Source organism: Fundulus heteroclitus, unplaced genomic scaffold, assembly GCF_011125445.2.
Source record: "Fundulus heteroclitus isolate FHET01 unplaced genomic scaffold, MU-UCD_Fhet_4.1 scaffold_98, whole genome shotgun sequence".
Lineage (NCBI taxonomy): Eukaryota > Metazoa > Chordata > Actinopteri > Cyprinodontiformes > Fundulidae > Fundulus > Fundulus heteroclitus.
Genome location: NW_023397450.1, coordinates 253706 through 325794, shown reverse-complemented (window position 1 = coordinate 325794; position 72089 = coordinate 253706). Strand labels below are relative to the sequence as shown.

Genomic DNA, 72089 nt, shown 5'->3' with positions numbered 1-72089 from the left:
ACCAGGGAGATATCTAAACGTTGCAGGACACTGGTTCTTCAGGACTGGAGTTTGACTCAACGGAAACCATCCCATCATATCAATGGCTCTGCTGTAAAGAAGGCAGAAAATTATATTGTTTTCACTTTTTATAAATCTGAAAAGCATGGTGTGTGTTTGTATTTGTAAAACAACATTTCACTTCCATTTCAGCACCTTTTTGTGTTATGGGTGTAAATCACCAGTAATTCATTGCGGTACGATTTTATATTGATTACGATGTTGTATTGATGTGTTTGGATTATGATACAACCTTTTCAAATATTACAAAGTCTGTCACGATTTTCAATCGATGCAATCGGTATGATGCAAAATTATCTGGCCTTTATTTACGTTGATATCAACTCGCACAAAAAACAAAAATATGATTTGATAATTTTTATGTCTAAACTGTCACATGAAATAAAAAACAGGATTCATTTAATTTTAAAATAATATTAATAATGATAATACAGGTGTAATGAATTTCAAAATACAGGTGTATCTTAAAAATGATGGATCAATATTTTAATTTTGTATCAATGTAATTGAAACATTGCTCTTTTAATCGATATATCGATATATATAATATATATATATATATGTATTGTTGCACTCCTAGTCTCTACCAGCATTTAGAAACAGACATTTCTGCCCCTTCATCTTTGCAAAACTGCCCAAACTGAGTCTGATTGGATAAACAAACAAACTATTACAAAATACTGATTCCAAAAATTCATGATTGTTCTGTTGGTTCTCCTTTTAAAGATGTTCTTTTAAAAAATGTCAGTTTATATGTCATTCTTTAAATTGTTTCCCGTAACATGTAGTTTTTTGGGGTTTACCACTCATGAAAAAATCACTGATTTGGGTTGAATAATACCCTTTTCATTATTACTCTTCCACAAAGAGCAGATTTTTTGGTTGCAAAACTAATAGTTGTCCTCGCACCACAGCTGCTGCTCCAGCGTTACCTTCAGGCTCTTGTCGGCTGCTGCCATCAATGCCAGCCTTGTTGGTTTAAGAGTAAAAAGGCCTGAAAACAAACGAGCGCCACACTTTTCAGATCTTTACTTGTAAAAATGCTGAAAACCATTTTCCTTCCAGTTCACAATCATGTGCCGTTATGAAAAAAAAATGCCAATAAAATAAACTGGAGCTAATTTACAATGTGACAAAGTACATTTGCAAGCCTGGCACAAGCGCATAAAAAGGAGCACAGCTAACAGCTGGAGGAGGAATAAAGTTCATTACTGAACCTCACTGCCTCAGATAAAAGGCTGATTTTCAAGACCCAACCCGCCGTTGTGCCTGAAGCGTCCATCAATGTGGGAACAAACTGTGATATTACAGCAGTAACATAACCCGAGGTCCCAGACGCTCCGCTCACCCAAGTCTCTATCCTGACTGCAAGGTGGCTTTCCCTCCATTTCTTCCTGTTCCTATCCAAGTGTGTTAATCAGGGAACGGCATCTTAACGACTAAACAACAAACATCTTGTTCTCTCTCAGGTGTAACAGCGGCCGTGATGCTTCACCTGACCATCACAGGGCAGCCTGAGTGGAAACCCCCCGTCAGGAGGATGTGGATCGCCACCGCGGAGCCCCTCACATCAGCCTAATAAGCTCTCGTTACGGCTGATTTAATCACGAACACAAGCTGCTGCTGTTTTCTGACTTAATCACGTTGAGATGCTGCTGCATGAATCATAAATCAACTGGCGTACTCCCGCCGTGAAACAGCAGAAACCGGAGACCCCCCCGTGAGATCAGCAGTGAAGGTTTGCAGCCGGATGCCTCTGGTGGTTGTCTGAGTTCGGCCTGAAGGCAGCAGGGGAGCCTCGGCTCGAGTAGATTCAGAGTCTGACACTGGAACAGGTGGAACGTGGAAAAGCAGATGGGTTCTGCAGCTCTCAGAGAACAACAGGGACAAGAACCAAGCAGAACCGCAGTAAAAGGGAGTTAATAATAACAGAGTCCATCAGGACTCAGAATAAAAATTATGTTGAGCCATAATCAATAAGTCAATAGACTGAAACACAACATTTCTCTATTTTTCCAGGTTTTTAGTCCAGTATTGATTAAAAATGGCTGAATCTCCTGAAATGACTTTTATTTCCCCTCCTAAGATTTCTGTTTTGTCTCATTAGCTTAATTTTATTTGTCGGCGTTCATTCTCTCATCCATTACAGGCTGCAGCACCTCCAGGATCGGCTGGAGATGAGAGACATTGAAGCTGATGATCGACCACTTTCCTCCAGCTACTCTCCAACTGTTCCTGCTATTGACTTTTACCTCTTTTCATGGTCAATTTGACTCAAGTCTAGAGCTCTCACTCTGCAAGTTCTCTTTGAGTTTCTCCTTCCTGTCCTTTCATCCCTCGGCCGGTAGCTCCTAGCTACTCGCACACAGCGCTGTTCTGCTGGAGCTTTCTGCAGCTAAAAGGCTGTGGTTCCTATCCAGAGTCGCCGCCTCATGCTTGCCCAGCATGTGGGATCGCTCACTTTGTGCAGCTGTCAGGGTTTTCCTAAATAGCTGAAAATCTGAATTGGATTTTTACTCAATTAGATTTCATTCAGCTGGATGTGAATTGGACATATTCCCTTTTTGTCTTGAAATTAAACCTTTCACTATTTAATTTATTTGCTCTGAAGTTTATACGGTTGTGCACGCAAGGCCAATAAAAGCGGATTCTGATTCTGGTATTGGGGTGGAGTGAGAGACAGAGAGATAGATTGGAGTCCTGTCTGCTTTGCTTCAGTCCGTCACAGGAGAGAAAGGGAGAACTGGTTCATCTTCTAAATCTTACGTACCATCAGCTGAAATTAGCTTTCTTTTTAACTCAGACTTGGAGTTAGAACAAGAAGCTCAGAGTAGATTCTCTGAATCGAATGGATTCAGTTGAAGGTGTTTGGGCATCTTATCACAATGTCCGCTTAGCTGGAAATACCTTCAGAAACCCCAGAACCTAGTAGAGTTGGCGACAGCTACTGAGGGCTGTGTCATTTTTTTTTTCCTTTGGTTGATTTTATGAGAGCCAACACCAAACACACTAAGAAAATAAAAATAAATTAAACAACGCAGAGGTTTTGTTTTACAGGAACGATGAAATTCTCTTTTGTTTAGCCTGTTATTTCTAACCATCAGACAGCAGAGATGCTCTGTGACATAAAGCCTTCAGATTTCCAGAAAACATGTCAGCCTTTCGTGTTTCTTTCCTGGGCCACTGAAGCTTAATAATGAGGAATGTGACAGAACATGGAAATATTTGTGTGTGCTTCTTCTTGAATCTCTGGCCTCAGCTGCTGTACGCTCCATGTGAATTTCTCCTGAACTGCTGATTCGGCTTCGCTTCATAATCCTCCCAAAGCTGTTATCATATCTATTTCCTCCACACTTTTTCCTTCCACTTAACTTTCCTTTAAAATGGTCAGCAGTCTTCCAGGGCATAACCAGACCATGCTCTAAAATTTCTTTAAACGTGAATATTTAAAATGTCTTCATTTATTTCATTTTTCATGATAAATTCTAATATTAGAATCTGAGAAACTGAATTTTGATTTAGCAGTAAGCAATATTAGAGAAAACAACTGTTAAAATCTATGATTCTGTGTGCAATGAAAATGCACACAAGCTTCACTTTTCAATCTTTTTTTTTTATTTAAGGATTTATGCCTGAACATTTTAAGGCTTTTTACATTTTATCCACAGGTGCAGTAACTCTAGAAGGTGATGGACTTTTTGTGTCCAGGGAGACTCTGTCCTGGACGTTATGTCACATCTTCACTTACATGTTTGCTCCCATGTTGTACTTTATGTTTGTCCCTCCTGTTTATCTTTTGGACAGGGTTTGTGAGGACACCTCCGGCATAAAAACACCACAGTTTTAGACCCCTGAGCATCATCAGCTGCTGGTTGGCGTCCTCGGCCTGAGTGACAGCTCCGGTGACAGTAGGTTTATCTGCCGTGGACATGGCGTCCTGCGGAGCGTCCTGTTGTCTTTGAGGGTTTGAACAGCGTCCAGAAGGACTTGGCAGCGTGGCTCGTGGTTATTAATATTCCTGAGAAAAGCCACTTCCTGTCAAGACCGGTTGGCACGGCGCCTCGGAGCTGACAACGCTCGCCGACTGTAGTGTCATTGTTCGTGACGAGGAGCCCAACTGCTCTTCAGGCCTCAGTTTGAGGTTTCTCCTGTCAGAGAGGGGAGACGGGAAGTGTCCCACAGAGGGACACAACAGTTTGTCTCCAAAGACTTCACACACACACAGACAGACAGACAAACACTGAACCGGCTGAATCATTTCACTGTTACTCAGACATTTAGCGGAGAAAGAGCCCTCCCACTGGCGCTGCACATGAGAAACTCTGTAACGGGTCAGCATGGTAACCCTTAACCTGTAATCTGTTATCAGAACAAACATCGGCCGTCTCTGCGGGCTGGCCGCCTAGCTTCCTGATACTTCAGTCAAAAGGTTCTGATTCTGCTTCAGTTCAGCAAAACGTCACCTGAAGCTGATTGGTTCCACACTGTGAGGATTAATCAGCTCACTTCACTTCAGCAGCATTTCACTGCAAGCATCATCTCTGGGCACAAGGCACAAAACAGACCGGCCACCAGCTGGAGACTGAGAGGACAGAACAGAGACACACACAAACGGTCCTGGGGAACCTTCTATAGAAAGGGAAAAAAAAAACAAGAGTTATGGTCAGCAGCAGCTTCATTAGTGGCTTAATCTTAATTAAACACAAATTAACTTGAAATTAAGTTTCATCTGAACCAGTAATACTAACAAAAGGATAAAAACCAAAGAGGTTATCCAGAGGCTTTATCCAGAAAAAAAAGATGGGCCAAGCACACTTTCTACCAGAGTTTTTTGTCAGTTTTGGCCAGCGTGGTTAAACGTTTGCACACCACTGGCTTAGAACAAAGCTTAAACTGCTGCTTTTTGGTTTGATTGTTCTCTGAAAACATCCTCTGGCTTTAGCCGTGTCTCTTTTTCTTGTCACGATGCCTGCTGGGTCTATAAACTCAGATCCAGACCAGCATCTACCTGATAAACCTCCTCTGGTCTTTATGGCCAGTTTTACAGCATGCATCAGTGGATAGGAGTTATTTTAGCCTGTGGCTCAAAGTCAAGATGCTCCAAATTGGTATTCTCTGCACAACGAAGGACAGATTCAGCCAGAACGCCAGCTGAAAACCTTTAATTTATCTGCAGGCATTGAAAAAGATAAGGAGAAGACAAACTGAGCAGGCTTTTAACTGTGCAGTTTCAAGGAAAAATGACAGAAGCATCCGTGAGATGGAGAGCTGCTGCTAAACCGAGGGAGGTGGGCTGGGTGTCCCACTTTATGTCCCCACAGCCTTTTAGCTCTCCTTCTCTGTCCCACAAATGGAGAAGACGTCACTCTTTTGTTTCTCTGCATGATGGACACTTTTTGATGTCGGGCATATATCCAAAGACTGAAGAATTTGACAAAGGTTCCAGCTGTTAGTCAAAGGGGGCAAACTTGAGGTGAAGCACAATTTAGCCTTTTTAACGTCTTCAGTGGTTTTAACGCTGCATAACCATGGGATCTGCCTAGAATCTAAGCTGAAATCATTTTGAGTTATCTTCTAAACACTGAGGTCATGTTTCCCAGAAAAATCCCACAGTCCGGAAGTCTCCAGCTCCCCAACATGAAGCCTCTCAAGTTGAGCTGGAGATACTTCACTGATGAACGGATGGCTCCTCTTCAGAGGGAGGAATCAGCATCCAAGGTTTTCATCAGAACCTCATGTTTCTACTTCCTGTGGAAATGGAGGGCTGGACTGAAATCTCAGATGATGGATTATAGTAGATATGAGTTTTACCGAAGCTGTTGAACCGAAGGTGATTCAGCTGTTTAAACCCTCCATCTATCTGGCAAAGCTACAGCATCGCTGTGCAACGTGTAAAGCAGGTTTGCAGCGGCAGAAAGTCTGACAGGGTCACTCTGTGTGCTTCAGATTAAGGACCCCTACAGATCGTGGCCTGAAGCTGCCGTCAGCAGCAGATTATCTGGACGTCAGACTCACAGGTGGCGTCCTGCTCTCAATCCCCCTCAAACTGATTCCAGCTGCAGAAGAAAACATCTGTCCTCTGATTGCTTTTTTTTTCTAAGACTGATTAATGGATAGAAAGCCTGCACTGCCTGCCTCCACCTTTCTGACACAAACACGCAGATCAAACCAAATCCTCTGACTGCACAGCACTTTGATTTCCTGTCTGACATCAGATTCACCCATTTAAGATCAGATTGAGTGGTCAGAATCACCACAGAACCTCATGAGGAAGATGCTGACATCATCAGAAGTCCACATCAAGTTTTATTTAACATCTCTTGTTTCATAGAACAAGTCTTCACTCCCTAAAACGTTAATACACTTTTTAATCACAGTTTAATGTCAAGTAATTTAAACGTCTGGAGTAACAAGCGTAGAGAGGGGTAGAGAGTACGACACATATACAGAGGCCTTAGTCCTCAACCCGGCTGACCCAGCTGACCCTTCTGGAGTAATGATCTGGTCAGGTCAGTAGTCACGGCGGTTTTTAATCATTGTGGGCGGTTCTGGTGTTAATGACGGTCATGTTCTGTCTTGTAACTGGTGTTATCTCCTTCACCTCGTCTCCACCCTCCCGCAGCAGCTCACCAAGCAGCTTCCTTTCACCTGTTTACCTGCCTTTATATCCTGGGTGCCTACAGCCTCATATTGGCTGATTTTTGAAAGCCGTTGTCTGAGTGGGTGTCTGGCGTTCATTGCCTGGTTTGCCTGATCTTGATCAAATTCCAGTTTTTGGATTTCACCTTGCCCTCATTTGGACACCTCGTTGGCTTTTGTTTTCTGGTCACAACCTGACTACGAACCTTGCCAAGCCCTTGCAACCCTCAGCCCTCATCTCTCATCGTTATAACATCATATCATATCCGTGGAGGGAGACAGGATAAACAACGGCACTGCCATTAAGTATGAGGATGAAATCTTTGGGCTTGTTGTTAGACCCTTTGCTGGTGAAGATGGTGCACATTACCTATTCTATATTACCATGGATATCCAGCATGATTCTTTTCTCCAGCTGAGATTTGAATCTCAATCTGATCTGACTTTTTTGGAAGTGTATTTTATGGATCTCTTGTCTTGTTGAATTCTGTCATCTTTGATGGTCGACACTTGTTTTGGTGTTGGGAACAGGACTAGCTAGGATCAGGATCTGGCAAGTCATGAATCAGCTGTGATCAGAATAATCTGGAATCAGAACCAGGACCGCACCTGAAGTTGGCTCCTAACCTGATGCCAGGTGTCCTCTAGGATCAGGATCATCAGAGACGAGATTCAAGTGGGATCAGGTGTCGTCTGGGGCAAATATAATTTGAGATCAAGACTATAACCCGTGCAATAAGTCTGTGCAATAATCATGTATTAAGTGTATAATAACATATGTGCAATAACCTATTTATACATAGAAGTGTATAGAATTGTATATAGCTGTATAACTGTATCTAACTGATTCTACTTACCTACTTTGGCACCTTCTTCTGACTTTTGACTATTGAGCCGATGGGACAAGTGAATTTCTCCATTGTGAGATCAATGAAGCTTATCTTATCTTATCTCTTAAGACGAACAGGTGAGTCAGGTTTCAGATAGAATCAGGTGTCAACTGGGATCAGGATTGTCTGGGACTACACTCAGATGGGATCAGGTGTTAGATTAGACCAGAGTCATCTGTGATCAAGTGTTGACTGGTTTGAAGATCATCTGGGGTCATTAAGATCAGGTGAATCAGATGTTTGCTAGAATCAGGTCTTCACTGGGATCAGGATAGTCTGGGACTAGGGTCCGTGGTTTCAGGATCCAGTTGAATCAGGATCAGATGGGACCAGGGGTTCGCTGAGAACAAGATGATCTAGGATCAGGATGAAGTGTTAGCTGGGATCCAAACCCGGTTGTACCAGGGTAAATTGGGTTTAAGATCAAGCAGGATCAAGTGTCCATTGGATAAAGGTTGTCTGCAACCAGAATAAGGTAGGTGATGTATTTATTCACTTAGTTCTTCTTTATCGCTGCTGTGGAGAAACAATGACACTCTTCTGCTTTTCAAACACGTTTTTTATCCGAGATTGTAATGTCCAGTTTGTTTCTGGATCTTGTTCTTTAGGTCGATCCAGAACCCTCTTAATCACCCTGGGTTTTGTCTGCTCAGGCCGAGCTGCACATGTATAAATAGCTCAGTTGCTCATCTGGGAATGTGTGAAACTGAGTGTTTAAAAAACATGAACGGGGCCCCTGAGCACTATCAGACTCAGCTTACGGGTCAGTACTTCCTGTGTGAGGGCTGGGAAGCTGCTCCGGTCTGCCCCACGACTTCTCAGGAAGCAGTGAGTTTGGGAAGTTTTCTGTGAGTGGTGACAGAGATTTTCATGGTAAGAAACCCTCATCACAGAAAGATGGCAGCTTCAAGACAAACTGGTGATCAGTTCCTGGATTTTCTACCCTGTAGACAGAAACTCGGCTGCTGGTTTCAACAGTGTCAGCAGAATTTCGTAGATCACGTCAGGTTTAGGTAATGGACATCATCCAATATTGCAGTGACAGGGTTTAAAATAAAGAAGAACCTGATGTGGCGGTTCCAGAAACATCTGCGACCTTCAGGCTCAATCTGCTGCTTCTGGAAATGAATCCACCAATCAGCTGCCATCAGTGCAGGAGCAGAGAGACGTTTGATCTGACAGCCGAAACTTTGATTTTTCCTCTCTGGAGCTCTTTGTTTTACTTTGATCTGATCAAACGCTAATTAATCCTCCCATCTTTGGGATGATCGGCGGCTTGATTTGCTGTCTTTAGTCAAATTTCCCATCTGGGATGTTTGCGCTGCAGCAGCATGTTTCTGTTATCACTTCATATTTCAGCTGTGACTGTCGCTGATTTGGGCTGTGTGTGTGTGTGTGTGTGTGTGTGTGTGTGTGTGTGTGTGTGTGTGTGTGTGTGTGTGTGTGTGTGTGTGTGTGTGTTGGGAGGGAAGATAAATAAAAAGGCCCAGAGAGCAGGTCTGGGATCAGAGGCAGGAATGCAGAGAGGGCCTGGGAACTACACTTCCCCTGCAGCAGGACTCACAACACACACTCTGATCACACACACACACACACACACACACACACTTATGACACATCAGTGCTGCTGGTGTTATTATCCATCCATCCATCCATCCATCCATCCATCCATCCATCCATCCACAGATGTTCCCAACACTTCCTCTTTCAGCACATGAGTAGCATAAGATGCTATAATCGATAAGCAGCTTATGATTTTCCACTTCTCAGGTTCTGTTACGTGTTCTGTTTGGAACAAAGCAACAAGTTTTTTTTTTTGTTTCACTTTAATGTGATAAATCGTGGCTCTGTTGCATTTTCCAGAGGACTGGGCTGCAGAATGTGTGACGTAGCAGACTTTAATCGCTGATATGGTGAGTTTTACTTCCTAAAAACAGATTTTGATCCATTTTTACTTTTATTTAGCCAGATCTAGGTCCACCCAAGGCTACATGGTTGATCAGAGCTTAGCTCGTCCCAAACAACGAAGGACTGAATCCAAGCCGGTACATGTGTGGGTTTTCCATCAGACTCTGTAATTTCCATTGAAAAAAATCAGAAACATTCATGTAGATTTAAATTGTTATAAAGTGTGTGAATGCTTTTTTTCTCCTGCATGTCCTTTGCTGCACTGCAAAAACAGACCTAAAAATAAGTAAAATGTTATTAAAAATTGGGTTTTTGTCCTTGATTTGACCAGGTAAGTGATATTATCTGCCAATGGAATGAGTATTTTGACCCCTAAAATAAGATAATTAGACATCCTGGACTTGAAATAAGACGATGGAGATGAGTTGTTCCTATTTTATGTGTAAAAATCTTATTCCATTGGCAGATCATCTTATTTACCTGCTCAAATCAAGGACAGATACACTCATTTTAAGAAAATGTTACTTATTTTTAGTTCCATTTTTGCAGTGTGGGTTACTGACCTGTCCAGGCAGTGATGGTTGTTGCATGAACGGTGCACTGAGTGAGCCCCTCCGTGTGCACCTCTACTATCCCCCACCCATGCATGACCCTGCACATAAACCCAAATAAGCAGCTTATATTTTGAATGGAAAAAGCCTGTATTTTGAAGCAACTGCTTTAGTTTCTCAGTCTGAGTAGCTATGTTACTATCATCAGCTGTGAGCCCATGTCAGGTTACTTTAAAAAAAGACTGTTTTTTAACAATGCATGGACTTTAAAGTATGAACTGTAACAACCTATTGTGCGCATTATTGATATTGTGAAATAATAAAGCGAAAATCAATACATCTTGTTTGTCACGGATATACACTCTGCAAGGCAATAAGAGAGTTAGACATTTGGATGGAGACTCACTGCAGTAGGTACTTTGGAAACAAATCAAATGTCTTAATAGCCTGCAGCCATAATCTGAAGCATTTATTTCCTCTATTCAAAGAAAAAGCTTTTTCTAATGGAGAATAGACTGCTAAAAAGAGATAAAAATCTGACAGGATTAACCTACTAAGGTGAACAGGAAGCAGAGGGGTGGAGCAGATGAGTCTGTAGAAACATCTGCTTAATTTACAACGTTAATTGAAAAACAAGCAGCTCTAACATGGAAAACATTAGAAGACATCATTCCTCCTGCCATTATGGAAATGAGCTGCTGCAATCATCCCACCTCCACTGATCGTCCCAAACATCAAAGAAGGAGCACACTGGAAACTTAGGGAATACATCCAAACCTCCTCTGCTCTCCTGGAATTTAATGCAAATAAAGAGGGTTGATTAATATTTGATGGGGTTTTTTTGTAATGCTGGATGCATATTAACCTGTGAGTCTGCAGGAAAACTGGGAATTACCAAGAGAGGCCAATTTAAGATCAGTTCTTCATCCTCATCCTGAGAGGTCTGAGCTCCGGGAGGCTCCGCCCACTTATTCATTCATCAATCCAGTCAGATTTCTTAGATTCCCAGCATCACATTGATGGGTACAAGATTTTTCTGTTCCTTTCTTGTAGCCCAGAGGTAAGATGTTTAGGACCTTGCAGCAATTTCCAGTTCAGGTGGAGTTGTAGGTGAAAATTCAGGATGAGACTGATGCAGGATTGTTATTATGTGTTTTGCTGCCCTGTTTGATGGTTAATGTCCTATTTTCTCTTTAAAACTGCAAGATTACATGTTTCTGCATAATGAAGCTTCAGGTAAAAAGCTGGGACATTAGAACACCTGCCTCAGCTCTGACTTCTGATTTGCTGGATCCAATCAGGTACTGTAGGAGAGATGTATTCCTGCTGGCAGTCGGTGATTGTTTTCTACAGATGTCTTTTCCAGCTGAGCACCAAACTCTCCGGGGGGGAAGTTGCCCCAGTTTCCTAATCTGATTCCGAAGCAACTCCTCTGCTTGCGCTTTCATTTGCCTGGTTGTGGCTGAAACCACCTCAGGAAGGAGGAAAAGTCTCTGTTTGCATCCGGAACCCCGACGGATCCCATTCATGTTTATTTACATCTTTAATCTTTAATGATGTGTGTGTTTGCTTCACGTTTTTCCTCGATCACACTCAGCAGTGCCTCTGACGATTCTGCAGGAACGGCAGCAACGCCGCAGCGAGTTTTCATCCGTAATAAGTAAAGTTGTGATGAGGAGTTTTGTGGGACTGAAACAAGAGGCTGACGCCTGTGCTGCAGCCGGCTGCCTGTTTATCCTGCAGATCAACAGATTTTCCCATCATGCTCCGGTCTGTTTGGACATCATCAGGTGAACGCCACCACCGCAGCAGCAGCAGATTGTTTTTTTTTTTTTTTTACCTTTTAAGTCGGCATTAGTATGAAAACTGAAAGCCTCTTACAGGCTGACATGAAAATCCTCTGAGAGTTTGAGCTGCAGCCAGCAGTCTGTGTTCAGGTATCAGTGGGTTTTAAAGGCCCGAAATGATGAAGATGATGATGAAACCACCCCCGCTCCTGCCTGTCGGACAGGCAGAGGCTCAGTCTAATTAAAGAGATGAAGGTCTGAGTGTGAGTGTTGGTGTTGGGATGGAGATAAACCCTGATCAGGGAGCAGGTCTGAGAGGAAAACCCTGATCCTCAGGTCTGAGAGGTGCAGATTAAAACCTGAAATCTGCTCGGTCTGATCAGCTCTCCGCGGCATGTGGAGGTGCACAGGGAGCCGCAGCCAGCTGCAGATTTTCAGCCGCATTAAGCTGCAACAGATGTGTTTGGGTGTTGACATTGTTTGGATCTGATAGATCAAAATGTTTCACTCGCTAATAGGCTTTGGTTTCTGTACATTCTGGATTTAGAAGGCCCCTATCACCCCCCGTCCTGACTCTGTCTGGAGCAGAGCAGATCACGTGACGCCTGCAAGGTCACATGAAGCTGCTAACAGTTTGCTTTGAATCAGAGGTTTAAGGAAAATTACTGAAATGTGCACGTATATCCAGAGGAGATTTCCTGCTGCTGGTGGTTGACTGTGCAGGAAAAGAGAACGAGGAACGCCTCCTCTGCATCCTTCTGCTCCTCCTCTTCCTCCTCTTCCTCCTGCTCTGGTCAGCAGCTCTACTAGACTTTGACACACAAAATGTATCTGTGAGGTTTCACTCAAGGGGTTAATCCAGCTTGGAGAACCTTATGATGGGTTGAACTCAACAATCTCTAAAAAAAAAGAAGGAATAAATTGTTACTGTTGCGTTGAACATAGAGAAATTAATTGTTCTTTTAAAGCTTTCAGCGAACAAAAAGCCTGGACTTTTTTCTGTGACAAATAATTAAAAAAACTCAAAACCTGGTCTGTCCCTTTAAAGAAAATAAACTACTATGTTTTTTTTTTCAAATAATAACAAAAGAGTTCCTTTTATGAACAAAGAAAACCCTGAGAACCGAAAACCTAAACATTTTATTTAAAGAACCAAAATATAAGCTCTTTTTTTAAATAATAAAAAAGTTTCTTGATAGATCAAACTATTTAGAAGGATTATTTGAAGGACAAAAATATGAACTGTATTTTAAAAAAAAGAAAAACAAAATTGTTGCTATTAAGAAAGAAAATCTGTTTGTTTTGGGAAACAAAAAGCTGAACTATTCATTAAAGGGACAGTGTTTAACTAATTTGGCTTTCAATTAGCAAATATCAAGTATTGCTTTTATAAATACATATTCTGGCAAAGTCTAATAACCTCAAAAACGAAAGCGTTCTTATTACTTTGAATTAGTAGTTTATAAATAAACAGGCGTCGGTGCACCCACTGGGAGGCGCCATGTTGCGTCACTATTTCTGATTTCTGTAGTTGTCATTGGGGGAGGAGTATAAACAAGCAAAGATGACTGTAGCTCATTCTATTTGCCATTTTCTGGCTAGATGAAAAGGGAAAAGAAAGTAACCAAGAAAAGAAAACGTAGTAATAACCGGGAGATAATTCATGAGGGAGTGGGGATTTAAAATGGATGCGGGGTTTGCAGGCTTTCTGCTGGACAAGTAAGTTAATCTAGTATAACAGTGAAGTTTAGTTTGGCTTTATGTTAGAAACAGTGAACTGTAGTCCAACAACCATTCATTTGTTCATCTCCCTCTATGTGTGTACGTGGAGGGGCGGAGGGATATCAGCCGTTCACTGCCTGTAGTCCAGCAGCAAGATGGGTCTCTTTACTCATGTTTATTGTCACTTATTTTAGAACCCAAATAAGCGACTGCACGTTCAGAAACAAAACTTTTAAAAGCGACTTTAGAAAAAGAGCAATTAGACTTGGCAACAGTGCTAAAAAAAAACCTTTCAGACAAGGACCGTAGCTTTTAGCTATTAGCAGTGGCTAATACATGGAGGACATGTTGATATTGTCACATTTATGTTACTCCACAGCCTCCGTGGTGATTATCACGCGGTTAAAGGCGAGATCCTTTGTAATCCATTTAGCGCATAGTTAGATGGTCAGTGAAAATCTTACACACAGGATTTTTTTTTTTTTTTTAATCTGATCTCTTTCTTGCATAAAATTAACTGTTTCTTTAAAGAATCCCCACCGACCCCAGACAGGAGTCATGTGGGGCTGATGTGATAAGCTGAGGTCATTCATATCAATCATTCTGATCATGAATCTTTTAAAAAAAGCATGATCATGTATTGAACCATCAGAACCATCTAAGGATGAGCAGCAGACCGCCCTCTCCCTGTGAACCACCTCAGAGGATGTTGCTGCGCCTCACTGGACCCCGCTGCCCTCACAGCCTCCTCGTTGTCGTCGTCCTCCCTCTGACTTGTTATCAGGACTCAGAACAAACGTGTTCTTCAGCAGGGAATGAACAGATAAAGAGTTGATCGTGGTGCCCCCTCAGGAGCTCGTTTGGGGATGGGGGGGGGGGGGGGGTAGTGGGGGGGTTATGAATGTGTGTTTGATTTCATATAGAGATGGAGGACGGCGCCACACTGAGCTGCTTGTTGACTGTGGTCCAGATGTGCAGCAGTCAGAGCCAGCCCATCAATGCCCCCCCTGTTCCTCCTGTTCCAAACACACTCAGGGTCTCATCTGCACCTCATACAACAACCCCCCCGCCCCCCCGAAAAAAGTGGACAGAGGCAGGGAGGGGGCCACAGAGCACAGTTCATGTGTTCACTGTCACCTTCTGCCGTCGCTCCATGTGACCGAACAGAGGAAACAGAGACGCTTTAATCCTGAGATGCTGAATGTGACAAGCTGGGAGGATCTTTACCAGTCACAGCTCGAACTGCTGGGAGACGCCTCAAAACCGTCCCTTTAAGGAACCCAACAAATATCATCTGTTCTGAAAGGATTAAAGGGAAAATAGTTACATGGACTGTTTATGTAAAGAATGGGAAAACTGTATTGTTCCTTACGTAAAAGAACCCTTTAAAGAACAGTAAACCTAATTTTTTTATCCAATTAATAAGAAAGACACAACTCAACTGTTCTTTTAGGGCGACTGTGGCTTGATAGGTTGAGTAGTCGTCTGGCAACCAGAAGGTTGTGGGTTTGATTCCAGCTTCCCCTTGCCACATGTCGATGTGCCCTCGGGCAAGGCACTTAACCCCAAGTTGCCTACCGAGCTGCGTCTCGGTGTATAAATGTGTGTGCGTTAGTGAGAGCGACTGGGTGAATGTGGCTATAGTGTACAGCGCTTTGGGTGGTCAGCATGACTGGAAAAGCGCTATATAAGTTCAGTCCATTTACCATTTTAAGGAACCACACTAGTAAAATTTGAAAAAAAGAACAAAAATATGAACTGTTCTTTTAAGGAACATGTCACACTACTTAAAAGAATGAATAGCAGAAATTTAACCATTCCTTTTAAGAAAAAAAAAAACATCTTCAATTGGCCCGTAATGGAGCAAAAACCTATACAGTTCCTGTTGTAGAAAAAAAGTCTGCTCCCATAAAGAACAACAACTGAATTGTCCTTTTAAAGACTATTACTGTAAAGAACAAACAGAAAGAAACCATTCTTTTATGTGTGGAAAAAATCTATCTATCTATCTATCTATCTATCTATCTATCTATCTATCTATCTATCTATCTATCTATCTATCTATCTACCTCCACTTCTCTCTCTCTCTCTCTCTCTCTCTCTCTCTCTCTCTCTCTCTCTCTCTCTCTCTCTCTCTCTCTCTCTCTCTATATATATATATATATATATATATATATATATATATATATATATATATATATATATATATATATATATATAAACAAAGGAGTAAAGCTCCTCCTCCACTATAGAAGGAGTCAGCTAATGTTGTTGTACTGATCAGGACATGTTAACCTTTGTATCTGGAGGATACCTCAGATTCACATTTTTACTTGTTTTTACCCATTAGAAAACTTCTCTTCTCTTGTCTTTGCTATGATGTTAATTTGGTTTGAGATGATTCAGCAGAAATCCTGAGTTTCCTTCTGATTTTTCTTAAGTTCTCATTAATTTTTACCTTTTTCCCTCTCAGTGATGGATCAGTGTGTGTGTGTGTGTGTGTGTGTGTGTGTCTGTGTGTCTATAATGTCAGACAGAGATTAAACAACCCCCCCCCCCCCCACCAACCCCAATCACCCTCCTCTGTGTCAACAAAGATGAGTGCAGTACGATAATCTTCATCTTAATGCAGAGACACCTGCTGTTGCCACGGCAGCACTCAGCATCCCATAATGTTGCTATAAGCAGATTAGGCCTCTAATGCAGGTGTCCGAGGTAAAGTCCTGATGGAGCTGATGGAAGCTTGCTCTGCTTATTGGTTTCACAGGATGCTCCTCCTTCTCCTTCATCATCATCATCACCATCATCATCATCATCATCATCATCATCATCATCATCATCATCATCATCCGGTTATATCATATCAAGTCATATTCAGTAAATCAGAATATTGTTGAAAAGTTTGTTTATTTCTGTATAAATGTAGATTAACAGATTAATGATGTTTTAAAGCCTATATTTCTGTTAATTATGATTTTTTCCCACCTCCAGCTAATAAAAACACATTTACCCATAACACATTTAATATTAGAAAATATTAGAATATTGCACCAACACAAAAGCAACATTTTTCATGCAGAAACTGAAATCAGTTCAATTAAAAAATAATTTATTAATCCTGAAGGAACATTAAAGGCTGGTGTAACTCATGTTATGTGGTGTTTTTCATGGAGTCGTTGGAGATACTGATGGCTGCAGGCGTGAAGAATCTGGAGACACTCTGTTTTTGTATGACAGTGTGATGAAGAGGATGCTGTATATAATGTTCCTCATTTTATGAAGAATCCTTCTTTGTAAAGTAATCTCTAGAGGCTATAGAAGAGTCCCCAGAACAGAGCTGGCCTTCTTTATCATCTTGTTCTTTATCAGCTTCTTTAAGTCATTGCTCTGATGCTGCTACCCCAACAGATGATGGCAGAGGAGCTCAAACTCTCCACAACAGACTTATAGAAGATCTGCAGCATCTTGCTGCAAACCCTGAAGGACATAAGCTTCCTCAGGAAGTCCAGTCTGCTCTGTCTCTTCTTCACAGCTGTGTCACCAGTCTAGTTTGTTCTCCAGGTGAACACTGACATATTTATACTCCTCCACCACCTCCACTTCTTCTCCCAGGATGGTAATAGTGTTTTACCTATTCCTGTTTCTCCTAAAATCTAAAGTCATCTCCTTGGTTTTATCCACACTCAGAATATGCTGATTGTTTCCACACCAGTGGTGCATTCTTAAGGGAGTAACTGCCTGCTGCCGGGGGTCAGAGGGCCCGGTGGCACCGATGTATGGCATCCTCACTTCTGTCAGTCTACCCCAGAGCAGCTGTGGCTACAGTGTAGCTTATCACTGTGTGATGAATGAAGTTAATGTACAGAGCTTTTGAGTCCTCTAGACTTTATAAGGCGCTATACAAGTACAGGCCATTTGCCATGCCACAAAGTGATCCAACAGCTCCCTGTACTGAGCTTCTTGTCTGTCTCTGATGCTTCCAACAACTGCAGAATCATCTAAGCATTTCTGCAGACAGGAGTCTTAGGTGTAAAGAGTTAAAAGGAATGGTGAGAGTACAGTTCCCTGTGGTGCTCCTGTGGTGCTGACTACCTGGTTAGACACAAAACCCTTCAGTCCCACAAACTGTGGTCTGTTTGTGAGTTAGTCTCTGATCCAGGCGATTGCTGAGGCCTCCGTTTGAGTCTTCTGGAGTCTCTGACAAACCAAATCAGGGTCAATTGTGTTAAATGGACTAGAAAAATCAAAGAACATGCTCCTCCTTCTAGGTTTGTTGAAGCAGGCGTATGATGGCATCTTCAACTCCAGCTCCACTGCGATAAGCAAACAGCAGGAGTCCTGTCCATGGCTGAGGCGGAAGATACAACATCTGAGGTGTGACAGGATGGTTTTGTGTGAAAAGAAGGTGTGATGACTGTTTGGCTCTGGGCAGGAGAGAAGGATGCTGAGCTTGTTCATGAACTAAATGGGGACTTAAGCAAAAGTATGTTTAATACCGGGCTGTAGTCAATCAGCTTCCTGTTAAAACTCTGTTCAAACATTAATGATCTGGGGATCCTGCCTGAAGTTGTCTTTCAGAGGAATCTGAGTCCATTTCTGCTGACTGTATGTCAGAAAAGAGTTAAAAACTTATTTTACATCCAACTCAGACCAACTAACCAATCAGCAGGAAGCCTGCTGGCTGGAAAATCTTTTAGAATGATTAAACAGTACATCATCCATTTGTTGAGCATCTTTTAACTTTCTAAACACAATAACATCTGTCAGATTTAACCCAGAGAAAGATAATGTATGTATTAATTAGCTCACTACCTCACTGTTGTTCTTTACAAGGTACCACTGTAACGTACAACGTCAAATCAGTATATAAGTCACCTTGAATGTACATAAGCCATCTTAAATCTCTGTTTCCTTTTTTTATTTTTATATTTTTCGATCAACTGTATATATGTGAACACAGTGTATATACCTTACGCACCTTTTCCTCCTTTTGGCACCTTTTTTTGATTATTGAGCCGATGTGACAAGTGAATTTCTCCACTGTGAGATCAATAAAGTCTATTTTATCCTATCTTAATAAATAATAAAATGAATCAGGTTCAAGGGGAACATTTTTATTTCAGAGGACAGGATGATTATATATATCTCTTGCAGCGCTGCCGTCTGGAAGCTTTTTGCTCTGAAATATAAAGCGTGAAGATGTTTCAGGCCTGGATCAGGAAGGTTTTTTAATCTCCTTGTCTTCATTGTGGCTGCAGCTCAGGCTGACCCTTGCAGCTGCAGCTCCACCTCTCACCTTGTTGCTGTGAAAGGAGAACTGGGTAAAACAGCGGCTGGTTGGGTAACAGCAGTCTGACTCAGAGTGCTCGCTCAGCAGCTTTCAGCGCTGCGTCTGTTGGCAGGTAAGACAAACTGTCAGCAATGTGGCAACTCCAGACGACCTGCCGCTCCCACACTTCCTCTCTGATGAGTTTCAGAGGAAAACAAGAGGAACAGAGTAAACTTTTACCTTCTGTCCAGCCGGCAGGAGCATCCTGAGGACGCTTCAACGCCCCGCTGACGAACTCTTCATCATCGCTGCTCAGAAAGGCTCAGTGAGTCACTGTCACCACGGTCCGACCTACCTTAACCAGCTACAAACCAGTTAACATCATTCCTCACAGGCCAAAAGGTTTAATTGTCCATTTTTTTAATGGTTGATGCTTAGATAAAGTCCTTTTAACAAGAAGAAATGAAATCACTGTTAAATAGAAATGAAAGTAAACCCATGCAGATTATTACTGACCTGCAGGCTGTGTGTTTGTTTCTATTTCCAATCAAAAAAAAGTAAGAACACCATCAGGTAAAAAGCAGTTCTGTTGGAGAAGTTATGTTCTGTCCTGTTGCAGGTTCTATGTCCTGGTATTTAATGGCTGTTTTCTTGTTTCTATCAGTAGCTATGGTCACTGATCACATCTGGTTCTGGTTAATGAGAGGATAACATCTGGTCTTTTACTGGTCTTATTAGATATAAGAAATTATTTGAATTTCTTATATCTGATTCTGGTTTATTCAGCTTCCTATCTAGATAACAAATTAGATCTAGCTGTAGTTTGTTAACCACCTGTTTTTTTATCCCTCCTGGTTCTAGTTTGTGCATATTTTATATCTTGTTTAGGTTTGTTGATTTGTTGGCAAAGAAATTCATAGTAAACTTGGTTCTGACCAGTTATTCATCATATCTGGTTCTGTTAAACACATTTAGTTCTGGTTTAGTAATCCTCGTAAGTCCTGGTTTGTTAACATCACACCTGGTTAGGATTTTGTCATCTTCTGTTTAAGTGAATTCATTTTATTTTTATCTGAATATCTTGTATTATCTATAAACAATTGCACCGTATTTTCACTCTTCTGGGCAGCCTCTTTTGCTGTACAGCTTAACTTTAAATTTAATGCATTTTTGCATTTTATGAGAGTTTTCTCTACAAATGCTCTTCATGTCTCCATGGATGTGTGTTTATATGTGAACCCAGAGCTGCTGTGTCACCAGAAATGACATAATATGTACAAACCAACAATAAAGACTGTTGATTCTAAATCACACCACTTGGTTCTGGTCTCAGTAAGAATCAGACCTACTTCTGGTTAGTTAGATGTGGTTTGTTTGTATTCACTCTGTGCTTCTAGGCCTCAGCTGCTCCTTTTTGCTGTTCTCAGTTTGCTCCAGTTTAAAAAACCTAAATGGTTTTAATGAGACTCAGAAAGTTTCTACGACTTAAACACATCCGGGCCTTGACCCGAACTGGAACTGTCAGACTTAACTCTTACTTAAGATATAACTAAAGTTAAAGCTGTTTTTATTGAATAGAGCTTAGGTGAATTTATTTGATACAAGTTTAAACGACCTATTTGTTTAAAACTAAACTCTCCACTTACTGAAACATCTCCAGAACTGCTGGCATACTTATTAGGATAGAAATGATTGAAACCCATCTGTCTGGACCAAACCAGATCTTCTTATTGCTGAGAATTTCTTCATCAGGCTGGTTTTCACATTTCTTTTTGCTCGATCAGATTTTCATCACATCTGAACTTTCCCCGAGTCTGGTGCTTTCTCCTGCTCTGGCCTTTGACCCATAAACAGAGCCATATTAACAGGACTGTAGGCGGGGGGGTTGTTAGAACAGAACATCTTCCTGACCCAGGTCTGGGTGAACCAGAACCTGGAACCTTTCACCTCGTTTCTGTCTTCTTAATGTAAAGCCATCTAGCCTTCCTGCATATTCATGACCTGCTGCTCAGTTTCAGTCATTCGGGTGGTTTCTGAGCTACACCATTGATTTATTCGGGGTTTTCCATTTATGTGAGGTCAGGTCACAAAGGATGCATGTAGTTCCCTCGCTGCGGCGCTCTCCGGCTCATTCTGGGGGATCCCATGGTGTTTCTAGGCCATAAGCGACATGCTGTCAGTATGTCGAGTTCTGGGTCGGCAGGGTAATCCGGGTTTATATTCTGGATTTTTCATGTTGGTGTTAACTGTCTCTGCACAAGGCCTGCTTCCTCTCTTTGAAATTCACTTATTTATAGCCGGCAGAGTTCTGATACTGGATCCAACATGAAGCGTAGAAAAATCAGCAAGCCTTTACAGTAAACTTGAATATTTTCAGGATTAGGTCAAACCCTCTGAGCTCCTTTTGTTCATTTTCTAGTAACGTCATGGCGGTCTACCGTTAAGAAAATTATTTAAACTGACACCTTTTTCTCTAATTACTTTTTTTAAATCCAGCTCTCTCTTCCCTATCATCACTGGACTGAATGTAAATATATCAATAAACTTTCAAAATGAAAATGATAGGAAAATCAGAAGCTTGGATGATATCCTAAATAATAAGGACTTCTTAAATAAAATTTAGACACATATTGATTGTCTTTCGTAAATTCATCTGATCTCAAACGGCTGTCCTGTTGCCATAGTTACCCATCATACCAATAAAAAAATCCTGTGGATGCCAGGCATCCAAACCAGCAGCAAGAAAATCTCTCAAATCAAATCAAAAGAAACTGGGTTACTTAGGCGAGCTGCCACTAGAGGGTGCTGTGACAAGTCTGCATTGCATTGTGGGTATAGTTTTTTTTTCTTCAGTTTACAGAAGGTGTGGATCTAACATCCTAAAACATCATTTCCTCTGTGCAGGAACAAAGATGGGTCATGTGACTGTGTCCAGTTAAACATAGTGTGTCCCATCCCCCATCCTGACCCCCACCCCCCCCCCCCCCCAACCCGGACAATGTTCTGATCCTCCATCTGATCTGTTATCAGCTGCAAACATCTCTGTAATCTGACCCTTTTATCAGATTAACACAGATTACAGATGAAAACACACACACACACACAGAAATATGCAGAGACACAGAGAGTCACAAAAACACACTTAAACCCGTAAACACGCACTGAAACATGCAACAACAAACCGCCGCTCACCTGCCCTTACCCTGCAGTATGTAGGTACAGGATGAGCGACCCCACGACAACAACATGATCACATCTGTCCAGCAACATGTCAACGCCCCAGACCAGCCAGGCTGCTGCTACAGTGACGATGCTCTGCAGAAACATCTGGACAGAGAAAAACCTTCAAACCTTTTCATTAGGAGAGACATTCCTCAGTACTGCCACCTGACTCCTGCATCAAGGACAGACATGTTTCCCGTCACCACGGGTCAGATGACATGGGTTTGAGCCAAAGAGACTTTCTGATTGATCTTCGTCCTGCAGTGAGTCAGTTTACACGAGACAACCGCAAGCCGCTGATCTGCTGTGACAGCTAATAGTTCAGACACCAGCCATGAACTCCACCCACAAACGGTTTCCAGACTGTTTCAAGAATGTTTCCAAACCCATTCTAGATCGATTACAGACTGATAGCAGAGTTTACCTCCAGGACCGACGAACTGAGGTGGTTCTGGATCAAATTCTGCTTTCCAAAGATCACCAGGAATAAAACTTTATATCACATCACAGACACACAGATCCAGTGAGGTGCAGTCAGAGGAGGCAGGTGAGGCAGTGCCAAATTTGTCATGCCGAGTAAAATACTGATAAGATTTGTCCCTTTGACTTCTCTTTAAACTTGTTTTCAGTATGATCTTAACATTTTTCTGGTTAGAATCACTGAATTTATGCGTTTCCTGTTCAAAATACATGACAGAAGGCTGAGGCCAAGCAGTGAGGAGCTGTTTATGGCACTGTGCCACACAATCTGATTGATGTAGGTTGGAACATACCCAATGCTGTCTGTCTTTATATCACCAATATACTCGTTATATTATACATGTCTACAACATATAATGCATGTGTGTGTGGCATATTTAGTCTTTGTAATCAGCCATAAATGTGCGGTTAAAATTCACTAAGTACGGCAAAAAGCACCAGTGATAGTGCTGAGTCCCATAGAAACATGTAACAGGTGCACGGTTTACATTTTAGCACATCCTCAGGTCTCAGGAAAACATCCTCAGGCTAAACTACATCAGACTAAAAAGTCTGATCCTTCCCTCACTGAACATCCATCCATCCATCCATCCATCGTCTTCCTCTTATCCTGGGCCGGGTCGCGGGGGTAGCAGCTTCAGTAGGGAGGCTCAGACATTCCTCTCCCCGGCCACTTGGGCCAGCTCCTCAGGAGGAATCCCAAGGCGTTCCCAGGCCAGCCGGGAGACATAGTCCCTCCAGCGTGTCCTGGGTCTTCCCCTGGGCCTCCTCCCGGTGGGACGTGCCCGGAACACCTCACCAGGGAGGCGTCCAGGAGGCATCCTGACCAGATGCCCGAGCCACCTCAACTGGCTCCTCTTGACGTGGAGGAGCAGCGGCTCTACTCTGAGTCCTCCCCAGATGACTGAGCTCCTCACCCTATCTCTAAGGGAGAGCCCAGACACACTACGGAGAAAACTCATTTCAGCCGCTTGTATCCGGGATCTCGTTCTTTTGGTCACGACCCAAAGCTCGTGACCATAGATGAGGGTAGGAACGTAGATCGACCGGTAAATCAAGAGCTTCGCCTTTTGGCTCAGCTCTCTCTTCACCACAACGGATCGGTACAGCGCCCGCTTCACTGCAGACGCTGCACCAATCTGCCTGTCGATCTCCCACTCCATCTGTCCGTCAATCGTGAACAAGACCTGAGGTACTTAAACTCCTCCACTTGGGGCAGAAAATCCTCCCCGACACGGAGAATGCTTTCTACCCTTTTCCGTCTCAAGACCATTGTCCTGGATTTGGAGGCACAGAACCTTTCTGAAGGAGTAGCTTTCATCTGAACCAACTGCAGAAGAACTTTAACCGTAGTGTGAAGACCCGGTTCTGATATAAAACAGGCCCAGAAACCAATCAGGTTCAGTTTGAGACTATGGACTGAAAGAACAGGGACTGAATGAGGATCCATTAGATGATTCTCTGGTTCTGGAGATCAGAATGATCGGTCCTGTTCTGGTTGGTCTCTGACTCCTGTTCCTGAAGGATCAGAGAAACCATTACCTGTCATTCAGCCCAGTTTATTTAAAACCTGTTCCTAACCAGTCTTATCAGAGACTGCCAGCAAACTGTCATCATTTTTGGGGGGTTCTGATATAAAACAGTCAAAGTTGCAGCTTTAATGAATCCCATTAGAACAGCCTGATGTTCAGAGGAGAGGAACAGGCACAAAAACAGATGACCCGATGAAGCTGAACTTCCTTAAAATCTGAATATGATTCAGACCAGATTCAGAGGGGTCGGATAGCTTCACCTCCTGCAGCTTCATCCTGTAGAACTTCCTTTCCTTCAGATTCTTCTGCTGCTGCTGCTGCTGCTGCTGCTGCAGTGAATCCAACTAGATTTACAATAAAACTGCAATAATTCTCACTATTAATCTGTCCATTAACTCATCTGTCTCAACTTCTTAACTACATGTTTTCCTTTCCGCTTTCATTAAAGGAAGAAAAGTCTAGAATCTTTTAAATGTATAAAGACGATTACAAGAGAGCATGCAGTTGAGTTGAATCGTTTGGCTTACTTAATGCGATGTAAAAAAGGTATTTCTACAACAAAGTTTTCCTGTTTAGCAAATCCACAGACACAGTGCCGTAGATAAGAATCAGATGTTTCAGACAAGCCTGATCACAGCAAAATGATTTAAAACTCAACGCTTCCATTGAGAAAGTCTTTGCTAGAAATAGTAAAAACCTCAGTCGGCCTCCAGCTGTAAATCTGCTGGTTGAACAAGCTGTTTTTAGTCATTTTTACACTATTGCCTGAGAGAAATCAATCATCAATCCCATTCATGGAGGATGATGTTTACTTATTGCAAAAGGGGACAATTGACGTTAAAAACATGCCAGAATTAGCCATGAAGGCTAGTTTTCATTGGTACCTCAGGGTACCATTTAAAATATGTTAAATATGAATATAATACATACAAATTATCTCAATACTTCCATTACAAAATACGATAAGTAGTAAAATCAGACTACATCTGTTAAAAAATCACGTAGCATACGTAAAAAGAATAAAACACAATAACACAGATCTGCAGCTGCATATCTGATCCAAAAACAAACTCATAAAGCATCAATAAAGCATCAGGATCAGCTCGATTGCATGAAGAACAACCCTGAAAACTGTAAATAAGACAGTTCAGGACTTTATTTCATATTACATTATTTTGTTGGGAGGTATTTCTCGCTAAAGGTAATGCATACCTGCCTGGATGTTTGCCCTTGTTATCAGTGTATCAACACGGAGAAGCAGCATTTAGTTCCTATGCTCCACTTATCTGGAGCAAACTTCCAGAAAACTGTAAAAGTGCTGAAAGCCTGAGTTCCTTTAAATCGAGATTAAAAACACATTTGTTTAAAAATGCCTTTGAATGTTCTAGTTAACTGAATCACCACTTTTTTGTTCTTTTTTGTTTCTACATTCTATCCCTATTTGCTTTTATTCCTATATTTTAATCATGTAAAGCACTTTGCATTGTCTCTGTACTGAATTGTGCTATATAAATAAATGTGCCTTGCCTTGCCTTGCCTTGCCTTGCCTTGCCTTGCCTTGCCTTGCCTTGCCTTGCCTTGCCTTGCCTTGCCTTGCCTGTTGTTTTGCAGAATGAAGACCTTACTATTATATCCCAGATCCGGCCTTTCTTCATGGAGGTTGCATGTTTTGTCCCTGCATTTGTGGATTGTCTCCGGTTACTTGGGTTTCCTCCAGCAGGTTAGAAAATTGCACGGCGAGTTAACTGCAGATTCTAACCTGCCCCTGGGTTTGTGGGCCCAGCCTCTCCCTGTTAAGTGCACCTATAGGGGACAGCAGAGGACAGCAGCCTTGTTTGGCTCACCCAGCAGGATTCATTTATCTGCCGACATTCAGAGCGAACAGAGTCAGAGAGCTTCATTACTTCTGTGATGAGCTGCCGCATCCAGTATCTGTGTTCGTTATCGGACCTCTGATTGGACGTCAGCACGGTGCCTTCGTAATGAGACAAACTAATGATGAGAAGGAAGGAGTACGGGGGGGGGGGGGGGGGGGGGTCAGGAGGTCATCGATAACATTATCACCTCGGCTCTGACACAAAGCTTGTCCTTGGAGGCTAAAAGGTCCTCGTTCAGACACAAAGAGCTCAGACAGATGGAGAAACATGTCGGAATACAGATGCTGCTGATTTCTGAACTTCCTTCAGACAGAATCTGCACAGTTCACATGTGTTCAGACGGTCACACGTGTAGTTTCTGCTCAGACTGCAGCCTCTGCAGCTCTGACAGCCCCCTGCAGTGATGTCTGAGTCTGAACTTTAATAAAAATCATTTTATATGAAAAATGTAGAACTAAATGAAGCTTTTCTCTTGTCCAGATACCAGAGATAAATAGTCTTCCTTCAGATGTGGGGCAGCAAACTGTACTTTGTAGAGGAACACGGCCTGCCACATCTCCTAAAGCCTACCCACAGGGAGGGCTTTTGTAACAAGTCAGTATAAGTCTTTGGTCAGCAGTGCCTGTCCACTAGGATACATTCGGTCTCCATGGTAACTAATTGCTGTACTCACTGATGGGAGGTGGTGGTGGTTAAATTAATCAAAGGTTCCACAATAAATCAAAATCAATAAGGCTCATAATCTAAAAAAAAAGGTTTTAAAATCTCTCAGGATTTTGATGTATTTAGGATCAACACTGACTCATTTAACAATAATACGAAGCCTCTGAGCCCGAGGCCAGGGTCCTCTACCAGAAAAAGATGTGATGCCCCCTGGGGGTTGGGGGTCAGTCTCTGCCATGAGTTCACAAGTGATGGTAAGATGGAACAGGAGATGGACAGGCAGATCGAGGCTTCTTCTGCAGTAATGAGGGAGCGGCTCTGATCTGTTGTGGTGAAGAAAGAGCTGATCCAAAAGGCAAAGCTCTTGATTTACCAGTCCATCTATGTTTCAACTAGTGTTGCACTGATACCGATTCCAGTATTGGACGGGGCTCCAATCCAGCACTAAAATGGTGGATCGGCATCAGCGAGTACCAACAAACAGGGCTCTGATACCATTCTGATGTTTGTATGTCACTTAAAGCGCGGCCTTCTCTCTCCCAACACTCACTAGTGTTAACTATCACTATTGGCCTGCTCAATTATTAATTTAATTTTACTTTCTTACTGTTGCACTAGTATTATACATGTTATGTAAGTTCATGAAAGTTGCACTATTTAGGTATTTGAGAGCCAAAACTCAGGGCTTAAAAGGGATTATTCAATTATTAATGTAATTTTACTGTCTTACTATTGCACTACAATTAAGAACATGTTATAATTTCACAAATGTTGCACTATTTTGGCCTTTGAGAGCCAAAAGTTTATTCAACTATTGTCACTGCTTCTAGGTAGGCAATAAAAAGTTTTACTGGATTCACTTTGTATTAGTCTTTTTTTTCCTGCTTCACATAGGCAGCAGCTTGACAAAGCCATGATGGCAATTATTTTACATCTAAGTAGTATGCAGTTCTTCATATATATACACACACATCAATTTCAAACAGATGGTATCGGTATCGGCCAATACTGCACAGCCAGGTAACGGGTATTGTGGTGGGGGCAAAAAATGGCATCGGTGCAACACTAGTTTCAAGATACCAACACAATTCTACTTCAGAAGGGACAGGATGAATGATGAGGGAAATTATTCCTCACTATATTTTTATCTAAATGGATTACAGACTTATGTTTATCAAACATTTATCAAGTCTTTTGAGTGCCTTAATGGTTCTAGGAAACATCTGTGTGGGAAAAAGCCACGCTCATCGTCCTCCAAGAACATTTTAAAGGGACACGGAGAAAAACTGTTCTTGTGGCTAAAAGCTCAAATCTGAAAAGGTTGTGTTTAGTAGTCAAGCACTGGTTTCGTTTATTGTTTCTGTTTAATCTCAGACATTCAGCGCAGCATCAGAATATCGCAAAGGACACAACGCTTAATCATCTGAATGGAAATATGTTAGCTGCCACCCTGCTTGTTCATCAATCTGAATTCAGAAACTTTACCAGGAGATCATCAAAAACACAACAGCATCCAGAGGATGAACATTAGCAGGAATTAGCAGTGAGGATGTTGTTTTCGTCCTGCTAGCTTTGAGCCATGCTCTGCTAACGACTCTCCGAGCACGCCGCATCCCATGAGTCCTCCTTCTTTCAGGTCCATCAGCTGGCAGCGTCCTCTGTAGACGGACAGCTTCACCTTCAAGGAAAGCTGCCATACTTCTTTCACACATCAAAAGTGTATCTGATTTCAGTCAAAAACATACAAATGTGTGTCATAGACCAAAAGGCTGCAAGAAAGTTACTTCTTGCATTTTTTATTTTTTTTTAATATATCTGTCATGAAGACAAACTGCAGCTTTGTGTTGCCTCAGACTCCGCTGATCCTCCTGGTGGTGGCGCTGCTGTGCAGGCTGTTTTTCCTGATGGCGGTCCTGCTCTGCAGGCGATCTGACACCTTCTTTTTGCAGGAACAGCCTCTAAACCAACAGACAGGAAGCAGCATGATGGGAACACACCCGCCATTTTCAGCCTGTTTGTTTTGTCCCAGCTGGGCTCTCCATTTCAGAATAAAAACCCGGCAGGACATCCAGCCACTGCCATCAGGTCACTTTTCTTCGTCCTTACTCAGAACACAAAGACCGAGTCGAGGAGGATGGAGCCTGCAGCTGAAAGCCACCAACGGGCCCCTGATGTCTGCAGGATGTCTGCAGAAAGGGGCCTGAATGAAACCGAGGGTGCGTTTGGTTTTCATGTTGGCTGCAGAGGAGAGCTGTGGCAGGGGAGGAGACGCTTCCAGAGCCGCAGCATCATCTCTTAGCAACAGCACCTTTCAAATTGGACCACAACTCAGCTGGAAGAGCCTGTCAGACAGGAACAGGGAGGACAATTAAAAAATAAACAACTTTATTACCATGCCTTGAAAAAAATATCCCTTAAACTTTTTCACTTTTTATTTTGTTACAGCCACATGAGTCAATATGTTGAACTGGGATTGCATGTCTATGAACAGTGTATCGTTTTCCAAAAGGTTTTAACTAATTGAAAATAAATCTGAAGAGTGTGGCATACATTTGTGTTTCATACAACTCGTTCAATGTAGAAACACCTTTTGCTACAATTAGATTTCCACGTATTTCTGAGTGTCTCTACAGGCTTTGCACAGCAGAGGCGAAATACTCCTACACCGCTAGAATGAAGGACCGGGAACATTAGTTTAAAAATATTTTCACACATTTACAACAGGGTTTACGTATAAACTTTGACCAATTAGAAAATCATTTGCTTTCCACTTCACAAATGTGCACTAATTTATGTTGGACTATAATTGTAATGTGTGAAAATGTGAAGAGAAGCCTGGTCCAGCCATTAAAAGTGGTGGTTTTACTTTATGTCATAAATCAGGACCAGTAGGAATAAAATGAGCGTAATCTTTGACCCAGCTGACTTAGTTCTGCAGGAGTCAGAAGGTAGAGCTGATGGATGAAAAGGGAGCAAAGTGTTTGCTTAAATCTATTTATTAAAGGCAAATCAGGCTAAATAAAACCCCTCCATGATGCCTGACAGGCAAAAAGCTCCCTGCGGTTCCCAGAAAGTGTCATAATGTTGGCAGATGGAGCCGAAAGTTAAAACAAACCTCCACACTGCCTCATTCATTCGGTCCCAGCTGGAGCAGGAACCGTTTTCTCCTCTTCACACGTTCAGACAAACAGAACACGCTAGGAGTTCCTGTCCTCCAAACAGGCTTTTATTTTGGTGGGACAGAGGCCTTTATTCCAGGAACAAATCAAAACCAATAGAAACCTTTATGTTCCCACTGAGCTGACCTCAGATCAGACCAAAGGTTCCTGATACTAACTCACAACCTGAGCTGGTGGTTCAAGAAAAGGTTCTGGTCTCGGTGGGTCTTGCAGAATTAATTGGAATCTGTCCCTGAAAATGTCTCAGGTCTCCGTCAGAAAGTTCACTTGGTTCTGACCAACTGGTTGTGGCTTCAGGGCTTTCTTCGGCGAATGGCTCACTTTAAAAATAAATGCTCCAATCATCTTCCAGGTCTTACAGAGCTCCTTCATGCATTCCATCAGGAGGTATCACTCTGTCTGTTATTTAAAATATCATGTTGCTTGTCTCTAAAACCCAATCCAGATTCTTATTCACCAGATCAAACCAGCACAAACTTTTCCACCGTGTCCGAATGAAATGAGCCCAAAGACACGGAAAATATCAAACTCTGAACTCAGTTCTGGTTCTGATTCCAACCTTCACACAGATCCCTGCACCCATGCAGGGGCGACGGTGTTTATGGGTCAGAGTCAGTTTTTAGAGAGCAATTTCATGATCATGAGGTTTACAGTTTCTCAACTCAGGAGAAAGAAAAGATCTTCAGTTTTATGCATCTGGTTCCAGAATATGCAGGTTGGAGCACCCTTCCTCTGCTCCACAGCACTAGTTTGGACTTCTGTTAGAGTAGCTGATTCCAGTGACGACATGGTGTTTAAAAAGTGGGGCGTGCATTTATTCAACCCTTCTGAGTCAATACTCTGTAGAACCACCTTTCAATCTAGACGTTTCTGTCAGCCTTTTCACATCAGAATCAAAATCAGCTATAATCACCAGGTTTGTACACAAACGCCGGAGCCTTGGAAAAGGCAGCATGGCCTCAGTGAACCTTTGTCTTGATGGCTTGTATTGAAATGTAACTTCCCCCACAGGGGACAAATAATTTAGACAAGGAACTTGGCTGGTTCCACTTTGCCTTCAATTAATACATTTTAAGTATAAATCCATAAAAAGGCAAGTAGAAATATTTCTGTAAATATGCAAATATAGAGTTTTTTACGAAAGAGGAAAAAAATGGTTGGACTGGGCCAAAGATTCATTATAATCAATAAGTGTTCATCAAAGTAGGGGCTTGGGGGAAGAAACTGTCTCTTTGGCGGCTGCCTTTTGTAAATAGTGCTCAGTGACGCTTTTCAGAGTTTGAAACCTTTGCATTATTTTTCTTTTTTTCCCTACATTTCACTATTATACATTACTTTGTGCAGATCTGTTACATAAACATGAAGTTTGAACTTTATCCGACTGCTTTTATTTTTTTTTTAATTATTATTATTATTCATTACTATTTCTAATGATTGACAGAAACAAACGTTTAATTTTCCACCCACGTGTGCGTTGAATGTCAGCTGATCCCAGATGCGTCTAAATAGTTCTATAGTAACAGCTTGATGTCATACCGCTCTCTACTGGATTTATTATGGTACTGCATCTTCATCTAAAAACATCTTCATTGGCTTCCTTTTCATCCGCAACCTATCCATCATCTATCCATCTTCTAACCACTGAGCTATATAATACACTGGAGTGCTAATAGCCCGCTGTTAGAACGAGTCGCTTTGAAACCCCCAGCCGCAATATTGGTACTCTCTATTTTCCCCCAGTAACTAGGGAATATGTTCGCTACAGCATCGAATAACGAGGATTTTCTCATGTTCAGGGGGGGGGGCTTAAACTTTTAAAATGTCAAATGTTATACTTTTATGTTATGTTCTAAAACTATCAAGTACTGAGAAAGTCATGTGCTGAAATATTTAGCATTTTATTTATTTAAATATATAGCATTTATAAATATATAAATAACAATATACAAAAACATATATTTACATATATGTATATATACACTCCAGTGTATAATATAGCTCAGTGCTATCCCTTGTGGGGTCGCAAGAGGTGCTGGTGCCAATCTCCAGCTGTCAATACCTGGAGAGAACCCACGCATGCACAGGGAGAACAAGCAAACTCCATGCAGAAAGACCCCAGGGCAAGGGTCCTCAGCCTAAACTTTATATAATATAATCAAGACTTCGTCAACATCCCCTCATTATTACCATAATCCTTGTGCTCATCATCAACATCAGCACTATCATCTTCATCTATTTCTATCATTATCATCATAATTACTATATCTTTATCATCACCAGAATCCCCCTAATCACAATCATTCTCATTGTTATCACCGTGATCCTCATCTTCGTTATCATCACAATAACCTTTGCCTTTATCATCCCCATTATCACCAATGTCATCGCAATCAGCATTATCAGTATAATCTATAAGTAAAATCTTAATCATCGTCATTATCATAATGATCTTAACCATCACCATCATCATGTCCATCACCATCACCGTAATTATTATCATGATCACCATCGTGATCACAATCATCATCACTACCATCATAACCGATCTCTTCCTCAGTGTTGCCATGATGTTCATCGTCCCCAAGACTAGTCATCATAATCATCTCCACAATCCTCCAGCTTGACTGAACACATGTATGAGCTCATTTTGCATTAAGAGCATAAAAACAGAAACCCATATTCGTGGTAAATCAGATAACTTGGAGGTATTGTTACTTCATTCACTTAGAGGGACAAAGATAAAGTTTTAAATGCTGCAAGTTGTCTTATAAAGGATCATTTTAGTTAATTAAAGACCCTGAAACCCATGTGCTGCCCAATGCACTGACTCACAACTCTGGAAGGAAGTGCTACTCTGAGGTCACTGTTCATAGACTTATGATCAACATTTAGACTCAGGTTCAATGCAGACCTCTGTGATCTAGAACTGAACATTCAGAACAGTAAATGGGTTCTGATCTCCCCTCTGGTGCAGAGTAAAGTGCAGCTGAATATCTGGGGTCCTTCTCCACCTGATACCAGGTTATAAGCTTATTTCTCACCATCTGTGCAATGAAGGAGGCGCTTGGTGGAGATAAAAGGCAGAATCTTATTCAATTAAATTCATTTTTTTTCTTATAGCGCCAATTTACAACACATATCTCAAGACACTTTATAAAGCCTGGTCCTCTCCTCACCAATCCCTTGATTATTAAGGGGTTTATATGAGAAGGATAATTTTTACATTGTATTCTTAATGTAACAGGGAGTCAATGAAGGAAAGCTAAAATAGGAGAAAATACATCTTTTTTTTTATTTGCACAACTCTTTTAGTCATATTAATGGAACTGATTTACTGACTTCTGCTGGTTAAATCTGTAAATTAACACCTGCCTCAGTAAACGACCAAAGTTACTTCCGTGTTCTTGACATTTTGTTTTGAAAAAGCGGAAGTGCCCGTATGTTCCTGTTGGTGAACTTGACATATGCGAGTCGCGTGGAGCAGCGTGTGACCCTGCTGCATATAGTTAATTTCTATAGTTTGTATCTTGACCGATAAAACCGCCTATACCCCCGGTTTTCCTCAGATTTCCCACCACGAAGCCAGTCCACGGTGTGGTTTAAAGAGCTTGGCAGTGGGCGGGGCTTCCCCCTTACGTCAGCCGCCTCGCGTCCACAAGTCGCTGCTGATTGGCGGAGAACAAGATTTCCGTCTTGCCATTGGCCGCTTGTTTCGTCAGTCACTATTTTTGTGACAAGCTTAAAAACATTAATCTCTGCACGGAAGCCATTTTTTTTTTGCTCAATGCTCAGCTGGTTCGGACAGGGAGAATCGAACCGAAAACGGCTAAACCTGGATATCTACCCGTTGTAAATCCGGGATCGGAACCTCAGCGGGCTCGGTTCCGGTCTCGGTTCTAGTTCCTACAGAATGAAGGATTGTGTCTTTGGTTCTGTCCACTGGGCTAAGCTAGCAGTAGCAGCTAACCCCCGGTAGATAAAGTAACCGAACACAAGTCAATCAGAACCGGACTAAGGTAACCAGAACCCGGATGGTGGCTTGGTGCTCGTGCCAGACGGCTCCAGGTGTAAGCGGAGGCTTTTTTTCAGCCAGAACCGAACCCACTCCAGACGGAATAAATCTCAGCTAGTGCGCCTGGATCTCTGTTTTGATTCGGATACCCTGATCCGAACCGACGTCAGCTGCCCACAGCGATGACCGAACTCTGCGAGTCAACGGTCCGGACGGTTCTGCAGGTCCAAACACGGCTGCTGTCTCTCCACGCAGAGCTTTGGGTCGGCGTGTTCCGGTGAACGGATCGGAACCCCAAACCAGCTGTCTGGATCAGAACGTGTGGTTCCCGTTCATCGGGACCGGTGTAAAAGTTAGCGGGTCTCAAAACCCCCAACTGGGGCCTTAAACGTTTGGACTCAGGATGGGACCAGAAGCCAGACTGGTTCTGAGCGTTCTCCTCGTCTGCTGCTGCTGCTCAGGTGAGAAGCACACCTGTATGACGGTTACGTGATCAGACCTGGTTCCGGTTCGGTAACAGCTGGAAAACATCCCTCATCAACATGTTGTTTAATGAACCAGAGATGGGCGGTTCTGATCCACATTTCGGGTTATTTTGCACCTTCACACCTGGTTCCGATCCGGGAACAATCTCTGATTCAAAGGTTCTTTATTGCAATAAACAACGTGTGCTGATTTTTTTATTTATTTCACATTAGATCCTGCAAAGATAATGAAGGTAAATTAGGCGATAAAAGGTTTGTGTCAGAGTCTGAGGGCTTTGATATCAGTCCCTTAGCCGCTGAAATGAGCCGTGATAGATCACTCCTTCATGAATCACCTTAATGAGGAAATAAGTCACTTTTTGTGTAATGATTTAAGGCTCCGTTCCTGAGAGAGAGACGTGTGCAAACAGGCAATAACAAAAACGCCACCATGATGGTTGATAATAACCTGAACTGAAATTCCGGTTCTCCTGCCTCAACATTTTGATCTAAACCAATCATCTCACTCCGCCGGGTTCTCCATCAGTTCCTCAGATGAGCAGGGAAAAGGGATGATTGGGAGTGAAGAAAAGTTTAACCTTTGCTCCTCCAGAATCTCCTTAAATTCTCTGTTTATGTGTCAGTAAAGGTTCAAGGCTTTTACTGGAACTTTGTCCCTTCAGTTCCTCCCCCAGAAAATGCAGTTTATTCAGCACTTTGGGCTGAATCCCATTTCCTGGGGTCACTCCCTCCTCTCCTTATCTGTTGGCTCGTCACTCAGGAAGTCGCTGCGGCTCTGAGAAACAGGACGTGATCACATCTTACTAATTTCAAATGCCTAAACGCCTGTATGTCCGTATATTGTTGTGTAACCAGGCATCACGCTGGTTCTGTGCTGGTGGAAGAACAAAAATATAATAAACCCCAGATTTCTGGTGAAACACTAATCGATTTAACCAAAGTGAATTATTGGATCTTTTTTAGGTAACAATAAGCATACCCATTAAGCCCACCAAAATCTAAGTTTACATATTTTTCATAGACACTAAGATTGTTTATAAAGATGATAATTTGTTAAAATGATGGATTAATCGCTCATTTGAAAGTGTAGTCATTTACTTATCCATATTTTAAAGAACAAATTAAAGAAATGTTATGAATAAAGTCAAAAGTTAAATAACTTTGTTATAGATTATACTTCCTGTTCTGCTTGTCTGGTTGTTTTTTTTCACAATGCCAGTGTTGAAATCTGAAGTCAGAATCTGAAGTTTGGCAGATAAAAAAGATTCCCTTTATTGACAAAATACCAACATATGTATATAAACAAAATTATATGATTTAGAGAAACACTGTTTTTTCTAGAGATAAAAACACTGCAATAAACTACACATTTTAATTGTTCACGTGGTACAATATTCTAAATTAAGAAATATTTAGTGATTATTTCTGTGATAATCTGCGGTAATAGTTTACGTAACTTATCAGAACGCTTGAAAGTGTACGCAGTGATTATTGTGTCATTAAAACCATGTTAAACTGTAAAAAAAAATAAAAAAATGCGGCTGTAACCTCTGAAAAGTCTAAATTGTTTAAGGATATGAATTAGTCTGCAGGATGTAATGCATATCAGTGGTGTAGAACTACCTGGACTGAAAAACATGTTAATTATTCAGGAGCCTTAATGCAAACAGGCTGTCTGCCTGTAGTATAAAGTGTAATAGGGCTGGACGACATAGAATAAAAGCATATCGATAAAATAGAAATCATATCGATCGATATCGATAATTATCAAAACAATTCAAAATATACGTTTTAAGTTTCTTAATTACCTGTTTTTATATGAATGAATTCAAACACAACCCTTTATTCAACCAACATTTTACGAAAACTGTAAGTGTTAAAAAAGAAAACGTTCTCTCTGAGCTGTCTGAAGGTTGATGGAGCTTTCCTGGGTTTGTGATTGGTTGGGAGGATTAATGACTGTATATTAACCTACATGATGAGCTAGAATGTTCTTTTATTGAACTTTTTATTGACCCCCGTTTTTTATATTGAACCATATATCTATCAATCAATATATACCGTTATCGTTCAGCCCTAATGCGTAACACTTTTTGTTTAATGCGACAGAAACTAGATTTAGAAGACAAAAATGTGAGAGACTAAGAGTTTCAGGGGCCAGAAAAAAACCTTCTGAATAAAACTCTGTTGTTGAGACAGAAATAAGGAATTTTTCTTTCCTGCAGTAGTTGGACAGAATAGTCATTCTTTCCTTGTGTCCTTCCTTCCTCCCCCCTTCCCTCTTCCACGTTTAAAGCAAGTTCACCTTGGAAAGAAATGTAGGAAACCATAATTCTGAACAAAAAACTGTTGTATCTTCTCCAAAGGGCATAAAGGACAGAGAACTCTGACATAACTGTGAATATTGAGGTTTTACAGAGAAAATGTCGAGGAACGCTGCAAATTCCTCTGATTTATCTGTGTTTTAGGGGTGTGTGGGGGTCTGTTTGTACCACAAGTTGTAACTTTTGCATAAAATTGTACGTTTAGTCAAAAAGAAATAAAGCATATGTGGTTAGTTTGTCCACTAACTCCACTCTGGGAAAGTGTACACCTAGAAAACAAGTATTAGCTGGATAAAAACTAGATTACTAGATTAATATATACTGTAGACACGTGTCGGTTGTCTGGGTGACAAACTAATCAAAAACCTTGATTTTAAGTTGATATTTAAGTTAAATATCAGGTTATTTTAAGTCATTTCTGTAGCGCTTATGTTAATTATAAAGGTCTTAACCCAGACCCGGTTCTGTTGGAGCTCTGATCGGTTCTTGCTCATCATAATCGGGCAGCAGCAGAAGTTCAAACCATCGACCTCAGGACGGACTGAACACATTCAGAACCGGTTCCATCTGTAGGTGTCAGTGGGAAACATCTCAGCTCCTGAGTCCGGTTCTGCCCCCCTGTGATTAAGTCTGAGCTGGTTCTGACAGAACCCTCTGTTCTTTCAGGTGCCGCCCTGGGCCGCTCTGAGGCCCACAGATGTGTTTATTACACCGCCAGCGGCTCCTCGTCCGGCCCGTCGGATCCGGAGAGTCCGGGGAGCGGCGCCACGGTGAAGACCTGCTCCGGGGCGGAGGACAAGCGGCTGCACTGCTTCTCCACCTGGACCAACGTCTCTGGGGAGGTTAGGGTGGTCCAGCAGGGCTGCTGGCTGAACGACCTCAGCTGCCACAACAGGTGAGGAGACACAACCTGTCGGCGTGGGATCAGTCAGAGCCGGGCCCTGGTTCTGGTTCTGAGCCGTTCCACAGCCTGTGTTAGCGCTCCTTCTGCCACACACACACATTCCTGATGTTCTGACATTAAACCGGTTTTGGTCAGAATAACTAACGGACTCAGCTGGGTTCAGCAGGCCTTTAAGGTCCAGTTCCTCCAGTAGGACTGATATTAGCGGGATGGGGTTCTTCTCTGTCTTCCTAACCACAGATTTCTTAATTGGACTGAGGTCTAAACTTTGACTAGGCCATTCCAACACGTTGCAGTGATTCCCTTTAAACCGCTCTGGTGGCTTTAGCGGGATGTTTCAGGTCATTTTCCTGCTAGAACTGATTAATTGTGGAACTTTAACTGGTTTCAAGTTCAAAATTGTGAAAATTTGGTATCAAAAGACTCAAATTTTGCATCCCACCATTCTACCGGGTTAAAGTTCATTTAACAAAATCCCAAAGTCCTGATTTAGTGTTGTTTCTTCAACTGTATATAAAGCCGTCGCTCTGCCCCCCTCTATGGCAATCCATGCCCCTACTATTATATTTGTAATTCTTGATTTAAAAAAAGATAATTTCTTCTTGTACGAATGGAATTTTTGTCTCTTAATTTGTTTGCTCGTGTGAATGGTTTTAACTAAGCAGAATGAAAGTGTGAATAAGGTTGTAATTTTTATTATGTCAAACCCCTGTTACTCTATAAAGAACATTAATTATTATGTTAATATTATTTAATAATGAGCTTCCCCACGACATTCTAGATCGGTTAAAAAAAACTAAAGCAAATTGTTTTTTCTTTGCTTAATGATTGAAATTCATTAGTGAGATAAATAATAAGATTATTGATTGTGTTAGAGATTAGTAAAGTGAAATTAATCTCCTATTGAAGAGTCAAAATTAGGATTTGGAGAATAAATATATTGACAATATATTTATCTCAATAAGTTTAGTTTATAATTAATACATTTAATTAGATATTAATTAGGGCTTTTTGATTCATTAAAGTAAATGTTTTCAGGTAGAGATTTTGCTAACCATGCTAATGCTAACCATGCTAGTCACTAAGTCACAATCACAAGTCACATGACTTGCTGTGACTCTTTGTTGACGCTACAGGAAGGCAGAAATAACAGTTTGGTAAACAAGTGCAGGCGTTGAAGCCTGGATTACAGACATTTCTTTTGGAGAAAATATAAGTTAAAGTGGATAAAAAATCTGATAGATCTCTGGTTGGTTAGCTGGTCACTAGTGTTCACATGCTGAAGATGATGATGATGATGATGATGTTTCCTTGTTCTCCTTCCTCCACCAGGAGTGAGTGTGTGGAGATGGCTGAAGCTCCTGAAGTCTTCTTCTGTTGCTGCAACGCCAGTTTGTGCAACATGAAGTTCTCCCACAGACCCAGGATCAGCGAGCCGCCGCCGACGCGTAAGAGACACCTGCTGCCGTTTTTAGCCTGGCTCAGATTGACGATAGCTGAGTTGATCAGACCTGCAGACTGGTTCTAGTTCCTCTGAACCTGCACAGGAACTAATCCGTAATCTCATTTTATTCAAACATAAAGTGTGACTAAAATGAGATTAAAGAAATAATAGATGTGAAAGCAGAGCTAAAACTAGTTAGAATAAATCATAGATTTTTCCCTTTGAGCATCCCAGTCTGAATACTGTCAGTCACACCACAGACCAGAGGCACCACCTTGTAGGAGAGAACAACCTGACGGGGTTCTAGTTTCTGCTCCACCTTCTGGCCTGGTGTGGTCAAATCAACGTTTTTCCTAAAATTACCTCATCGACGTAATTCTCCAACCATGACGTTGCCACCCCCCAAACTAAATCACATTTGGCCACATTTTCTGTCCTAATGTTGCCGTCATGAGGTGCAATATTGATCTTTTTAGGCTCGTCTTTAATGAAAAATATCAATGGCAAGAAATTACAGAATTTTCCTTTGATGACATCATGATTATGACCTAATTCCCTAGTAATGTCATCACCACTACTGTGTCCTGCCAGCCGATCATCACCCCAGCATCCTAAGACACCAACAGGGCATCGTTTTGACCTCCCTACATCCATCATCTCCCCTGATTAAATCATCTCTCATGTCCCGTCTCTTGGGTTCCAGTCCAGCTGTGCGTCCGCTCACGTCTAACAGCTGTTCTCCTCCTTCTCCACAGCGACCAGCGTCCCCCCCCAGCTGCCGTTGAAGCCTCTGATCTGGTCCACGGTTTCCATCGTGACCATCAGCGGAGCGCTCCTGCTCTCCTTCTGGATGTACAGACGGCACAGGCGGCCCTACCCACCTGTGCTGCTGCCCACACAGGTGAGTCCACCTGCAGCCGTGGCCGACCACAGTCTCTTCTTCGGACCCTGTGGAGCCGACGGAGGAAGTCTTTATAGCGCACTGAATCGTAGACTGTAGAAACGTTGTTTTACATCCAGATCTCTCAAAGATTAGAATGCGAGAATGAGCGTATATAAAGGATTTTATACAGCCTGTACTTATTATGCCTGGCCAAAAATAAAGTCGCCACCTGGATTTAACTAAGCAAATAGGTACGAGCCTCCCGTTGGATAATTACTTTGTGGGCGATTATGTTTCAGTCGACAAGTTATTTAACCCAAACTGGTTCAATGAGTTGCTTCTCATTTCTTAAAACACCAAATTTAACGACACATCCCATGGTTGTGGAAAATATGTCTGTCGGTTTCAGAAGGGTCAAGTCATTGGCATGAATCAAGCAGAAAAAACATCTAAGGAGGTTGCAGAAACGACCAAAATTGGGTTAAGAACGCATAAAAACTGGAAGGATAGTGGGGAGATGTCGTGTTCAGGGTAAATGTTGCTGGAAGTGATTTACCCATCATGCCTACCTAAATGTGCTGAATTATTATTATTAGTATTATTATTCTAAATATTTTCTTCCCTGAGGGTACGGGCAAAATTCCAAGATGACAATGCCAGGATTCATCAGGCTTGAAATGTGAAAGAGTGGTTCAGGGAGGAGGAGACGTCATTTTCACACATGGATTGGCCTCCAGAGTCCAGACCTTAACCCCATTGAGGATGCGCTGGAGAAATTTTTGTACAACAGGCAGTCTCTACCGTCATCAATGCAGGATCCTGGTGAAACCTTAATGCATCGCTGGGTGGAATTACATTTTGTGACACTGCTGAAGCTTATTGTAAGAATGCCACAGGGAATGTGTGCCGTAATCAAAGCTAAAGGCGGTCCAACAAATCATTAATGTCTGACCATTTTTCCTTTTTCTTGGCCTGGCAGTGTAAAATAATTTGAGCATAGACAATCTTTGGCTCAAATAATGTATTTTATTAACCACAGAACCAAGTTTACAGGACACGGAGTATTTCTAATCTCCACTTCTGGAAAGGTCTGCGTGCTGATTTCTTTGTAAGCTTTAGGCACAATCCTCCTTTATGGTAATTTACGGTAAACAAACAGGTTTTGGGTTCAGGAGAAGAATCTCGAAGCTGCGAGCACCCGTTGTTGTAGCTGGTATCCAATAAACCCAATGGTTGGCAGGTTCCCTCCTCGTGTTAAACGCTGTTTTCAACACCTGATCATAACTTTGTTTGATGCTCCAGGAGTCCTGTCACTCTACACTGTTGTTATTGGCACCGACTGGGTCTTCTTGGCTCAGTTCAAACTTGTAAAATATTTTATGATTGTCGGCTGTTGAACTGGGAACTCGGTGCTGACTTACAAAGTTGAGTTCTCCGCACCATGGAACTGCCAGATTGTGACTTTTTAGTTTCCACGAGATGCGGCTGAAGAGTCATGTTGGTAGAAATGTAAAAACCACAGAAGAAGAAAAAAATGGCAGGCAGCAGAGTACTGTTGACTCTTCTGGACATACCCGCGGTTGGGCAAAGATTTTTCCAAAGTTACCGTAATAAACAACAGCGGAACCTCATCTCCTGTCTGTAGGAAAACTTTATCCTCTCCCATCTCAAAGGTTTAATAGTTGCAGCAGATATTAGGCAGTACGCATACACAGTTAGTTTCAAAGAACATAGCACCACTAGTGGCACGGAGTAGGAATTACACCATTTTTTTTAAGTTTCTGTTGCTGCTCGGTTAACGGAGCTTGTAATTAGATGATTGTCGTGTGAACGGGATCTCAGTCCTGAGCTTCTGGTGGTTGAGTGACCAGAGGTGGTAGAGTCAGCAGCTCAGAGCCTCCAGCGATGATTAAAAGCCGACTCTGACTGTGTGACCTCCTCTTTGTGTTTGTGCCTCTCAGAACGTCTTCCACATTCTGATGGAGGTAAGAACTGTCGGCTCCCTCTCACCTCCTCTCTGTGTTTAAACGCTGCTCACTGCCATGCTGCCTGTCCTTGTCTTGCACTGATGTCTCCACCTGCTGCACAGAGGACGATGGTGCATGAAGCCCAGCTCGGTTATTCGGGGGAAATTACTCCGATCTGATTGGTCCCAACTCACCCAGACCTTCTGGTTTCCATGTTTCCTTTAGGACCCTGGTCCCATGCCCCCCTCGCCCGTCTTGGGTCACAGGCCTGTGCAGCTGCTGGAGGTCAAAGCCAGGGGGCGCTTTGGCTGTGTGTGGAAGGCTCAGCTGCTCAGTGAACATGTTGCTGTGAAGATCTTCCCCGTCCAGGTGAGTCTAGTCATGATGGCTTATCATTACCTCCCAGACACGCTGTCCTTTAACGGACATTTCTTCTGTTGTCTCGGTTGGAGCAGCTTCGTCTTTGACTCTGAGTTTCCGTCCCTGTGTGTGTCCAGGAACGTCAGTCGTGGCAGACGGAGTATGAGATCTACAGCCTGAGTGGGATGAGACACGAAAACCTGCTGCAGTTCATCGGCGCCGAGAAACGAGGCTGCAACGCTGAGCTGGAGCTGTGGCTCATTACCGCGTACCATCACAGGGTAAAAACGATGCCCCCTGCTGGGTGGTTGGGGTTCTGCAACAAATGTGTAGAACGTGGACACCTGCTGGTGATACAGGGTACTGCAGCAATTAGAATACCAACCACAGCCAAGTAGGCACATCTGCAACATGTGAAGGTGCAGCCAAAGTTAAGAAAATCATAGAGATTATATAGGTAGACACCTCATTATGTGCTGAAACGCATACTGTGTCGCCGCCATATTGAATGGGTATCTCCTACAGGAATAAACGGCAAAAGAGCAACTATGCCTTTATTCTGTGCAGCTTGCGGTGGCTATAACCGGCGCACTACTGAAAGCAGATCTTGTTTGTGCTCAGATCGGTTCAGTTGATGTGTTTTAACTTGGAGAGCACTTTGCACAAACCCGATTCAGAATATAGAACTTCTTAGTTGGGCAGACACCTTCCTCAGTACCAATAAATTCACTGGGGGCGCATGAGGGACCTGGCCAAGATGGCGGCCGTACTGATATGTCAGCTCCAATAGGCAGGGCCGGTCCTCAAGGCGTCTACGTATATATTGTCTATGGTCGCGTCTTTGCTTTTGGGCGTATCTTTGTTTCAAAGCCTGATTGGAGGATGAAAATGAGTGTTTACTCTGGCTAAATATGATGATTTACAGTTTTTTTTTCCCCATATGAAGTTCATTACAATGATCTGTTTTAATAGTTATCTGGTAATTTCAGTTAAAAGGGCCACTTTCTGAATTTTATAAAGCTAATGAAATAAAGGAATCTTGATGAACTGACTTCATAGATGAAGTTTTGATTTGTAGTTTCTTACCTAAAAACATCTTAAAACTACTTTTTGCGACAATTTAAGGGTATAAAATCAATACATTTGTACACTCAACTCCTTACTCCTGCTGACGGAGGATCTTGCTTCACTGCTCACAACCTTTAACAATCCCTGGGCTTGTTGAAAAGTCCTAACCCAGACCAGGACCTTTTTATCCGTGAAACCAAAGCCCCGGGAATCTGAAAATCCTTGTTTAAATTTGTATTGAAACGCACACTGGGCTTTTCAACAGCAATGGGAAAGTGCCCATTATACATACATACAATAATTTAGCTTGGGACATCACGGCTTTCACAGCACAAATGAGTAAAAATGATTTCAAACAGCAAACTGTCCACAGTTGTATGATTAATGCATGTGCTAAATTTGCTCACATTTATCAGTGTGACACAAACTTCCCTTGAATCTCAGATTCATCTCAGTATCCTGATGAATGAATAACTCTCACTAAGATACAAACAAAATATAGTGATTTTTTTTGTTTTTAAGTTCTATTTAATATTCAATTATTTAGCTGATAGCTTGCAGCAAACTGCAAAAAGCAAACAACACTGCCATCGTCTGGACAATCAGGGAACTGCAGCATTAACAATGCTGACTTGCAGAATATTGAAGTGGTTTTGATGTAAAGACCTAGTTGGATCTTTTGTCTGTTACCTGCTGTAAAAGTGACAAACTTTCATGTACAACGTATTTATGTTGTGCTTTAGCAAAAAGATCCAACAGATCCCTGTTACCGTTACCATATGTGACCGTCCTCTGTCCTCAGGGCTCCGTCTGTGACTACCTGAAAGCCAACATCCTCTCCTGGTCTGAGCTTTGCCTCATCGCTCAGACGATGTCTCGGGGTCTGGCCTACCTGCATACGGACGTACCTGGACACAAACCCTCCATTGCTCACAGGTAGGGTGTAACATCCAGACACGGTGGTCAACCCACAGAAGACAGCCGTTTTCAGTCTTCTTGTTCTCGCAGGGACATTAAGACTAAGAACATCCTCCTGAAGTCTGACCTGACGGCTTGCCTCGCTGACTTTGGCCTCGCTCTGAGATTTGAGACTGGAAAACCTTTGGTGGCGGCGCATAGACACGTGAGTCCTCCAGAGAAAGTTGTGAATTTATAATCTGTAATGATCAGAACCTGCAGGTATAAAGATTACAGTATTAACTATTCAAAGTGTTGGTCTCTGTGATACTTGAGCTCCTCTTCAATGCTGTTCAGGATCCCTTTCTTCAGTTCTATTAAAAAAAAAAACGTTTGTGTCTTTTACAATCGCTGACGTTCACTGTTGCTGTTTCAGGTGGGGACCCGGCGCTACATGGCCCCTGAGGTCCTGGAAGGGGCCATCAATCTCCAGAGAGACGTTTTTCTGAGGATAGACATGTACGCTGTGGGCCTGGTGCTGTGGGAGCTCGCCTCGCGCTGCAAGGCTGCTGACGGTAACCAAACACCATCAGACTGGTTGGGCTGCAGCGTTTAAACCGGACAGACGTTTAAGAGTTTAAGAGTTTAACGGTTTGGTTATAAGAACCAGCCTCCATCAGAACCAAACAGACTAAATCACACCAAGTTCTGCTTTCAGCCTGGACCTTTAAGAGCCGCAGCCTGTTAAGTAGAGCAGGGGTCACCAACCTTTTGGAAACTGAGAGCTACTTAATTGGTGCTGCGTCATACGAAGAGCTTTGAAATAGAAGAGTCAGAGCTCACTTTAACTTTATGTGCACTCAACAAAAATATAAATGCAACACGTTTGGTTTTGCTCCCATTTTTTATGAGATGAACTCAAAGATCTTTTTCCACATACACAATATCACCCTTTCCCTCAAATATTGTTCACAAACCAGTCTAAATCTGTGATAGTGATCCTTTGCTGAGATAATCCATCCCACCTCACAGGTGTGCCATATCAATGCTGATTAGACACAATGATTAGTGCACAGGTGTGCCTTAGACTGCCCACATTAAAAAGCCACTTTTTTCCGAACAATATTTGAGGGAAATGGTGATATTGTGTATGTGGAAAAAGATCTTTGAGTTCATATCATAAAAATGGGAGAAAAACCAAAAGTCTTGTGTTTTATATTTTTGTTGAGTGTAAAATAAACATTTTTCATGCTTTGTTATAGATATTGTTGTTTTTAAATCTATATAAATGTTTATAAAAGAGGAAAGAATAAAATAAAGTTGGGCGCCACATGTGGTCCTCAGCGGCTACCTGGTGCTTCTAGGTGACCCCTGATGTGGACTGTAGAGATGCAGAAGATGAGAAATTCCTCCATTGTCCCACAGTGGAGAAATCTGGGCGTGTCAGTGGCAAAGACAAAGTTACACACAATTTAAAGTAATGAACAACAATTCAATTCCGTTTTATTTATATAGCGCCAATTCATGATACATGTCATCTCAAGCCACTTTCCAAAGTCAAATTCAATCAAATTATACAGCTTGATCAGAAAGTTTCCTCTCTAAGGAAACCCACCAGATTGCATCAAGTCTTCCTCCTGGAGAAGCGTAGAGCCACAGTGGACAGTCGTCTGCATTGTTGATGGCTTTGCAGCAATCCCTCATACTAAGCATGCATGAAGCGACAGTGGAGAGGAAAACTGCCCATTAACAGGGAGGAGAACCTCCAGCAGAACCAAAACCAGGCTCAGTGTGAACGCTCATCTGCCTCCACCCACTGGGGGTTAGAGATGAGAACAATCTAATCTAATCTAAAGTTAGTTCTAAATTAACAGAGAATGAGCGTTATTGGAAACGGCAAAATAAAAGTAAAAAAGAATTACTAGAGCAATTGTAGCACAATTATAGGTAATATGGTTAAAAAGATGAAATATTTACGCTAAACACAGGAAAAGGAGAACACTGTGGATCAATCATCTCTGGTCCGAGCCCATAACAGGTTTCCTTTATATGACTGGTTCTTTAACCATATCAGACTTAGAACATGAGTGGTTCTGACTAACCTGAGTTCAGACCGAGAGGAACAGTTTCAGACCAGATGAGCAGACTTCAGCCTCTCAAAGCGTTCGGTAGGACCTGTTGTGGGGCTGATGGGAAATGATTCTGTAAGCAGGTTTATGTAGTAACTACAGGAGGATGAACCTGGACCTGCTGCGGTCCATGTTGCCCTGTCGTGGTTCTGTCCCGGTAACGGTGCCGTGGTTCTGCTCCCTGTCCAGCTCCCGTTGACGAGTACACGCTGCCGTTTGAGGAGGAGGTGGGCCAGCATCCGTCGCTGGAGGACATGCAGGAGGTGGTGGTCAACAAGAAGCTGAGGCCGACCCTGAGGGAGTGCTGGCGGAAACACGCGGTGAGTCACACTACAGTACCCAGCATGCACCACTGTGACATATCCTAGCTGGTTCGGCTGCTGAGCGGCTGTGGGGGGGGGCGTGTGTGTCTCCCTGCAGGGTCTGGCTGTGCTCTGTGAGACCATCGAGGAGCTCTGGGACCACGAGGCCGAGGCCCGCCTGTCCGCCGGCTGCGTGGAGGAGCGGGTGGCGCACATGCAGCGGCAGACCAACGCCACTGCTCCCGAGGACCTCGTCACGGTCGTTACCATGGTAACCAACACGGACTACCCCCCGAAAGAGTCCGGCCTCTGATGAGGACCATGGCACTACAGAGTAAAAGACTTGTGGGTGATGATGGTGGTGGTGGTGGAGGGCCTGACGGATGTCAGAGGGAAACTGAGACCTGCTCCAGGTTTGAAGCAGTTCCTGGTCCTGTCAGATACCCTGAGGGGTATTAAATGTTGGGCTAACACTAACCGGTGGTGAAATAAGTGGAATAAAGGTGTCGTCCAGGTGAATTATTGCCCTGGAAGCAGAGCGTCTCGCTGCTGAAGACGTTTTCTGTGAACCCACCTGCAGACAAGTTGTCTCATCTACAGGAACCCTGAGGAACCCAAACTTCAGGAACCTTCATATTCCTGTCGGACGTCTGCTGCTCAGTTCAAGGACTGACCTTAAAGGGTTTTTTCAGGACCAGCGTCTCAGGATGTCTTCAGGTGTTTTACGAACTAAACTATTTATTGATGATCTGTGAAAATAATCAGCGTCTGTTCTGCAGAACACAGCTGACTTTATTTTATAGTTTTAATACAATCCACCGAGTCTGTGACAAAACAATCCAAACGTCTCCAGTGTTTTTAAAACAATAAAAATACAGTTTTTAAAGAGTCATGCCTTTCTTTCTTTTTTTTTTTCTTTTTTTACTGGTGTTGCAACAGCGCCCCCTTCTGTCAGATTTTAAATGTTAAGATTTAACAGGGTTCAGGGTGAGACATCAAGGGCCTGATTTTCAAAAGGTTTGTACTTTTTAAAACAGCTACGAAGTGATTAGTTTGTTCAAAGTAAACCAGGATCAGAGCAACAGAGAACAAACTTGTCTGAGTTCCTTCATTAATATTTAGATCAAATGCTAATGAACAATTCAGTTATAGGAGGTAACATGCAAAGGTGACATGCAAATACGAACACGCTCCAAAGCTGGAACAGAACTGGCGCAGCATATTCTGAATATTCATATTCTGATCTGAAGACAGAAGAAGGACAGAGAGTCTCTGCATGTGATCAAACATTGACTGTTAGAATAACAGCAGCAGAATCATTTCAGTGGGGAAAACACGCAGCGGGCGGGACGCGGTATTAATTTTAATGCACCAAGGCACAAAATACCAAACCTGATCCTAAACATTGTGGTATACTTGTAAATAAACAAAGCTGGATATTAAACGCCCCCTACACTGACTGTAGGCTGTAAAGACGTTAAATCATAAGGGGAAAAAAGTATTTTACCGTGCTGGACGGACTGGAGACGCTGGGAGGGGCGCTGCGGACGTCTCACTGCGCAGGGAGGCTGGTGTCTGTCTCCAGCGGTCAATGAGGGAGAGACTGAATAAACGTGGATAAACCTACTTTTTATTATTGTATTTTAAATAGTTCTTATTATTACCTCCAACGACTAGAGGGAGGTTTCAATCAACAGGAGATTGAGAAGCTCTGCTCTGCTGTCGCATTTGGCTTAACCTTGAGCGGACTGGGACAATACCTCAGGCCGGGAATCTCATACCATCTCAGGCCACGTCACCACCTGCAGAACCTTGGAACCTACAGGTGTGTTTTGTTCTCTGAAGGTTCCTGAAGCTTCCTGCTCTGACTCCTTATTGCTGCTGTTCACCACCTCCATGCTGCTACTCCCTGAACTGACACTGGTTCTTGTGAAAACATTAATTAAAAACCCACTTAATGTTTTATTACTATTTAAAGCAATGGCTATATTCACATTACAACAAACATATTCTAAAACTTAATGGGATTTGACTAGGTTAAACAAAGTAAAATACAATAATATAACAATGATTTCAATATTTTTAGACTTTAGAATTTGAGTTTATGCAGGGTACACTAAATCTGAGTTTAAGGACATTTTAGCATTACATTTATTTTCCAATGGCTCTTTGTTAACCGTATTTAAAAATGTTCAATACCTTAAAAACTTGAGTCAGTTTTGATCCCACAGTCAGACTAAACTCCGTATTAAACTGTTGTGCAAGACATGCTGCTGGATTGTTCACTGTTCAACACCAGTCTTTATCTCTTCTCTGCTCCTTTATGAGCAAAACTTTCAGTTTGGTGAACTTTGGTTGGCTCACGTTAGTCTGCGTCTTTTACCCAGTACGGTTTCCTCCTTTCTATTCTCATATTCAACATTTATATAATCTCCCACTGTTGAGTTTTAATGCCAAACAGGGCCTTAATGTGATGGGCCGACCATCATTGTGAGAAAATGTAACACTTGTTAGTGCTATTGTAGGGGATTGCTATGTTGGTTAAAACTCGATTGATCACTCAATATAACACATTCTGAGAAAGTAAACGGCTCTATGGTCATTTTCAGATGTGTCACAAAAATATGAGCTTTATGTTATTAGATTGTCGCATGTTTGTCAGCTGAAACCAAAACTCCGGAGTGCATCACAGCTGTCTACTTGTTTGTCTTTTTTCTTTTACTTTTGGTAGCTAGACCCACATGAATGGATCATATAAACCGGATTTGAAGTGTTATAAATGAACATTGAATAAAGTTACATCCAAAATGATCAGATCTAATGAGATTTTAATTCAACCAAGAACCATAATAACATATTAACCATATTAAGAAAACGAGATATATGTCGCTTTTAAAAATAGAACATATGAAAAATCTATTTCATTCAACTTTTATTAGAATGGGATGTTTAAAAATATTATAGACTTCACAATACTGGAGGTTAAAAGTTGTATTGATTTCAAGCACTCTGCCGACGCAGGGGACACAAATTATGGCGGGGATAACTCGTTTGGCACTAATCCACCAGCGGATCTCATGATGCTTGACTCCACGGACAACGAATAAAGATAAACAGGGATAAATCTGCTTTGTCAGCTGTAATATTTTCTTATTAAAGTGAAACATAAACGTTTTTTTCTTGTGTTTTGCAGAACGTCTGCTGACAATACAACCTTTTTTCTTTATTTTAAAGAATCATAATTATTGTCTCTAAGATGATAATTATTACAGCAGAAATTGTCCATTCATTAAAACTGGAGTGATTATGTGAAGGTAGTTTATGTATACCGTTCTGTCATAAACAAGGTCATTGCAAAGTGCTTTACAAGAAAAACAGGAGTGGAAGAAAACTGCTGAATGAAAAACATGAAGAAATATAAAGATATGAAGATAAAACATGACGGATAATTCTACATATTAAAGAAATGTTTACATTTCTAAAAAAAATAAACAACAGTCAAATTTTCCCGATTGAAAAAAAAATCTCTGCCTTTTCAAAAGATTATACATTTTCCCCTATTATTTTGCATTTTAATGACATTAAATGACACCTTGCATTTTAATGACTCCTTGCTACAAAAACGATGTTTTCCTCTGTCCTTATATCCCTCGTAAATCTAAAGTTGGGAGGAACCATTTCTGGTAGTACTTTGCACTGTTATCTTGACCTAAAACAAGTTTCACTTTAAAACATGAAATCTAGCTTTTATTCAAGGATAGAATAACTACAGCTGAAAGTTTGTTCTGCTAGAAGTTCCTTTTACCTCTAAATTACAAAACAAGATTCCAAAATAACAAAAAAAAACGAACTTAACGCAAACTTAATGAAGCTTTAAATGTCCTATAGATATACACCATATGTAACTGAACCTCTTCCACCTCAGCGTTTCCTCTAAATCTGTTTAAAATTTTTCAATAAAGTCGTCTCCAAAGTCGATCATTTTCCGCAGGGCGCTCAGGATCAGAGTATCAACATCTTCATTCAGGTCGATTTCATGGCTGTAGTTCTTCACAGGAAAGATGCAGTTCAATGGGATTCCCACTGCTGCACTGAAGTCTGCCATCTGGACATTAAAAAACAGTCATTGTTACAGTCTGAAACATGTTTGTCTTATATCTCTGACCAAACTAACTGAAACTCACCTTTTTTCTCAAGTGCTTGCTCTTGTACACATTCCACAGATCTTTCTCAGTTTCACCACAAGCTTCATCAATGTTTGTCATGATGGCCATGTGAGGAATTTCTGCAGAAAAAGAAACTCAAGTTAATATTTCTTCTGCTGTTATCAGTTTGAAAGGTTGAAGCAAGGGACAGTGAATGCAGATAAAGTGTTTTTCTAGATCATTCTCTGTAAACTCACCCAGCTCACTGGCTGTTTCTCTGACGTTCTTCATCTTCTCCAGAACTGATGATCTAATCTGTGAACTGTGGGCAGAGATCACACAGACCAGCACATGGACTTTGTCATCAGCAGACGGGTTCGGGTTGTAGTCTGGGTGACTTTCAACTAGTGGAGAAAATGGGTTGAACTGGAAAAGAGCAAAAGAAACAACATGAACTTTATTCTAAAAGCAACACCAATCTGGTCGTTATTTTAGAGAAATAATTCATTCAATAACTTTTTTAGGCTGCACCTTGTGTCCCTCCTTCACGTGTCCTTTCAAAGCCAGCTTGATGTCGTCTACATGAACTCCTCTGCTGTCCCCCTCTTCCAGACCCATGGTGTCAGTAAAGACCACAGGATAAAACGTCTTTGAGCTTCCTTGTCCTTTAAGGAATTTATGAGTTTCATACTGAAACATAGAAAAAAAAAATGGATCCAGAGAAAATTACTGTTACTGAAGCAGTAATTTTATTTTTGGATAGATTTATCAAACCAAAACTGACAGACAGGAAGCAGAAAGAAGATTGGAGCTGATCTCCATTTTAGCAGACATGCTTTATAAACACAAATTCAAACAGCAAATTCAGATCAATGCAACACTGACTCTATTTCTGGAAGATGCACAGAAACGTCTTAGTTTTCTCACCGTTTTGGTAAAGGGGACAGAACCGGCACAGGCCAAAGCAGGAGTCGACATCCGTCCTCGCATGACGTTACTGACAGAGTTGATGAAACTGGACCTCCCAGCACCAACAGGTCCGTACAGGAGGACTCGAAGGTACCGGATGTCATCTTGTGCAGGCTTGTATTCCTGCACATACTGACGATCCTCCTGTACGTTTCTGGGAACAGAAAGTACATCCGTTAGTTCTGTCCTAAAACAAACAGGACCCAACAGAAAATATCGAGTCTGTAAGAATCTGAACCCAGATAGAACCAAAAACCTGCAGAAGAATTTAAGAAAACGAAAAGACTTCATTTCACAATATCTTCAACTTATTTTAATAAAGATGTTGGTAAAAGTTTCCCTAAGATTTAAAGATTTAGACAGTTGTGTTATTTTCCGGGTAAGAAGAGGCTAAACTAAAATGTCAGAGTGAGATATCTTGATTCAGCCACAGCTGTTTTCAGGCCTTCTCAGAACCTCTCTCACTGTAACTCTAGATGCAGGTTGGTGTTCAGCAATACTTGGTTTTGATTCTCTAGCCTCTTTTCTTCAGGATAGTTCGAACCAAGAGACACATTCCCTAACTAACACATCAGCCGCTATGATCAAAATACGTCAAATTCTCCCATTTTTTTATGAAGAGTTCTGCAATGGTCATTTTATCTATATATGTAATATGGACTCTGTTCCTCTTAGCCTGTAGTCAAACTAAAGAGTCCAAACACCTGTTAAAATGCATTTTTTTTCTGATGTTAACAATCAGGAAGATCTCACATTTAACCTCTACCATTCCACCTAAAAAAACAACACAGTGAACAAATAATGAGAGCATAACTCCAGCAAAATTCTGGTTATACATCAGTTAAACTTTATTGACCGGTATTGAAATCTATTAAAAAGAATGTTGTTTACAGAAAGTGCAGAAAGTCATTAATATACCTGCACCTGCCCACCTGAGGGGTCTGGTACACAAACATTTCAGATAAACACTTTGCAGCAAAGCCACTTCAAATTTTAAAAGGCGATAAGAGAATGTCAAAATCCATCCTGAAAGATAATGGACCTTAATATTAGACTTATGAAGGCTCTTCTTCTGGTCCTTGTAGAAAGACTCTAAGACTGAAAGAAGGTTTTGTGTTTTGTCAAAAGATGGAAGGGATCAGGATCTTTGTGCTGGTTTTTGAAGGTTTAGGTCTAATCGTAAGTCAGTGTTGGCAGCCTCCCTCACGTAGTTACTCTCGTCTTTTCATCAGTTATAGAAAAATGTTCAGATCTAGCTGTTTGTGTTATTGTTTCATATTTCCTCCAGTTGTTGATGACTGTACTGTTTGGAGTTTTGTACCTTTTCCCTAATGATACTTTAGCAAATTGATGGTCACATAGCTCCTTTGTAATATTACTACAAACAGCGGCCTTAGCCAGGGAAAAATGTCAAATAATCCCAAAAGGATTGCTGAGCTTTATTTGCGGTTGCAAACAGGCTTAAATTAGGGGTAACTGGACTTTCCCTCAGTTTTTCTGTAAAGATTTCTATATCTATCCAGGAGGCATTGCTGCACATGGAGCCACATCCTCATAGGCACATTCCAAGTCAAATGCAAATCAACAACTATCAGCATCACTGCAACTGCAGGTTGCTCAAGTGTGAGCTGCCAGAATGGATGAAAACTCTTTGTAACTCTTTGTTAGTTCAACTGAAAACTGAGCAAAAGTCCAGATGAGTTCAATTAAAGCCTGTTTGCTGTTTTCATGACCCGAATTTTCTGCAACTTATGTTAGACCAGTACCCAAGAGGACTGAATGGTGGAACAAAGTATTGGTTTAAAGGTGTGTACACTTATACAACCAGATTGTTTCAGCTTTTTCATTTTTACATTTCTTTTTAATAGCAGATTTGCTTTTTGTTTTATTATTCAGGTTACAGGTTGTATTAAAAATTAGGCAAGGTTTCATTTAATAATTGATTTTTTCTTACTTTTAGACAGACTACAGCATCAACAGGGATTTCCACTGCCTGTCAGATCCTTCACTGTTATTCCTTTTCTCCAATATGATAGTTTATTGGATCTAAATGTATCTGAACTGCACCATTTCCATCCACCACCACTTTAAAAACGTTCTACACAAAATCCCATTGCTTCTTATTTACTGTTTACTGACAATTTTATTAGCCATTTCAGATTTTGAGTATTGCATATCAGAGCTCTTCTGTCCCACTGCATACTTTTGTGTTATGACAAGCTCTTCAAATCTACTCATAAACAATATATCCATGGGTGTCTCTCACTTCAAAATTCATTTATTTATTTATTGTGTTTGTCTCAATTAAATGCAAATAGTTCAAATACACTTGTAGAACATATTGAACAGCCATCGGCAGTGTTACTGTAAACTCACCCCCAGCGCAGTTCTCTCCACGGTTCATCCAGAACTGAAGAGAAACATTAATTATGTTTCTGCAAAGATGACTAAAACATTTTCAGAAACAAAATGCCAAATTCCTCCCATGCTGTGCAGCTATTTTACCAGGTGGAAACACATATATCACAGCAGAACACAGTCACCAGTAAGTGCACTACTTTACTTCCTCTTTCTGTTTCCTGTAATATATTTGTACTTGGTGAAAGAAAAATTTAATCACTCACCAGCAGACGGCTCATATTCTTTGACTTCTGAAAAGAAAAAATAAACAGAAAAAACATCAGTCCAAAAAGATTTCCTCAATCCAGTCAGACAAACATTGAAAAGTATAACCACAAAGTGCTGTTAGCTTTTTTTTATCTAAGCTGATGCCTTTAAACAACATTTGAAATATCGGCTTTCACTTTCAAATCAGTTTTTTCGCATCAGTTGCAGAGGATAGTAAATTTGCTCCATTATAAAGTGTATTAGATCTGTATAATGTAACTCACCGAAAGGTTGCTTGAACAAGCCTTGAAACATTCTGTGTTTACTGCTCTGTTTTCAAGTGAACGAACAGCTAGAATGTCTTCTGTTGAATAACGCCCTCTGATGAATCTCTTACTTTCACTTTCTGTGAGCCCTGTTCTAAGGTTATATGTGGATTACAAACTTTTTTGTCCCAGTATTGACATTTTTCTCATCGAGTCAATATATGAGAATAGCTATTTACTGATACTTTGAACACTCAACAAAATATAATCAAGTAAGAAACAGTCTCTATCAAACACATTTAAGCGCTGACAATGAAAAGACAGAACTGACAACATCACCCTCTGCAGCTCATGGCTTGTGTGCATACTAAATTAAATACCAGGGTTATCTAAAAATTTAGTAATTTAGTCAAACGTGTTCTTATTAAAGAAATATAAAGGTTCTACCAGTTCAGACCTGCTTACCATGAAAGACAAAAACTAAAAAAAATGTATTGCTTCAACATGTGTTTGCTTGCTCTCAGTACAAAGGACTGTTTTTTTTTTCTATTTTCTCTAATGTTTGGGTAGTGATACTTTCTACCTGACTTTAGAAGCCGTAAGGAGTGGCTGCTTTTGATCAGCAAGACTTCTTTTTACTTTAGAATGAAATCTCTCTCCATAAATGTGTTCTAAATTATCCAAACTAATCCCCAGCAATTTACTGGCAGTAGTCACTATTTTCAACAATGTTTTCTTTTGCGTATCCATAAGGCCGTCAAAGTAGCATTTGATAAAACAAGTTGAAACATTGTCCACTTAAGCTCTGTAAAACATGGATTTTAAGTTTATAAAAATTTCTTTAAATTTTCTTCATTGTACATAATCGAAAGAAAGGGACTTTTTGTTCAACAAATTTTCTATGATATATATTTTTTTCTTTTGTTATGTTATAGTAATAATAGTAATATCATCTTTGTTGTCATTGAAACATATATTACAACCAAATTTGTTCTCTGCTTTTAACCCATCACCCTAGGGGAGCAGTGGGCTGCCATGTGAGGCGCCCGGGGAGCATTCTGGGGTTAAGGGTCTTGCTCAGGGACCCAGGGTGCCGGCACTGGAGATTGAACCGGGTACTTGCATCCTTCTCTGAGTGCGAGCGTGCTGCTCTAACCACATAAATCTCTGTCTGGAGAGGCTTATCAGATCACGGTTAAATGTCTAATCATTTCTGGATTAATATATTTTTAAGCATTATCGTTTTCTGCCGCTGTCAGTGATTTAATTCAGTATTTTCAGCCGCACACCGCTTTTCTAACACAATGAGCGGACAATCTCTTATCTGAACAATTTCTTTGTGCTGCTCTTTGTTTTTATGCCAATGGCAGCTTTTTAATAACGTAGGAGATGCAGAAAATCTTTCAGAGGTAGCTGTATGTTGCGCCATCAGAAATGCTACTGTTGCACTCAGTTATAGTTTAAAGGGGTTCCATCGTCAGAGACCCACAAGATTAATAAAAACTACACAGAATGAAAGCATGAATTTATTCTGTTTTAAAGTTTGGGACTTCAAGCTCTAATTTTCCATCATTTTAGTTTCCATTCATATATTTGCCCCCAACACAGTTAGGGCTACGGCACATTTCTTAGAAAGAGATATATAGCCTACATGATTAATATAAAGTGAGGTTGGAACAAATTATACACCTACAAGAAAATAAACATCAACTATGTTTTAGAAGGATGTGTGAGCCCAGATGCTGACAAAAGATGAATGAACATGTTAGAATTTAGTTAAATATAAGAAAAGCTTATAACTTAACCCTACTCGATTAAACTGTATTTTCTACAATTCATAATGATTTGCTATTATGTCCTTTCAATGCCTTTAATCAATGCACCCCCCCACACTCCCTCCTTTGTATTGAATGAGTAAAGTTTGAGAAAGCAAATTTAATTCTCTCTCAAATAACTCTCATGTCGCTCATGCATTGACTTTTCAGCTATTCTCTGCCACCAACTTGCTTTTTTCTACTGTAACAGTATTGTATCTTATGGTTTAATATTCTCCATATGTCTTTATTAAAGATTTCTAATTCCGCTTGTGGGAAATGCCACTTCCTGGTTGCCATTGCCGTTGCCATGGTGAATCACGTTATCTATTCCACTGATCAGGGCTTTTTTCATGCTCGTGCTCACGTTCTACTCATGGTTGATCGGGCGCTGTGTTAGTTACCTGACTGATATCACCTGTTCTAAAACTTGAAACACTGAGTATGACAGTGAGGTAGAACTACTCAGAGCAGCAGCTTTCTACTCAGGGTAGATTGGCCATTTTTCTGAAACAGGGCCCACAACAAAGACGCACACCGCAACCTGCCCACTCACCAACTAGTGGTGTGGTCCGATCAGCACCTGGCGCTCACAGAGTGAGACTGTGGAACACCGTCTAACCAGAGTTGCAAAATGGTAAAAAAATAACTTGGTTTATTATTGTTTCCTCAACAGTTCAGCTTGGATTTTATTTACTGTGCAGCATAGATTTGCTGTGCGATTGCGCATGCGCGCAGCTTCGAGGCATCATTGCGTCAAAGGTATTAAAGAATATTGTAACCATGTAATTCTCTCAATACCTAATTAATTTTTTATTTATACTCTTGTGTCTAAGGTCTTACAAAGCAATGCAAATTGTTCAAATATAATTGTAGAACATTTTCTAAACCTTCACTTTATAATTATATTACACTTCTTTTTCCTTTGCCACCACATCTTTAACTTCATCCATGGATAGATGAATGGATGGATGGATGGATGGATATCAGTGTTTAACTCTTTGGATTGGTATATGTCCTTCTGTCATAAAAGCAGATACAGTAAAAGGACAATACTGATCAGCCAGCGACAATGTTTAAACTCACCCCCAGTGTAGTTTCCTCCACGGTTCATTTAGAACTGAAGAGAAACATTATTCTGATTAAAACAATAGAAAGTGGCTGACTTTACTTTCACTTTTTATGGGTTATGTGACATAAAAAGCAGGTGGCTTTTTTACCTGATCTGCAAAAAAAAAAAAAAAAAAAAAAACATATTTAAACTGGTCCCAAAGATTTTACTGAATCAAGTTATTCACAAATTACAAAAGTATTTTGTTAGCTGTCATTTTTAAATGAGCTGTCACAGTTAAACATTTGAAATCTTTACCTTTAAATCAGTTTCAGCATCAGGAGCAGAATATATAAAATGTGCTATATCAGGAAGTGTTGGAATAACAATACAACTGTTTATAATGAATTTAACAGATTTGGGCCCGTTGCTAAGACATGTAACAGTCTTCTATGCGGTCGTGTTTGACTCCATCCTGTGGACCTTTGCCGCACGTCCTCGCTCAGCCCTCTTCCTGTCATATACTTTCATATAAAGGCTACGAGTGCAATGAAAAAAATTACAATCTGCTCAAAAATGCTTTCTGCTCATATTAAATATACTACAACAACTTTTGGGAATAAAGTCTTGCAAATATGTAGCAAAGGCATCTGCAAAATAAAAGGAACTCACCTAAAGGTTTCTTGAACCAACGTTGAAACATTGTGCTTTTATTGGCCTGTTTTCAAGTGAACCAACAGGTACTGTCTCCTCTTTTGAACAACGCCCTCTGCTCTGAACAAAGACACAATCTCTGATGAATCCTTTACTTTCGCTTTCTGTGCGCTCTCTACTGCAGTGATATGTTGAATCAAACATAAAATTTAACCACAAAAAGTGTTAAAGACAGAATTAACAACACCTTCTGCAACTCATGGCACCTGTGGAAACTAAATTATATACCAGAGGTATCTAATAAATGCATATTTTATTAAAACATGCTCTGACAAAAATAAGTAAATATCCTAATTGTTCTACCAGTTCAGACCTGCCGACCATGATATCCAAAAAATCCATTGATTCAACATGTATTTGCTTGCTTTCAGAACAAAGGACTGTTTTTTTCAAAGGGCTGGGTCACAGTTTAAAGCAGTGAGGAGTTGAGGCTTCTGTAAGACTACTAATTGCTCTCTACTGAGATATCTCTCAGTGCAGCATACTGTTCCCAAAGAGATGAGATAAAAACAGAGACACAGCTCCCCTCTATGGGACTATAAAGGGGTATATATTTTTTTCCAAAGTCCTACCTCAAACCAGGACCTTTTAACCGTGAAACTAAACCCCCAGGAATCTGAAATCCTCCTTGTAAGTTTGCTGGGCTTTTCAAAGTAATTTTCACACAGTTTGGTTTGTTACAATTGACACAGATGCGCTTATGATACGGGATGCTATCACACATAAAACATGTTTTCATGCTAAAATACTTTGTTTTATGCTTTTAACAGGCATTGTATATTAATGCGTAAATAAATACATGATTTCATATTAAAATAGTTTGCTTTATCCTATTTAACAAAGACAGACATGAGGTATGGCATATTATTAAATATGTAAATAAATACACGTTTTCATGCTGAAATACTTTATGCTATTTAACAAAGAGAAATGTTTTGTTACATATTAATAAGTATATAAATGAATACATTTTTATAAAGTCTGATTGTTCATTTAAATTTATTTCACTCCTCTCATAACGTATCCAGAGCCTTCACTACACACCAACAACAGTTTCTTCAAATTTCTGCTGCTGTACACACACACTTCTATACTCAGACCTGGAAAAGTGTTCTTTAAAATCTCAAATTAATTCCAGTGTCTCACACTACCCTTGTAACTAGGGCTGGAGCTTAAACCCACTGAAAAAGAAATGTTTTGCACAGCTTCTTGCATGTGCTGGCACTCTATAACTCTAAGGTACTCCATTTGGCAATGTGACTCAGCCTTAGTTTGTGAAATACATAATACATAAGCATGAAATTATGGTCCATCGGTTGGGTTTCTGCAATCTTCACACCAGGTTAAAACACATCTTTAGAACCAATCTCAGGACAAAATGGTGATCTGTACCACATGACCTAGTTTCAGTAGTTATTGGTAGTTATGTCAGAAGATACAGGCACAGCTGTTGAGGCATGATGAAATGTCTGGTCTATGCCTTGAGTACTAATCCTAATCGGTCAAGATGGGACACACCTGCGGCTGCCGTCTACCTGTCGCTTCCTGCAGTAGAAAGGTGAGACGACACACCACACAACCACCAACAGTTCAGTTAAGGAAAAGCAAAGTGAGATTATTTGTACAGCTCCTTTGCAAACAGGGTAACTGCACGAGACATAATCAAACAAAGATCTGTTTGCATCATTCCAAACATGATTACCTCGTCCTCAGTAAGTGAGGCAGCATTGGAGGAATCTTTAGAATCTGCGCAGTGTTTGAACTGTTTAGAAGCAGTAGAGCTTTCTGAGCTATCTAAAATTTTAGCTTCATCTAAACCTTCTACCTGTATGTTAGACCCAATCCCAACCAAGTTGTTTAAGGACATATTCCCTTTGATCAGTGGCACTATTTTAGACATGATTAATCTATCCTTAGTAAATGGATATGTACCACAGGTTTTGAAAGTAGCTGTTATTAAACCTTTACTTAAGAAACCTTCTCTTGATCAGGATGAGTTAGTAAACTACAGACCTATATCTAATCTTCTTTTCTTATCTAAAATTATTGAGAAAGTAGTTGCTAATCAACTTTGTGAACATTTACAAAGTAATGACCTACTTGAGGAGTTTCAGTCAGGCTTCAGAGCTCATCATAGCACTGAAACAGCTCTGGTGAAGGTCACTAATGATATTCTCATGGCCTCAGAGAATGGACTAGTGTCTATACTTGTCCTGTTAGATCTCAGTGCTGCGTTTGATACAGTTGATCACAATATTCTCCTACAAAGACTTGAACATACTGTAGGGATTAAGGGGAAAGCATTAGGCTGGTTTAAATCTTATCTGTCAGACAGATTCCAATTTGTTCATGTTAATAATAAATCTTCCTCAAACTCTAGGGTCACCTGTGGAGTACCACAGGGTTCAGTCCTTGGACCAATTCTCTTTACTATATATATGCTTCCGATAGGCAAAATTATCAGACAGCATGGGATTAATTTCCACTGTTATGCTGATGATACTCAGCTATATTTATCCATAAATCCTGATGAATCCAATCAATTACTTCGACTGCAGTCATGTCTTGATGACATCAAAAGCTGGATGACTTTAAATTTCCTGCATCTAAATTCTGACAAGACCGAAGTTGTAATCTTTGGACCAGAGTCCTCAAAAAATAAACTTCTTAACCAATCACTTAATCTGTATGGCATTAACCTGGCCTCTGGTAATAAAGTAAAAAATCTTGGTGTTATTTTTGACCAAGACATGTCATTTAAATCCCTTATTAAACAGGTTTCCAGAGTTTCCTTTTTTCACCTCAGGAATATCGCCAAAATTAGAAACATTCTGTCCAGGAGTGATGCTGAAAAACTAGTCCATGCATTTGTTACTTCAAGGCTGGACTATTGTAATTCTTTACTATCAGGAAGTCCACAAAATGCAGTTCAAAGCCTTCAGCTGATCCAAAATGCTGCAGCAAGAGTTCTGATGAAAATCAACAAGAGGGATCATATTTCTCCAGTTTTGGTCCAGTTTTGGTCCGTGAGGCAGACACCCTGTCTACTTTTAAGACTAGGCTTAAAACTTTTCTTTTTGACAAAAATTATAACTAGTGGCTCATGTTACTCTGAGCTACCTTTATAGTTTTACTGCTATAGGCTTAGGCTACAGGAGTATATCAGGATCTAATTTTCTCACTCTATTGAGTTCTACTGTTCTTCAATTATGCATTATGTGTTGTCATTTCTGCTTTAACTTTCTGTTCTCTCTCTTTTATCTTCATAGTAGGTACACCTGGTCTGGCGTTCTGTTAACTGTGACATCATCCAGAGAAGACGGCTCACCCGCTACTTCCATCTAATGTAGAACAGATTACTAGATCAATGTGTGCTTCTGTGCTTTTTTGTCTCTCTTGTTGTGTCTCTGTTCTGTCTTCTGTAACCCCAGTCGGTCGAGGCAGATGACCGTTCATACTGAGCCCGGTTCTGCCGGAGGTTTTTCCTTCCCGCTAATGGGTGGTTTTTCTTCCCACTGTCGCTTCATGCTTGCTCAGTATGAGGAATTGCAGCAAAGCCATGTACAATGCAGATGACTCTTCCTGTGGCTCTACGGTTCCCCAGGAGTGAATGCCGCTTGTCGGGACTTTGATGCAATCAACTGGTTTTCTTATATAGGACATTTTTGACCAATCTGTATAATCTGACCCAATCTGTATAATATGATTGAACTTGACTTTGTAAAGTGCCTTGAGATGACATGTTTCATGAGTTGGCGCTATATAAATAAAATTGAATTGAATTGAATTGAGTTTATATTTCTAAGAAAAAAAATGGTAAAGTTCACACTCTTGATTTACAACAATTTCTGCCAACAGAATATACTTTTTCTTGTCATTATCTTGGATTATAGTGACAATGAATAAAATTTCAACACAGACATTTTTTTACTCGTCCAGGTCACATTGAGTTAGTATCGAAACTGGGTTGAACTGGAAAAGAGCAAAAAAACCAGCATGAACTTTATTTCAAACCAGGCCTCTGCAACCTTTACAATCCAAAGAGCAATGTTTGCCAAATGCTAAAAAAAACCTCATTTACAGCTGAAAAACGTTACCTTTCCTTTTGAAAAAGCACAATATAATTTATAAGTTTTGATAAATATTTTCTATGAGAAATATGCAATGAGTGTTAAAAGATCACCATTTTATATCTATTTTAAATTTTGAAATATAAAGGAACTTTATAATAGTCCAACAAAGTCAATGTGTAATTTGATTTTCTATTATTATCTTATGGCTATTTGTAAAAATTACCTAAAAAAGAAGCACATAGTTTAAAACAAACAAAATAATTTGATCTAAAAACTGAATATGTTACTTTTAGTGTCATGGGAAAATTCAAAAAATGCTGTTATTATACATAATAATGTTATACATCTAGATTTAAAATATCTAAAGTCATTGATGTTTTTTTTGAAAGAAAATAATTTCTTTCATTTGGTTGTAGGTTTCAGACCCCAGTTCTAAACAAACACCATCTCATTCTCAGGGGATTCATTCATGTATTCATGCAGGTTTTCCTGAAAAGGGTTCTTGCCGCTGTCCCACCTTGTGTCCCTCCTTCACGTGTCCTTTCAAAGCCAGCTTGATGTCGTCTTCATGAACTCCTCTGTTCTCCTCCTCTTCCAGACCCATGATGTCATTGAAGACCACAGGGTAAATTGTCTTTTCGTTTCCTCGTCCTTTATTGAATTTGTGAGTTTCAAACTGAAACTCACAAATATATATATATATATATATATATATATATATATATATATATATATATATATATATATATATATATACATATGTTCAGGCCTGAGTCCATCACTACACCCAGATCTCAGGCCTAATCCATGGTTTCTAGCCGAAGCGACTGAAGCTGTGTGCTAACATTTGATCTCTCCTCTGTTATTATGACTCTATTCAGTTGAAAAAAGGTCTGGATCCAGAGTTTGGGTTAACGTCAGAAAGGATAAAAAATAATCTTTACTTAATGGGTTCTCACATGCTCACTACTTCTATATTGTTACTAGAGGACACACAGCTGTCATCCTAGTCCCTCTCATCTTAACAGACACACAGAACAATGAAACTGCAGGCAAAGGAGACAGGAGAAGAACGAGGAATAGCAGGGAAGAGTAGAGAGATTATTTAGCATGTGTGTGTCACAATATGTTGTATTTGTTTAGTTTGTTGAATGTTTTACATTTCTTATCTTTTTATATTCTTGATATAGGACACGCAGAGCTTAAAATATGTAAGTTGGCATTTTTCGTTCTTAATTTTAGATTTGATTTTTCCCTAAACATGAACAAGGCTTATTTATTTTTATTTTGGTGATGTTTAAGTTAATGTTTGATTAATCTAAAAATTAGCAGTTTGAAGTGTCTCCTCTGCTCTCGTTCCTCTATGGAAAGACTGATGTGGCCCAGCTACATAGTTTACTCCTGGGAAAGAAACTCTGTCTGGGCTGGATCACAAGGAGGAGAATCCACTGGTTTAAACGGAATAGAACCGGGAACAGATCCTCTCTCCGACCTAAAGTTTCTGTCTCTCCATCAACCGGAGATCCACCCATGTTGCAAGATTCTCCAGCTCTTTTAAGGTTCCCATAAGCTCTGTAAATCCACCCTTTATTCTTTCATCGCGTCCCTACATAAAAGCATCCAACGAAGCATTATCATTCTTATTACATGTCAGCCGGACGTTTGTGGAAGTTAATGATATAGCTTGTTCCAGATCTGCATCTTTGTCTGATAGCCAACAAGCCTCTTGAAGCCTCTCCACTTGGTAGAATGAGGTCAAAAATGTAATGATTCTAGCTCAGTCTTTCGCCTGATCACCTCCTCCCCGCTGATCACCGTCACCTGCAACTAATTCCCTGCTCTAATTACTCCTGTCAGCCCATCCCTATATAAACACTCCTCTTTCAGTTTGTCTTTGCTGGTTTGTCTGATCTCCAAGACTCTGCACTCCCTCAATCACCAGATGTCCAGCTTCCCTTACGCTCTCCAGCCTGTGCACTCCTCGCCAGCCAGTCTGCTACCTCACACTAGTGATGGTGAGATGAAGCCTCATGAGGCATTGAACCACTTGAACCAACTGGTTCGAGAAAGGGTTCATTTCTTGATGCTTCATGTGCACACGAAACCACCTACTGGCCAGGTGTATAATCACAGCCAGCTGGATCTTAACACGTGTGATGCATTGAATTTTTGTCTATTATGACTCTTGGGAATGACTTCACAAAAGGTGTAGGACGAAATAATTTGTCTACATAAATTTTGTATACACATGTGTATAATAAAACATTGTTTGAATGTATTGTCTGTGTGTAATTATTCCCAAAATAGTAGTGACATGATATGGCATGTTGTGTAATAATGTTTTTCTGTGACTCTAGAAAAATGGCATGGGCTTAATCAGGCAGAGGACAATGAAAGTGCTTGTGGAACTAGACAGGGGGTAGTGAATAGGCTAATGCTTGTGTAACTTGGATGATTTCATGCAGTTTTATTAAGAAACAACAATTTCTTCACAGTTTTTGGTTTCAAATGATTTCTCTTTTTTGATACTACTTCTCCAACCTTTGAAAAGACACGCTCACATGGCACAGATGATGCCGGGGTGCATAATTAAATAAGTGCAAGTATGTACAGATCGGGGTACTGTGACCAATGATTAGCCCAGTACTATACGGTCCCACAGTTTCACCTCAGCAGCAACACTGAAGCACACAGAGGTTCCCGCTGCGTCTTTACGCACGATCCAGCTGCTGATGTCTCCTCTCTTTTCAGCTCAATGCAATTCTAGACAGTAACAGTTTATAACCTATATCACCTTTCACAGCAACAGGTTTCTCATCTCAGTCGACCAGACAAATCTCTATTGCTCTCCTCAGTGCGCTCTGGGCAGTGAGGTGGGAGGATTTTACCCGATGGTGCGCTGCGTGCGAGGGATAAACGGGGGAAATGCATAAATAAAAACTGTAATTGGCTCCTATACAGTGATCATAGCAGCTGGCCGGTCTGAGATCAGCCTCCTGATGTTACAAGTTCTTTAAAATGAAAGCGCGCACCCAAATTACAAGTAACGTAATTTTGCGCACCTGAAAAAAGCGCACGGCAGAAGCGCATCGAAGCGCTGAGGCACAGAAATACGGTGCATGTAGTTAAAAAATGCAGAATTAATAAAAACAACTTATAACCAGACGTAGCGTTTTAAACTGCTTCTGATAGTTGAGAGCACTGCCTCTGGTGAGCAGAACTGTTTTATGATCCAGAGTGCAGCCATCACTGGTTCTGAATGAAGGCAATATCTGGCAGCAGCTCTCTTCCCCCGACCCCCTCCCCTCCTGCGTATGTAGTACAGGACCTTACCGGCACACTTTCAACCGCTGGTTAAGACTAAAATTATTCATAACTCTGATCGCTCCTCCTGCTGCTCTGTTAACATGAACTGCAGCAGGAATGATGGCCACAAGCTGTGAAAGAAGCTGAAACATCTCAGCAGAAGGCGGAGTTTTTATCGTCCGCTGCCCAGATGGGCGTTGGGATTTTTATGCGTGAAAAATGCCATGTTTGCGTGTGACCGTGTGAAGTCAGTGACGGTCAATGCGTGATAGTTGAGAGCACTGATCTCCTATCTATCTCTCTCTCTCCTAAACTCTCCAAACACCAAACTAACTGTCTCAAACTAAATAACCACTATCCAAACTCTGCTATCCAAACTATCAAAACTCTACCCACTCTCTCAACTGACCGCAACTCGCCTACAACAACCCACATTTTGAATGGAGCGTGTGGGGTTTCTAAAGCTGTCGAAGCCGCGCCAACATATGAACCACTTCCCGAAGCAGTCATGTGGTACAGCCGGCCAGCGAGGCTTCGGACGTCATCGTTTTCGGCTCCTCCCCTAAATTAAGCAAGCCTCGATACGCGCTTCACGGAAACGCCCCCTCCATTACTCGACACACGCCTCGAACCCTCGGCACATAACGTAACATCACTACCTCCCACCATCCCAGGTTAGTGGATCTTGCCTCCCACTCACCTCTTTACTTTGTGTTCCAGTCTTCCCTCCTGTCTCGATCCACCAGCATGTCCTGGCTTTCACCCTGACGCACCACAGCCACAGTCCTCCTTCACATCCTGGTCCTTGTTCCGACGCACCACCTGTCCCACTTCGTCAGCACGCTTTGGACCCAGCTCCGGAGCTCATCAGGCTCGTTCTGTCAGTGCTCCTGCGTCCCGTCTGCGCTGGCCCTGAGGACCACCGTACCCGTCTGCCTGCTTAATCTCCACCATCTCCAGTCTTGTTCAGCCCGGTCCTGATCCATCCAACCTTCTTTGTGGCAATAAAGCTCCTAAATATCCGGCTCTGTGTGTGGTTTGAATTCGGGCTTGGACCCCGGTCATTACACAAAAACACAAGTTAATCTGTTAGCAAATTAAGTTTATGACTCACAAATTGTTGAATTTAGCTCTTGGCTGAGTTACTGATGTACAACTCATTCTGCTTGGTCAGAGAGATAACAAATGGTACTCTTGAACGTTCAGTGGGAAATGAATGTTGTAGCTGTAAATGAATCTCACACTGAGTTAGGAAGGATCAGCACTGATCCGGGTCTCCTGTAAAGACTTAAGGAGGGATAAGACAAGGCTCACTGTGAGGAACCTGGGGATTGACAGGAGCATTAATGCAGTACCGCGCACGTGACGTCACCGTCTCAAGAGCAACGCCCCTTTTGCCGCTTAGGTAGGGCATACAGGAGAGAAAGCACGGATAACCCAGCTATTACAAGCGCAACAGAAACAGCGATATGACCGACTTTACAGCCGTTAAACTTTCCCAAGACGATGTCCCAGGCACACGGTTTACTGGTCGCACTGTCGAAGAACACACCAACCTTCAGCTCAAACGATGGCTTGAGGTTCGAGGGCTTAAAAAGACTGAAAAACTGGCCGAGTTGATGAACGGTAAGCTTTGTTTTTTTTTTTCCTGCGCGGCGATCATGGCAGCGTCGGCCGTTTTTTTTTTGTTGTTGTTTGCAATCACCGTCCAGGAATGGGTATATGTTTAATGTTTGTCTCATTTGAAATGTTTTTGAGTAAGCTATCCTGGTAGCAGGCTATCATGTTAGCACATGCTACCATGATAGCCTATATGCTATCATGGTAGCAGGCGCTACTTTATTAACATGTCGGCCACCAAAATATTCTTACCTTGACTTGATGTCGCTGGAATTGGGTCAGGATGTTCTTCGGTTGTGCCCTTTCCTCCGACAAAATGCTTGCTACATATGTACTTGAATTTGGTAACTTTTTCCGGGTTGAACTGTTGTGTAGGCCGACCGCCCCGGTCCCAGCGCACACATTTCTTCTTGGCAGTCTTGAAGAAAACATCCTTCATATGCGGCCGATCAGCGTAACTCGAGTCGCTGTTGCACGTTCCATAGCAACAATGTTTAAAAACCATGGTCTTAGATTTGGAAAAAGCAGTCGTTTACCGAGTAAAACCAAGGGTAACGCACGTCTCTTTTACAGCAAAACAACGGCGGCTTTCCGGAGTTTGCCCCACTGCGTACCACGTGATGTGACGTCATCGTGACGTTGTGTTTCTAAAAATAGCTTGCGCGCGGTACCCCATTGACTAAAAGGAGTAATAGTGACACCATGCAGAAGATTGATGATCTCTGTCATGTGCATCTCTAACCCAGAAATATCTCTATCAACACCAGCACGCCACTCCTAACCTGGTGACAAGGCCGTTATCGGTCAGATTTTACTGTAAGGAACCAGAAACTGAAAACAACAGCAGTAGTTTAAAAGGTTTATTGAGAAAATTAGCTGGTGCGCACTCTGGAACCAAGGAGGAACTCTCATTGAGTTGGCCAACATCAATTCAGTGAGATGTAGCAAACACTGAATAAAAGCCACTAACCTTCTCAAAAGCTTGGAGGTTGTACTGGTCCTGATAGGCGGATCCAAAGGCTGCATTTGAATAAGCAGATTCACTAAGTGACTGATCTGCTTCAGGCAGGCAGACTGAGGGTCAGAGGCAGAAGGTAGTCCAGGCTTGGGACATGCAAAATTGGGCAAAGGCTGACAAGTTTGATCAAAAGGTAGTTTATGTTTCTGGCGTCTAGAATCAGATGCCAGCTGGAGACTCAGACAGGCAAGGTCAAAAGGAAAAAAATCCACAGTGCTTTAATTGATCAATAAACAGGCAGCCAAACAGACAATTCTGGATGGTCTACTCACACGAAGGGTTTCAAGAATCTGGCAGCTACACACTGTAGCTATGTTTACATGCACAAAATTTAAAGATTGGTTTAAAATGTATTTGGATTAAATATTCGGATTGTACTGTTTATATGGGCACACAATAAATCAATTCAATCATATGTGTATATATGCACCTAGCTTTATTGAGAATATAACCACTCTCACATGTGCAGTTGTCGAATTGCCCTAAAAAAACAAGAAAGCAGTACTTCTTTTTTTTTCCCCTGGAAAAAAAAGAAGAAAGAAGTACTTCCATCATTGCTAAACTACAAAAATAGTAAGCAAAGCAGTATTACACATGTTCACTTGTCTTTTAAGCACCAAGGCTGGACTTGTGTGACGTTCTAATTATAGTTTAAATGTTACCATGTAAGCAACAATTTTGACCTAAGTTAAGAGAGCAGACTTAACTCTGATTTGCCTGGTTATATCCTCCGGGCGAAGAGGGATTTCTCCCAGGTGGTGCTTTATGCATCTTTGCTGGCCTTGTAGGGCCAGCCTCCCTCCTCCTTTGTCTCAGGCAGGAAGGAATGGTGAAGAAGCAGTGGAAGTCTGGAAGAAGAGTGAGGACTGGCTTCCATGTGGCCTGCAGGGGTGGATCGCTAGCCACCCCCCCCCCCTCCCGGTAGCTACTGGTGGGAAAGGAGACTGAAATCTATTATGGAAATTACCACGTAAAGAGGCTTTAGCGGAGGAAGTGTCCCCTTCTTCAACATACACTCTTCTTCAAGGACTTGCAGCTCAAAAGGGCACAACCCAAACAACCAAACCAATCTGTTCTCTGACTGGATTTGTAAATTTGTGGTTGACATGACATTGACCTAACAGCTGGTAAGAAACATCTGGTCAAAATTGTTGTATATCCGAAAGAAAGAAACGAAAGAAACGTACATCTGACAATTTGGAATGCCTCTGTGTGCAACCAGGAGCACAACAAGTCGTAGGCATTGATTAGATTAAAAAAGTAAACTAACTAAAAGTACACTCTAATTCACCCGTTTTGTAACGCCCGTAGGCGAAAACAGTACATTTTTTGCCTACCATGTGACCCGGATGTTGCTCGTGACTTCACGTGTGAATTGGTCTATTGTTATGTCATCAAAAGCATGACGAACTGCATGCAACAAGGTTGGAACTAAAACGTTTTGCACTGCCCGTAGCTCGAGTTACAGAGCTTGTGGCTGCCCCAGATCGAATTACACCCTGATCCTATAACCAGGCCTGGGTGCAGTGGCTCTTTTTTCTTCTGTGTAGAGTCACTGTGTTCAGAGACAAAGTTCAGATGAACATTGTCTTGGCTTTGTTTCATATTTTCTCCAGTTGTTCATGACAACTATTTTTAATCTGTTTGCAAACTTTGGCTTTAGGTATCTTGTTTTCTTGTTTTTAACAGTAATTCAGATTTTCTTCTACCCAAGAAGACTTAATGGTGTAACAAAGTATTAGCTTAAAGGTGTGTATACTGTCACAAATCAGGGATAGATGGACCGAGTATTCAGCCAAAAACAAGCAAGGTACTGATAAGATTGGGTTTTACCGGGCTGCTGTTACGTGTCTATTAAAAACCCATCTTTCCCAGTTCCGGATTTGGCTATAAATGAGGAAACTTTGATCAGAGGTAGAACAGTTTAAATGCATTTTTAATTCATAGAAATTAAATATGGAGACAGAGTACACATTACCATACAAGATGTTTTCCCGCGCGGTGAAGTCTGTCCAACTTTAAAAAGTCTGAACACATCTTTTTAAGGGTGAGACCATCCCATGTTTTTAGGAGGAGTGGAAAATCTGTTTTGAACAAAGGAACTCTCTTTCTGACCCACCCCCTCAGCAATAAAACTCCATGTTTATCTTACGCTGGAGCAGGGAGGGACAGACACCACTCTGCTTTCCTCAGTAACTCCAACTAAGATATATTTTTTAATTCTTAACAACCCCTCTGTTTTGATCATCAGATCAAACCAATACCTATGCTAAACTAAGGTTATGTCTTGAAACCCTTAAACAAAATGTAAATGGTAATATGTAATATTGTAACCCACTGACCCCTCTGTTGGCGACTCATGAAATCAAATGAAGTTCAAATGTTCCCCTTAAATGTAAAATAACCCAAGTATAAGCTAAAAAGCTACTAAACCTATCTGAATCTCTAACCTACTAGAATTAAGAAAAGTAAGCACCTTTATCCGAGAGGTGCAAGGCTAAGATAAATGTGCAACTACCAGAAACTATTATATGATCTAAATATAACTTTAAGAGTGTTAACCTAGATTAACAAGATCTTTTTAAAAATTAATATAACCTGTAAAGGCACTACACTCAGATCAAACCACAGAATAAAAGATTATCATGCAATGCAGACCCAAGAGTCTAACAATACTAATATTGAACACCTTATGAATATGGAACTTATAAGACATATGCAGTGGTTACAAAACTCTCATTTTCTTTTTTCTTTTTTACACAATGCATTCAATCGTTGTCATGATGTCTTGCATCTCGGAGATGTCTTCTCGCCTTTAAAGAAGATGGTTTAAAGAGTCAGTGTTCCAACCGCTGTCTCCACACAACTGTATGTTAATCTTTATTAAAAATAAAAAAAGGAAAACAAAATAAACTTCCAGCTGCCCCTCTGTGGGTGGCTATCGGTGCTTCGAGCTGCCCTCGTTGCCGGATGACACGGGTGGGTGGCAGTTGGAAACCCTTCCAGTCAGCCAGTCTGACCCGAAGGCTGGCCTGGTATTGTTCCCTTAAACCCTCCGTTGCTGGTACACATGGCTCCTGGAATGTGAAGGGCCCCTGACCTCTGGCCCACCACATCTGTCTGTGATGACCTTAGCGTGCATCCTTCGAGGTTGGGGGTCGGTGGACTCCCTTCACATTTCTCCTAATTTTATGTCTCCAATACAACCTGAAACTTACATGACAACCGTTTAGATATCAAATGTCGTGTGCTACCTGTAATTCCGGAGGTTGACTTTGGTCCCGAAAAACTCCTTTCAGTCATATGGAATCATATCCTGTAATTAAATTAACTCAACATTCCCACAAGAAACACACTTCACAGCTGTTTCACCCCATTTCCAATTTAGTCTGTGCACAGAATTTTAGCCAATTGTGTTTAGAATTCTCCCCATTAATCCTTACCACCTTCCATTGTTCCATCTCCAGCCTATGGGAAACCTATTTTATAAATGTAATAGTTAATGAGACACTTTATCACAATTCCTCTTTCCTGACGCTGGGCCTCTGATTGTCCTGCAAAAGAATGCCTGCACAAAAACTTTATACCTCCGGTGGGAATCGCCATGTCTGTGGAATCTAAAATTAGTTAATTTAGTTTGAAATCAAAGTATATTTTCCTGTAAGAATGTCAGAATGTTTTTTTGGATTGAAAAATTGCCATAGATTGCACCACTTCACACACACCATTTCTGTAACCTCTATTATTATTTCAGATGTCCACTCTGTGTGCTGAAAAAAAATCCTGTTTTAATCCCATAAAAAACGCAAACCTTCATCCGTTAATTTTACAGCACTTTTTAAAGTCGTCCTGCAATGAATTCCTCACTTAGTTTACCTTCAATAGATGCCATCCTCATGTCAAAAAGTCCTGCATCCACCTTTTTGCATCATTTGATGTGCAGTGTTTTGTC

General features: G+C 41.2%; 2 protein-coding genes across 5 annotated transcripts; one reads left to right on the top strand and one right to left on the bottom strand.

Annotated features, from left to right (window-relative positions):
- Positions 1 to 33518: 33518 nt before the first annotated feature.
- Positions 33519 to 47444, top strand: LOC105915546 (activin receptor type-2A). 2 transcript variants are annotated; one of them, XM_021309044.2, is made up of 12 exons: positions 33519 to 34252; positions 37267 to 37495; positions 38837 to 38952; positions 39704 to 39849; positions 41793 to 41816; positions 42024 to 42167; positions 42296 to 42439; positions 44029 to 44162; positions 44235 to 44349; positions 44560 to 44698; positions 46442 to 46572; positions 46673 to 47444. In XM_021309044.2, the coding sequence occupies exons 1-12, from the start codon at positions 34195 to 34197 to the stop codon at positions 46865 to 46867; spliced, it is 1575 nt and encodes a 524-aa protein (XP_021164719.2). In that variant the 5' UTR covers positions 33519 to 34194; the 3' UTR covers positions 46868 to 47444. The 2 variants fall into 2 exon arrangements, with proteins under 2 accessions (XP_021164719.2, XP_021164720.2); XM_021309045.2 differs by lacking the exon at positions 41793 to 41816 and having other exon boundaries at positions 33520 to 34252.
- A 2086-nt stretch (positions 47445 to 49530) lies between these two features.
- Positions 49531 to 58099, bottom strand: LOC105915547 (interferon-induced protein 44). 3 transcript variants are annotated; one of them, XM_036135019.1, is made up of 10 exons: positions 58079 to 58099; positions 57576 to 57580; positions 57442 to 57475; positions 54293 to 54319; positions 54045 to 54078; positions 51627 to 51822; positions 51216 to 51389; positions 50957 to 51125; positions 50739 to 50839; positions 49531 to 50659 (listed from the first exon to the last, which is right to left on the bottom strand). In XM_036135019.1, the coding sequence occupies exons 3-10, from the start codon at positions 57467 to 57469 to the stop codon at positions 50498 to 50500; spliced, it is 891 nt and encodes a 296-aa protein (XP_035990912.1). In that variant the 5' UTR covers positions 57470 to 57475; positions 57576 to 57580; positions 58079 to 58099; the 3' UTR covers positions 49531 to 50497. The 3 variants fall into 3 exon arrangements, with proteins under 3 accessions (XP_035990912.1, XP_035990911.1, XP_035990913.1); XM_036135018.1 differs by lacking the exons at positions 57442 to 57475; positions 57576 to 57580; positions 58079 to 58099 and adding an exon at positions 54560 to 54648; XM_036135020.1 differs by lacking the exons at positions 57442 to 57475; positions 57576 to 57580; positions 58079 to 58099 and adding an exon at positions 54560 to 54648 and having other exon boundaries at positions 51231 to 51389.
- Between the last annotated feature and the right edge of the window lie 13990 nt (positions 58100 to 72089).

Bases quoted from the DNA above. Each gene is read 5' to 3' on its own strand.
- LOC105915546 (XM_021309044.2), top strand. From the start codon at position 34,195: ATGGGACCAGAAGCCAGACTGGTTCTGAGCGTTCTCCTCGTCTGCTGC. The intron at 34,253-37,266 runs GTGAGAAGCACA...CTGTTCTTTCAG, and splicing joins CGTCTGCTGCTGCTGCTCAG to GTGCCGCCCTGGGCCGCTCT. The intron at 38,953-39,703 runs GTAAGAGACACC...CCTTCTCCACAG, and splicing joins CAGCGAGCCGCCGCCGACGC to CGACCAGCGTCCCCCCCCAG.
- LOC105915547 (XM_036135018.1), bottom strand. From the start codon at position 54,590: ATGTTTCAAGGCTTGTTCAAGCAACCTTTCG. The intron at 54,079-54,292 runs GTGAGTGATTAA...GTTTCTCTTCAG, and splicing joins AGAATATGAGCCGTCTGCTG to TTCTGGATGAACCGTGGAGA. The intron at 50,840-50,956 runs GTGAGTTTACAG...CTTTTTCTGCAG, and splicing joins AGAAACAGCCAGTGAGCTGG to AAATTCCTCACATGGCCATC.